Raw genomic sequence first — 71,815 nt, forward strand, 5'->3', positions numbered from 1 at the left:
CAACTGTGGTTTCATGTTTTTCCCAGCCCTCCTTTGGTCAGTGGTTTTAGGGGCACTAGAGTTCACTTTTGTGGGTAACCTGCACTGTTAGCTGTTGATTTAATTAACTCAGCCTTTCTCTCCCTTGACCAGAACATGGCCAGCCGGGCTGCTTTGCAGACACCCATTTGGACAGCCAACGGCCGGAGGCGTCTGGTGGGAGAAGCGTGTGGTCCCTGGCAGACTCCCGCCAGGCCCCTGGCGATCGCCAGCCACTCTGTGTTTTCTGGAGCATTGCTGAGCCGCTATCTCACGAGGCTCCAAAGAGTTTTGCTCCCATTCGACAGGTGGGGAAATGAAGGCGCAGAGACGTGAAACCCAATTACCCAGGGCCGCAAAGCTAGCTCCAAGCCGAGCTGGGCTTGCAAGCCAGCGATGTCTATTTCCACGATGCTCTATCTCGCAGAGACAGTTTATTCCCCCAAAAGGTGTCCCGCTGAAGGAGAGGTGGGGAGAAGGCCGGAAGACACACAGGGGTGCTAAGGAGGGACAGGAGGGAGGGAGAGGTTTTGAGGAAGATGCGAGCTGAAATCACAGACTCCTGGTCTCTCTCCGGAGATTCTTCTTTACGGTGGAGCAGACCGGGGTCCTCCATCCTCGGAGAAGTTTCCAGAATCCTAGCACAAACGTCTCAGGGGCCAAGTGAACGTTCAGCCCCACATCCAGCCCTCCGAGACTTCCGCCCAGTGGATGCCTCGGGCCACAGAGGACCCTCAGTGGCAGAGAAACCTGGGGCAGGAGGGAGCAGGGGCGACCAGTGCAGACATCCGAGGAGGCTTTCGAGAGAGCTTAGAACCTGAGCATGTGCAAGCAGATGAGGCCAGGGAGGTGGCGGGAATCGCAGGGACTCCCCCAGCGACCTGGGGCCAGTCCGTCCCCATCTCTGGCCCTCAGAGTGCATGCGGGGTGCTGTCAGTGGGGGGTGGCGGCCGCGCCAGTCTGCGCAGCTGGTGTTCTAGGGAACTCTGGCTGCTGGCTAGAGGAGGGAGGGCTCTGGGCTTGCAGACAGACCCTCCTTTCTTCTCCCCTTCCCACTCCACCTCCTCCAGGAAGCTCCCCACCCCTCACCCAGGCCCATTCCCCAGCTCTCTGTCCGAGACTCCGTGGACTTCTTGGTGTGTGTGTGTGTGTGTGTGTGTGTGTGTGTGTTTTCCACCAGGGTGAATTGTCAATTGATTTGTTATTTATCCCACTGACAACAAAGAGAGTGAAAAGGTAATAATTCTGGGCCCTGGGGTAATTCAATTCCTGTAGCACCGTCAGCTACATTAACTTACTTCCTGGATCTCAATTCAATTAGAGCAACATTCCCCAGCATTAATAAATCAATACTCATGCCATTTGGATATATTTTGAATGTCTTTCATTATACATTGCGGGGCAGGGATGGCTGTTGAATTGGAAGTTAATGGGACAGGACAGGGCAGGTGGGGCTGCCTGGGGAGAAGCTTCCAGCCGTTTGCTCTAATTGCCTCTGCTGCAGAAGAAGGCGTTAGTAAAACAGAGGACTGGTTAACTGAGCAAGCCCGCCGGAGCTGAGGCGAGTTGCAGCTTGGGTCTGGGTGGGCAGGGCCTCAGTGGCTGAAGGGATCGTGCTCACCCACTCACGTACTCGTTCATTCATCCACCCTTCATCCCTCCTCCCATATGTCCTCTCACACTCCTGCAATCCCTCCTCATCCTCCTCCTATTCTCCCTTCTGTCCCTCCTCCTGCTTTCTCCCACCCCTCCTTTGATCCCTCCTCCTCCCATCCCTCCTCCCACCCTTCCTCCCATCCCCCATCTTCTCTCCATCACTCCTTCCTCTCCTTCTCCCTTCCTCCTCCCATCCCTCCCCATCTTCTTTCCGTCCTTCCTCCCATCCCTCCTCCCATCCCCCCTCGCATCCTTCTTCCCATCCCCCATCTGCTCCCCATCCCTCCTCCCATCCCTCCTCCCATTCCTCCCCATCTTCTTTCCATCCTTCCTCCCATCCCTTCTCCCATCCCTCCCCATCTTCTTTCTATCCTTCTTCCCATCCCTCCTCACACACTTCCTCCCATTTCCCATCTTCACCCTCCGCCCACTCCTCCTCCCTCTCCTCCTCCCATCCCTCCCCATCTTCTTTCCATCCTTCCTCCCATCCCTCCTCCCATCCTTCTTCCCATCCTTCTTTCTATCTTTTCTCTTCCTTCCAATTTTCTTTCATCGTTTCATTTTCTATCCATCCAGAACATTTTGAGGAGGGCCTTCTAGGCACTGGTAGGGCTTATATAGGTATATATCATACACGTTCTCCAACCTCAGAGACCCAGACATCTAAACAAATAATTATAACACATTGTTCAAGAGCCACAGCATGAGCAATCAATAACCCTTTTGCCAAAGAAACCAGAGCAGGACAGAAATGAGCCAGTGGCAGGAAGGCCTGACTCTGGGGATTGGGGAAGGGTGAGGGAGGGCTCTCTAGAGGAGGTATAGCCTGGGGTAGGTTTTGAAGAATGAGAAGGTTTTGACCAGGTGGCCTTGGAACTTTTTTTTTTTAAGATTTTATTTTATTTTATTTATTTTTTTTTTAATTTTTTTTTCAACGTTTATTTATTTTTGGGACAGAGAGAGACAGAGCATGAACGGGGGAGGGGCAGAGAGAGAGGGAGACACAGAATTGGAAACAGGCTCCAGGCTGTGAGCCATCAGCCCAGAGCCCGACGCGGGGCTCGAACTCACGGACCGCGAGATCGTGACCTGGCTGAAGTCGGACGCTTAACCGACTGCGCCACCCAGGCGCCCCAAGATTTTATTTTTTTAAGTAATCTCTACCCTAACGTGAATCTCGAACCCACGACCCTGAGATTAAGAGTTGCACGTGCCACTGACTGAACCATTCAGGCACCCTTGGCCAAGTGGCCTTAGAGAGATAAGGAACTTCAGAGAGCCCGAGGAATCTGAGGACTGCCGGGAAGGGACTCTCAGTTGTGTGTATGGATTCAAATCCCTAGGAATTTTTTTATAATGAGTTCCCAGGACCCTTCTCTGGGGAGTCTGACCCAGGAGGTTTGGGTGGAAAGTCAGAAGTCAGAGTCAGTGGCCACAGCACAAAAGGTGCCTGCTGAGTGGAGAGGCTGACCATGCTGGTTGTGTGGCTGAGCCAGTCCAGCCCTTTCCAAACCTGCTTAGGTCTATGACCACATTTCTCATATGATAATGTCTGTGCACTCACTTTGGCAAATGGAAACCCTGAGGACCAGACAACGGCTGCGCCACAGGTACAGTCTCTGCCTTCCCTGCATGGAGGCAGGGCCTTTGCACTTGCCGTGCCCTCTGTTGGGGCCGCTCTCCCATCCATATAGCCATACGGTTGGCTCCTCCCCTTCTGTATTTGTTATGTTGCTGTATAACAAATCACCCCAAAATTTAGTGGCTTAAAACCGCCGACATTTCTCATCACGCAGTTTCTGTGGGTCAAGCATCCAAGAGTGGATGGTTTTGGCTTGGGCTCTCTGAGGAGGTTGGAATCAGAATGACAGCAGGGGCTGCAGTCATCTGAAGGCTCGACTGGGGCTGAAGGACCACTTCTGCGAAGGGGCACTCATTTGGCTGTTGGCGGTAGGACGGCGGTAGGCTTATTAGACGGGCCTCTCCACGGAGCTGCTGGCGCATCCTTCTGATGTGACCACAGGTGAGCTGAGAGACAGCAAGCGAGCCAGAAGCTACAACGTATTTATAAGCTAGCCAGAAGTCATATGCCATCACTTCTGGCACGTTCTACTTGCTAAAAGTAAATCTCCAAGTCCAGTTCACACTCAAAGGGAGGGAAGTAAGCTCCATCTCTTGAAAGGAGGGATGTCAAAGAATTTGCGGACCTACTTCGCATCTTTCTGGGGAGCCTGGGTGGCTCAGTCGGCCAAGCATCCAATGCTTGATTTTGACGCAGGTCATGATTTCGTGGTTTGTAAGTTCGAGCCCCATGTTGAGCTCTGTGCTGACAGGGCAGAGCCTGCCTGTGATTCTCTCTCTCTCCCTCTCTCTCTCTCTCTCCCCCCACTCCCCCTCTCTCTCTGCCCCTCCCCCACTCACACTCTCTCTCTCAAAATAAATAAATAAATAAATAAACTTTAAAAAATGTTTAGAAACAAAAGAGCTGTGTCTTTCTTCAGGTCTCACTGAAACGCTGCCTATCACAGATGCTCCCCCTGGCACACCTGTCTGGAAGAACCCCCCATCTCTCCTCACCCCTTGCCCCTCCTGCTCTGCCTTGGTTTCCTCCGTGGCCTCTGCCCTCACCTGGCATCCTTTTCTTTTAGTTAATAATCTTGTTTACTGTCCGCCCCTTTCCTCCCCAGGCCAGGCTCCGTGAACTCAGACGCTGTGTCAGTTTGGGTCACGGCTCTACCCCCAGCACTAGGGTAGTACCTGGCACCTAGTACCCAGACCAGCTGATACATAGCTGAGGTGAAGATAAGGAGGAGAGAACAATGCTGACCCTGCATGGGTCTTCCCTGACTCTGGAATCCAACCCCGGTTGGGCCCTGCGGGACCCGGAACCTCATCCTGTGCCAGACAGGGGACAGCCTGGTCTGAAGGTCAGTGCCGGTCCCAGCTGGGCCACCAGCCTTCGGTGTGCCGCCAGGAGTGTCCTTGGCCCCAGCTGAGCCTCGGTTTCTCCGTCTGATGGGAGCGTGCTGGATGCCTTCTTCCACTTAGCGGGTATGGCCCGAGCACCTACCAGGAGTCGCCCGGTGTCCTGGGTGCCGCACCAACACGGCACCTGCCTTCACGGGGCTGAGCCTCTAGAATAAAACCGCTGAGGGTCCTTCTGGCTCCCCTGTGCTCCTGTTCTGCCCTCTGTCCTCTGGAAGATGCTTCTGTGGCCTGAATTATGTCCCCACAAGTTCATATGTTACAACCCTAATAACCTTAACGCGATAGGGCCTTTGAGAGATAATTAGGGTGAGAGGAGATCCGGAGGGTGGGGCCCTCGTGACGGGCTGAGTAACTTTGTGAGAACAGGAACAGAGAGTGACGATTCTCTCTCCCTGCCATGTGAGGACACAGAGGTAGCAGTCTGCAAGCCAGGAAGAGGGCCAATAGAGGTCTAATAGGCTGGCACCTTGATCTTAGACTTCCCAGCCTCTAGAACTGTGAGAAGTAAATATCTATCACTTAAGCCCCCCGGTCTACGGTGTTGTCCCATAGCAGCCCAAGCCAACTAATACAGATGCTTATGGCTGAGTATCTGAGTCTAGAGATTGGGCTGGGGTATTTAAAAGCCCAGATTCTCCTGGGAGAGGGTGGATGGCCACTGGAGGGAGGAGTATCTTTAAAGCCAGTATGAGGAGACTATGGAGAACAAGCTTATGCTCGCCTCCGGGCCTTTGCACATGCTATGCCACCTGCCTGGAGCTCTTTTTCCCTTATTCCCCATTCCTATCACTGGCCAGCTCCTCCTTGCCCTTTGGTCTCAGCTTCAATGCCAGCTCCACCCGGAAGACTTCTTTAACCCAAAGGCTGCGTTAGGGCCCTCTGCTGGTTCCCACAGCCCCCTGCATCCTCCACGCTGAGCTGTAAATCATCCTTTGCGATATGCACTTAGCACCTCCCATGAGCACCCTAAGGGCGGGACCCCAAGCTCAAATCCTCACGACGGGGGGACCCAGCTTCAGCCTGATTAAATTCCTTACCAAGGTCACACAGCCGGTGATTTTCCAAGCTGTGGCATGAACCCAGGCCCGTCTGGCTGTCACGTGTGTGCTCCTGGCCTCTCTTCGTTCCACGCATACATGCTCTGAGGTCTTTCCTCAAACACTCGCTCCTGTAATCTGAATCGCTCTGTTCTCATCTCAAAAGGAGGAACGGAGACCCAGAGCTCACCCACGTCTGGCCTGCCCCGACCCCAGCCCCGCTGGCTTGGAGGGAACCTGCTTTGACCCAGCGATACATCAGATCCCTTGCAGGGAGCCCCCGCTGTGTGCCGCGCTGAGCCCCCCACCCGTGTGCCCTCGTTGACTGTGCCCAAACACGGGGGGAGAAAGCTGCTATCCATCTCGCCCACTTTCCAGGTGAGAAAACCCAGGCCCAGAGCCGTGAGCTCCCTTGTTTACCCTCGCTCCATTTAACCCCTGCTTTTATCCACTGAGTCACAGAGCCGCTTCGGAGTGCTGAGCGGGAGTCAAGGCACCATTCATTCACTCATTCATTCACTCGTTGCATCAATAATAAACACCAGGGACACAAATAAGATGCAAACAGACACATACATAAACGAGGTGATTTCAGAGCCTGAAGGTGAGTGCCTTACAGTGAATGAAGCCTGCTGATGTGACGGACAGTGATGGGGGAGGGGACACATCTTCAGACTCGAGGGGTCTCGACCCCGGGCGACGGATGGATCCAGGACCCAGGAAGAGAAGGGTTGCACTGGGCGGCTGCTTCAGCTGAGGCCTCCAGGGCGACGTCCCTGGAGTGAGAAGGTGGCCTGTCAGCGAGACCAAGCTGGGTTCTGTGACTGTGCCAGGCACCTGGGCCGCTTATGGCTGACTGTCCACCTGGCAGGCACGTACCTCTGCCGCCCCTTGGGTGGTGTCATCCAGGGAGAAGGGACTTGTTCCCGAGGCCAGGGCTCAGGTATGAGGCCTAGGACCGGTGACAGGGGTCTGGGGCCTTTCTGTTACCGTTCCCCGTGTCAGGCCGGGGCCAGACCACGGCATCTCGGGTCCAGGAGAGAGGGCTGCTCAGGGAGGAAGTAGGGATCCAGAGCTGAGGCCCTGGGCCCTCTCCTTCTACTCATCTTGGCTGCCCCTCCCTGGCCATACCCCCACCAGCCTTAGATCTTTGAACAAAGACTGAGCAATGTTCTCAGGGGACAACAAAGGACAGGGCCACTGTGTGACTTGACCACAGGCTTTACCACTCGTGGGTGGTGGGCAGACCCCCTGGAGCCCCCACAGGGACCACAGAAGGGACAGGCGTCTTGTGTATGTCTAAACTCCCCTCTGAGGCCCCCGAGGGGACGGCACAGGACAATGAGAGATGCACGAGCTTTGGAATTAAAAAAAAAAAAAATCTGGGTTCACATCTTGGGTCCCTCTTGTGTGACCTTGGGCAAGTCACGTCAACTCTAAGTCCAAGTCCTTAGTTTCCGCATTTGCAAAACCTCTAAAGGTCACTTAGAGATTAAAGGAGAAGATGGAGAGCACCTTGCCCCGGGTGCCTTTCAGACAGCAGTCTCCCCCTTCACCCACTTTTCCTGCATTAAATTTATTTTGTCCTCCCCAGCCCCCGTCTACCCGTGTCACCGGGCAGCTGTGTGTTTCCCAACGTAAGACTTTACCTCCTTGGGCTGCATAGAGTTTGAGAGCCAAAGGGACTTCGAGTTTTATGTAACGCACCCTTGTTGGCATGTAAAGATAAACTAAGGCTTACGGTCAATGTCAAAGTTGAACTGCGAGTCCCTAGGAGGCCACAGCTGTGTTGTCAGAATCCCAGCCAGAGGCTCATCCCTGGGTTCTGGCTCTTCCCATTACCTGGCGGTGAGACCTTGCTGGTCCCAGTCCCTTTTCCTCTCTGGTCCTCAGTGGCCCATCGGAATCATGAGGGGTTGGGCCAGATGTTTTCTGAGGATCCTTCGCATTTTGTTTCTGCCGGTTCTGGGATTCCAGGAGTCAGATCAGTACAATTGCAATGCTGGCCACCTCTGAAGCCACTAGGGTGACTCATCTAAGAAATCAAATGGCTCGATCTCCTTGCTCTGGGCTGGGCCACATCTCCATGCTTTTGCCTGTGTTGCTGTCTCTCCCAGGAACACCCTTCTCACCCCGGCACATTCCTTCATTCACCCTGTAAGCACTTACCACACACCCCTAAAATGCCACCTCTGATGTGAAGCTTTTCCTGACTGCCAGTTCCTTGTGTGTAAAGCTCATCTTTCCCATCATACTTCCTTGGCCTTGAACACAGTCACAACATCGGATACCTACCACCCTATTGTCCTTATCTATGTGCATGTATCTGGGAAGCTCCTTGAGGGCAGGGCTGGGTCTGATCTAGCTCTGTGTCCAGCATCAGGCCTGGTACACAGTGAGCAGAGTAAGAATCTATTGAATGATGGAGGAAGGAAGGAAAGAAGGAAGGAAAGAAGGAAGGAAGGAAGGAAGGAAGGAAGGAAGGAAGGAAGAAAGGAAGGAAGGAAGGTCACAGTCTAAGACAAATGGCAGCCAACAGGCCTCGCCCCCGTCTCTCGCCAAGAGCCAGTCCCCTACCCAGCCCATCTACTAGAGCGAGCAGTCCGGGTCCACCTGGTCACTGGAGTCACTAATGAGCATTGATTCTGATCGGTCCCATCCATCATGCCGCTGAAGTTCCCTTCCTTAAAGAGCATTAGGGAGCAAACGTATCATTGGTGACTGGAGGCCCAATAAAGCAGGCACCTCGCGAAATTTAGTATTCAACTCGTAAAGGCCTTAAAAGCATTTTTCAATTATGAATGGTCTGGGGGGAGTCGTTCTTTCTTCGCCAGGGGATGAATAAAGGTGGAAAATAATAGTGTATCAATATTGTTGCAACTTGGCAGGATTAATCTGGGAGAGTTAAAGCCGTTGCTTCTCCCCGATGCCTGTGCGCTCAGGTGCGCTGGGAAGGACTTGGCCAAGGCGATGAACCTTGCCGGGACCCCGGAGGCGGGGCTGCCTCCCCGTGGTTCAGCGGCTCAAGCGCCTTGCCCTCTCTCCCCTTCTCCCTCATGCCCTGGCCCCAGAGCGTTCCCTGGCCCTGAGCCATTCTTCTTACCCACGTGAGGCCTCCGGGGCTGGCCTTCTCATAGGGATCTCTAAATTTGTACACTGCTAAGGTCGTGGTCTTTATCCTGATTGTGATGATGGTTGTTCAAATCTACACATGTGATACAATTTCATAGAACAACACACACACACACACACACACAGAGGAAAGTACATGTAAAAGCTGAAGGAAGAGTATAATTTTGTCCTATTTCTGTAACTACCTATGAGTTTTAAACTATTTTGCAATAAGAAATAGCAATCCAAACATAAAAAATAAGTTAAAAATGCAAAAAGTGATTCTTGCAGGAAAAAAGGAAATGGGCCTCCATCAGGGCCCTCCATAAATGGGCATGGCAGCTTCAGGAAATAATTTTGTGTTGTCTGGGATGGTAATCAGAATAATACTTCCCTGCCAAATACCCAGAACCTATGAAGACATTAGGTTACATAGCAAAGGGGAATTAAGGTTACAGATGGAATTAAGTTTGCTACTCAGTTGATCCCAAGATGGGAAGATTATCCTGGATTATCCAGGTGGGCCCAGTATACTCACAAGATCCTTTTTTTTTTAAGTTTATTTATTTAAACTTAAAAATAGTTTAAGGGATGGGGGGGTGGGGGTGCAGTGCAGAGAGAGAATCCTAAGCAGGCTCTATGTTCTCAGTGCAGTGCCCAACGCAGGACTCAACCATGAGATCATGGCCTGAGCCGATCAAGAGCCGAAAGCTTAACTGACTGAGCCACCCAGGTGCCCCCTCACAAGAGCCTTTTAAGTGACAGAGGGAGGCCTCAGAGTCAGAGAGAGATTTGAAGATGCTACCCTCCTGGCTCGAAGGTGGAGGAAATAGTCATGAAGTAAGGAATGGGGACAACCTCTGGAAGTTTGAAGAGGTGATAGATTTTTTTTCCCTAGAGCCTCCAAAAAAGAGCTCAGCTCTGACAACACCTTGATGTTAGCCTGGCGAGACCCATTTTGGACTTCCATCTTCAGAACTCTAAAATAAATATGTTTCAGCTACTAAGTTTGTGGTAATTTGTTACAGCAGCAATAGGAAACTAATACACCCAGTAATTCAAAATTTTTTTTGAATTCAAAATCTTTGAATTCAATGTGCATACACCCTAAGATTCAGCAATTTCACTCCTGAAAGAAAATCTTTGGTCTGCATTAGATTGTAGACGTGGTGCAGAGTTATCCGCAAGAATGGTCATTGTTCAAAATAACCTAACTAGAAATGATCCAAATGTCCATCGAGAGGAAATGGATAAATCCAATGTGTTATGTTCCTACAGTGGAATATTATACAACTGTGAGAATGAATGAATTATAGTTACACACAAACACATGGAGGAATTCCGCAACGCAATGATAAAGGAAAGAAACAAGTCACAGAGAAAGACATATAGTAGCATGCGTTTATACAAAGCTCAAACATAGACAATGCCAGAAAAATACATAGCTAAGGGCTGTCTTTTTAATTCTAGTAGAGTTAGCATACAGTGTTATATTAGTTTCAAGTGTATAATATAGTAATTCAACTATTCTATACATCACCTAGTGCCCATCATGACAGGTGCGCTCCTCAATCCCCATCACATATATCACCCATTCTCCAACTTTGGGGAAAGATAAGTTACCTTTAAGAAAGATAAGAAAGACCCACAAGAAGTCTCAAAGGTCCAGCAACTTCTTGAGCTGGGTGGTGTGGACACAGGCACCTATTATATTATATTATTATATTATATTATATTATATTGTGTTATATTAAATATTGTAATTATTTTAATTGTATGTATATGTTTATATACCCTTTTGAGTGGATAGTAGAGTTTACAATAAAATAAATGTTCTTTAAGTCCTTGCTTTTGAGCATTCATTTGGTCCTTTGTCACTACACTATGAGCAAGGCAGTATAAGGGTCATTACCTTCACTCTATAGCTGGGGAAACAGGCTCTGAGGATTAAGTGACTTACTCAAGCTCACTTGCCTACTTCCCAAGCTTCAGTTGTATCCACTCACCCCATGTCCTGTGCTCTGGCCTGAGTTCAAGGAAGCAATGAGACTACAGGAGGAGAAAATATGAGTCTTTTCCTGGCTTTTGAGTTCCAAAAAAGGGAGTCAAAACTTCAGGTCATGGAGTAATTTTAGAGGTTATGTAAGCAAACTCTCCCATCCCTCAGATTATATAAACGATTCCCGAGCTATAATTGTAAGCATGTAGATGTGCAAAGTGGCATATGGGATCTAGGGAGAGTGGAAGTAGTGAACAGTGCTGCAGAGACAACAGCTTCCTGAGAAAAGTGGACCCTATACTGTATTTCCCCTGGGCCAAGCGTTATCAGAGGAAAACAGAAAACCAGCTAGCTTCATAGTTTCTGAAAAATCTATAAATCTCACTTCCAGGGAGAATCTGGGGAGGCAGCAAGACCTCAGAGTAAAACTATCTGGGTGTTGTATAGGCTGGAAGGACCTTGGATACCTCAATTAAGCTTCCTGAAGCTAGTTTTGTATAGACCATATAAATAACCAAAATATGAAATTTTCAAAAAAGGAGACAACACTACAGAGCTTACAGATATTAAAAAGATTTAAAAATGAATGAGAAGATATTGTGTAAAGTTTTATAAGGATAAATCTGATAATATAGATGAACCGGACAAATTCCTCAAACAACGCAACTAACATAAACTGACAGAAGAATAAGTAGAAAATTTGCATAGTCCTATGTATTTTAAAGAACACATGTCCATTAAAAAAACTCACCAGGAAAACTTAGGCCCAGATGGTTTCACTAGTGAATTTTTCCAGACATATAAGGAAGAAATGATACCAATTTTACATAAACTGTTTCAAAGAATGTGTTCTTAAATAACATTTTCTAACACATTTTTAAGGCCAGCATAACCTGGATACCAAAAATTGCAAAAAGGAAAATTATAGGCCAGTCTCTCTCATTATTAATTAAGCTTTCTGACACTCAATTATTCATTTGTAAAGTGGAGATCATAATAGTTACCTTCATTGGAGAGTCCTTTTAAGGATTCAATGAAATAGATATAAAAATTTTTACCAAAATACAGGGAGACCAAATCCATATGTATAGAGACTTTTATACTCACAAGTGAGTTGAAATTTTTCTTCCCAAGAATAAGAGGTTTGTTTTAACATTTATATTTATTTATTTATTTATTTATTTATTTATTTATTTTAATATAATTTATTGTCAAATTGGCTAATATATAGTGTGTAAAGTGTGCTCTTGGTTTTTGGGGGTAGATTCCCATGGTTCATCGCTTACATACAACACCCAGTGCTCATCCCAACAAGTGCTCTCCTCAAGCCCATCACCCATTTAAAAATCCATTATTGGGGCACCTAGCTGTCTCAGTTGGTAGAGCATGTGACTCTTGATCTCAGGTTTGCGAGTTTGAGCCCTACCCTGGGTGTAGAGATTACTTAAAAATTAAAATAAATACATAGATAGATAGATGATAGATAGATAGGTATCCATTACTAATCACAAGGAACAAGTGTTGCAAGGATGTGGAGAAAAAGGAACCCTTGTGCACTGTTGGTGGGAATGCAAAGTGATATTGCCATTGTGGAGAACAGTATGGAGGTTCCTTAAAAAATTAAAAACTACAATCCAGTAATCACACTACCTGGTATTTATCCAAAGAATACAAAAACACTATTTGAAAGTATATATGTGCCCCTATGTTTATTGTAGCATTATTTATAATAGCTAGCCAAATTATGGATGCAGCCCAAGTGTACATCAATAGATGAGTGGATAAAGAAAAAAAAAAAATAATATATATATATATATATATATATATATATATATATATATATATATAAAATGTAAATCATTCAGTCATAAAAAAGAATGAAATCTTGTCATTTGCAGCATCAGTGGAGCCAAAGAGTATAATGCTAAGTGAAATAAGTCACAGAAAGACAAATATCATATGACTTCGCTCCTATGTAGAATTTAAGAAACAGAAATGAACAAAGGGGGGAAAAGAGAGAGACAAACCAAGAAACAGATTCTTAAATATAGAGAACAGATCCATGGTTACCAGAAGGGAAGTGAGTGGGGAGATGGGTGAAATAGGTGATGGGGATTAAAGAGTACACACTTACCATGATGAGCACTGAGTAATGTATAGAATTGTTGAATCACTATATTGCATACCTGAAAGTAATATAACACTGTATATTAACTATACTGAAATTAAAATTTTTAAAATTTCATTAAATTTTTGAAAAAGAAAAAATCAATTATTATAATTGACCATATGAATACAAAAAAGAAATAGGGATAAAAATCATACAACCTTCTCAATAGATGTAAAAATAATCATTTGATAACACTCAACACACATTCATGATGTTTAAAACTCTTAGCAAGTATATATTTAAAATTTTTTCTTAACCTGATAAAAGGTATTTACATAAAAGCATGGCAAACATAATACCTAATGGCAAAATATTAAGAACCTTCTTCTGAGATTGCTAAAAGGGCAATTGTGTCTACAATCACCACTTCTATTCAACATTGTACTAGAGATCCTAGCCAGAGCATTAAGATAAGAAAAATAAATAAAAGGTATAAAGATTATAAAGGAAGAAGTTGGAGCCAACATGGTTGCATGAATAGAAAATTTAAATGAATTTACGAACAATTAAAATAATTTGGCAAGTTTAGCAAACAAGTGTATTTCTACATATCCATATGAATAATTAGAAAATAAAATGTAAAAATATATAATTTATTATAGAGGAAAAAAGTCACATAAAAATGAATCTAAAATGAGATGTATAAGACGTCTACACAGAAAACTATAAAACATTATCCAAGGAAATTAAAGATTTAAAATCAATGGAAGAATATACCATGTTAATGGATTAGAAGGCTCAATATTGTCAAACTATCTCTTTTCCATATATTGATCTGTAGATTCAGTGCAATCCAAACTGAAATCCAAATCCGAATCCCCAGTGGCTTTTTTCTTGGAAACTGCCAACTTAATTATACAGTTTGTGATGAAAAAGCAAAGGTTAAAAATAGCTGAGACAATCTTGAAGAAGAGTAAAATTGGATAAAAGCTAAAGGAATTAAGAAGTGATATTGGGGCACCTGGGTGGCTCAGTCGGTTGGGTGTCCGACTTCAGCTCAGGTCATGATCTCACAGTCCGTGAGTTCGAGCCCCACGTCGGGCTCTGTGCTGACAGCTCGGAGCCTGGAGTCTGCTTCGGATTCTGTCTCCCTCTCTCTCTGCCCCTCCACTGCTCATGCTCTGTCTCTGTCTCTCTCTCTCAAAAATAAATAAAAACATATAAAAATTTTTAAAAAGAAGTGATATTAATGCAAGAAAGGCAAAAACACCTAGAACATAAAAATAAAGAAGATTCCATTTCTTGCACAGGGAGTTTGTAGAGTGAGGTTTTTACTCACTGCGTAGCCATAAGTACCATAAGGGCATCTAATAGATGGACCTTAACTGTATCATAAGAGTCATGAATGAGTCCTTGAGGAAATAATGACAGGGCACCTGGGTGGCTCAGTCAGTAAAGTGTCTGACTTCAGCTCAGGTTATGATCTCACAGTTTGTGAGTTTGAGCCCCGCATTGGGCTCCATGCTGACAGCTCAGAGCCTGAAGCCTGGTTTGGATTCCATGCCTCCCTCTCTCTCTGCCCCTTCCCTGCTCACGCTCTGTCTCTGTCTCTCTCTCTCAAAATACATAGACATTAAAAAAACTATTTTAAAGAAATAATGATAGACCTAACATCTGAAGAAAAAACAGAGACAGCATGTGCAAAGGCCCTGTGGGCGTAGGAAACTGGCCCATTAAGGAAGGTGAGAGTAGACTCCCGAGGCTAGAGTACAGAGAGAGGAGGGGTCAAGGCTGGAGGTATGGCTGGAGAAGTCGAGGGCTGCATGGCCTCCAGGGCCACGGTAAGGAGTATGACCTCATGTCTACTTTCATAAGTTTCCTCACACCTGCTCAGGGACTTGCTTCCCATATGACTGTGAGCCCTACTACGAGAGTAGACACTGCTGCATCTTGGTGGTGAACCAAGGCCAGTGAGTCCCTATCCCGGGCTCTTCTGTCCACTTTGTGTCTCAAGGCTTCCGACTGCTTCCAAGCCTTTACTCAAGTCCCCACCTTCTGTCTCTCCTTATTTTTTAAAAAAAAAGTTTATTTATTTATTTTGACACTCGGAGAGAGCATGCATGAGCTGGAGAGGTGCAGAGGGAGAGGGAGAGAGAGAATCCCAAGCGGGCTCCGTGCTGTCAGCGCAGATCCCGATGCAGGGCTTGATCCCGTGAGCCGTGAGATCATGACCTGAGCCAAAATCAAGAGTCGCACGCTTAACCGGTTGAGCCACTCAGGCACCCCAAACACAAAGATTTTTCTTTGAGAAAGAGAGCGCATGAGTGCTGGGAGAGGCAGAGGGAGAGGGAGAGGCGGGGAGAGAGAGAATCCCAAGCAGACTCCATGCTATCGGCACAGAGCCCGACGCGGGCCTTAATCTCACAAACCGTGAATTCATGACCTGTGTTGAAATCAAGAGTCGGATGCTTAACTGACTGATCCACCCAGGCGCTCCCTCTCTCCCCTTAAACACAAAAACAGAACAACTCTTTGTATTACACATGGTACCTTATCAATACCGTGTGGTCCTCTTGTTCTCCCCAAGAATGTGGCCACCAGAGGCCAGTCTGCATTTTGACGTCTGTATCCCAGCTCCCGACATAGGGTCTAGAACCCAGGCAATAATCAGGAGACACTTGATGAACTGTTTTCTGTCAGACCTGTGCTACCTTCTCCCCTGCTTTTTCCTGTAGAGCCTTTACTCCCTAGAGCCTTCAGCCTGCCTCCTCCCAGAATAAAAGGGCCACAACCAAAATGTGGTTGTTCCATCCAGGCTCATCCACCCACGGGAAGTAGCTTCAGTCCTAACGCCACCCGCAAGCCATCCCTAATGTCAGAGAGAGACGCCTGTGTCTTTAAGTGAGACAGGCCACCTGGGTGCGGAGTTGAGCAGCCAGCACCTCTGGGTGACAGAGAGAGCGCAGGGGAGCCAGATGGCCAAGGCCCTTGCACCCTAAGAAATAAGCTCTGTGGTTCCTGTGGATCCTAAGACAGAGAGGGATTGTCACTCTCAGTCAGCGTGTCCCTCCCTGCCTCCCAGCCAGGGCTAACCCCCCAGCTCGTGGAATCGCTCCACAGACTTGATGGGAAGAAAGGCCTCACTTTTCTCCCCCCTCCCTGGGCCAGCCACCTCACCTCTCCCCTTGGCCTTTATCTTCCCGGGGATTTCCCCAGTGCTACCCTTAAACCCTGGATTAGTCAGGCCAGGGTAGGCAGCACTGCGGTAACAAATAATCTCTGTGTCTAAGTGGCTTACAGGAACGGGGATTGATTTTTGGCTACACTGTCCATTCACTGCTGGTCAGATACAGCTCTGAGCTGTATCATCTTTTTGTGGCCTGGGCAGCGGAAGCAGCCTCCTTCTAGAATATTACAAGTTGTTTTGGAGAAAGGAGATGAGACATTGCAAGTCACGCAATGCCTTAAAGCTTCTGCCCAAAAGTGGCACGTGTCACTTCTATGAGGATTTTATCGGCCAAAGCAAGTCATGTGACTGAACCTGATGTCAATGAGTTAGCAAGGTTTGACCCTCCGCAGAAAAGAAAAGTGAATAATTGAGAACAATAATATAAGCTACCTCCACCCCCCACCTCGCACCAATCCGTGCTTCAGTTAAGCAGATAGAACGAACTATAAAAATATGGACCAAATCATCATATTCTCCTGTTTTAAATTCTCCACCCCTACCTTAGAATAAAATCCAAATTCCTGCCCGATCTGGCCCAGCCTCCCTCCTACCTTCTCTTCAATCCATTTCCTGCTTTCCCTCTTGTTCCATCCACACTGGCTTCTGCATTTGCAAGCTCTTCCCCACCACAGGGCCTTTGTACATGCGGTTTCCTTGGCCCAGGTCAATGCTGTAACCCAGCTCTTCCCAGGCCTGGCTTTTCCCATAAGTAGGGGTCAGCTTAAATGTCACAGCAGAGGGACCTCCGTGATCACCCCACTAGTCTCTCTCACGTTGTCCCATTTGTGTCCTTCCTAACACTTAGCAAACTGCAATTGTTCTGTGTATATAATTGCGTATATAATAGCTTTATTGTTTATAATTGTGTATATAGTAGCCTTATTGTTTATTGAGTGTTCTCTCCCCACACACTGAAACATAAACTTCTTCGGAGTGCGTGCGTCTGTCCTGTTCCCTACTGTACCTCTGTCCAATAGGAATTCAGCCAGTAAGAGCAGCATGAATGAAAGAATCGGATGGAGACGAGAGGGGCTAAGCCTGGCCCAGCAGCTCAGTGCATAAAAGCATCAGGAACCACCCCCCGCCCCCGCCACGTTCCCATCCCTAAGATGATACTGCATGGTGGACAGGGTAGGACCCAAGCCTCAGCCACTCCTTGCCCTCGCCCATGAACTACAGTCCGCCCAGAACCAGGAGGTGTATTATACGCCACCTAAAAATTAAGCCAGATGTGATCATTTATTGAGTAGCTACTCTGGACTCAGAGCTGTGGCTGCACCCTACCCACTGGGTCTTGAATGTCATTATGATCCTCGACTTAACAGATGAGGAAACTGAGGCTCAGAGCAGCTGGCGAGTTTGCCTACCACGGCTGTGGAGCTCACAGATGGAAGAACTGGGATTTGAACCCAAGACTGGCTCCAAGAAAGGCCTGGGCAGGATGTCTGTGCTGCTTGATAGTTTTACCAGCAGTGACTCTCTTGCCATCTGGAGCAGGCGGAATTATGGTCCCCAAAGATGCCCATGTCGTAATCACCCAAATCTTTGATATGAGAAGGGCCTTTGCGGGGATGGTTGAGTCCAGGATTTGACATGCAGGGGTGTTCTGGATTATTTGGGTTCTATCTGGATGAGGGAGGCAGGAGTGTCAGAGCGAGAGAGAGAGAGATTAGAAGATGCTAGGCCGGTGGCTTCAAATGCAGAGGAAAGAGTTCACGAGCCAAGGAACACTGGTAGCCTCCAGAAGGTGGAAAAAGCAAGGAAAAAGATTCTCCCCCACAGCCTCCAGAGGGAAGCGGCCGGGCCGACACCTTGGTCTTAGCCCGGTGAAACCTGTGACTTATAGAATTGTAAGATAATAGATCTGGGTTGTTTAAATCCAGTTAAGAGACTGGTAATTGTCACAGCAGCAAGGGGAAAGTAACACAACCCCTCTGTATTGGCACATGTCCTGCCCCCTCAGTCTCCCCACTTGAATTGCTGGTCCCGGATAGCAGAAGCCCAGCGAGTGACAGTGGGGCACACAGTAGGCATCCAGTAGTCACTCAGAGGGTGTGAAGATCAGTGTTGTCACTGGCAGGAGTAAGAAGGATCCACAGTGAATCCAAGAGGAGGGGCCCGGAGAGGACACGTGGTGAGACCAGACAGATATGGGGGACAGGCAGGACACTGCTCCCTGACGCTGTTTAGAGAACCCGACTCCTGCTACCGGAAGGATCCCCCAAGGTCGGCGGATGGCTCCCATTTCGCCATGCAAACACCAAGACTGAGAGAGAGGACAGAGGGCAAGCTGGTGGCTAAGACAGGATAAGAAATTCCATCACCCGTCCCCTGTCAGTCTTATTCCCACACTCTGGCCAGCCCTGCCCACCTTGGGTGATAGAGATGTCATTCATCCAGGGACCTGGAATGATAGATCCTCTGATAGGCTGGAGGCTGGGGGCCAAGTGCAGGCGGGCAGGGAGGGGTGTGGAGATGAGCGAGTCATGCTCTCACCCGGGAGCTCCACGTCCCGGGAGAATGGATGCGACAGGGCATCAGAGACCTGGCTTCTAGTCCCAGCTCTGCTCCCACGCAAACCTCAGCAAGCCCCTCTCCTTCCCTGAGCCCCGCTTTCCCCGTCAGGGAACTGAATTCTACCTCTGAGGCCTTTTCCGGCTCTTGGGTGGTGGCATCAGCCATCAGGCTCGCCTTGCTCTCAGCCCCATGCCCCCCACCCAGCTAGAGTCCCATGGCTTCTCGGCAGGTGCAATGACTTCCCAGGCGCTGGCCTGGGACTCGGGGACTGCAGTGGCCCAGCCCCAGACCAGAGCTCAGCAGCAGGTGTTTCCCACCCTGCCCTGACCTTTGCTCTGCCCCTCCCCTTTACTTACCGCACAGTTGAGCTTCTAGCCTACCCCGCTCTGGGGTCCTAACCCCAGAAAGAGGGGAGCTCAGATCACATGATGCCAAAAAGCATCTGGCCCCAATGCCTCGGTCTCTCCTGCCCCCAACTCCCTGTCACCGCCATCCTGACCCTCCTCTTTGACTTAATATGACCACTGCCTGCCTAGACCCCCACAAACTTTGGTTCTGTGCCCTACAGGCTGGCCTGGGCTTTCTTCTCAGGCCTCAAGAGCCTTCAAGCTCCCCCCACCCCAACCCCAATATCCCGGTATCTATCTTTCTTCCTTTCTTTCTTCCTTTCTTTCTTTCTTTTTAATTTTTTTTAACATTTATTTTTGAGAGACAGAGACAAAGCATGAGCAGGAGAGAGAAGGAGAGAGAGAGGGAGAGAGAGAGGAAGACACAGAAGCAGAAGCAGGCTCCAGGCTCCCAGCTGTCAGCACAGAGCCCGACGCGGGGCTCGAACCCACGAACCAGGAGATCGTGACCTGAGCCGAAGTCGGACACTCAACCGACGGAGCCACCCAGGCGCCCCTGGGATCTTTCAGTTACGGAGATTGTGCAGCTGTCCAAATTTCCTCAATCCCATCCTGTAGAAAAGCCTACAAAGGACTGAATCCTAGTATAAAACCCAATGCACAGAGAGGGTCAGCAATTGCCTGGAGGACGCGCAGCAAAGACGCAGAGCCCCCACATGCATCGTCTTCACCTGGGACCACTCCCCGTCCACTAACCCTGCCCAGCGACTCCCTCTGACAGCCTGAAGGACAGGGAGAGCAGCCAGCCGATGACCAATGTCCGAGACCACAGCAATGCTATTCTTTCCTCAAGTGAGCTCCGCCCACCCGGTGCCAGATTTAGCCATTTAATGCAGCCGGGCCTGCTCCTTCCCTGCCTCTGAGATTAGCTCTGGAACTGGGCTTTGAATGCCTGCCCAGAGACACTCAGCTTAAAACACCGGGAACCAGAAGAAAAAAAAAAAAAAAAATCGACCACATTTAATGGAGCCGTCAGCGGGCGGGTCTGGGCCGTCCATTATGCGGCCCTGCCCGCCCAGGGAGCCCAGCCACGTGGCCGCCTGACCACAGCATTAAGGCGACATTAGCCCGCAGGCCAGGCTCGGGCAGGAGCCACCAGAGCCCAGGCCTCGGGCCTGCCTCTCCTGCTCCCCAAGGCCCAGGGCCCGAGGGATCCATGGTGCCACTCAACAGGAAGCAGAGAAGGAGGCCTTGTTGGGTAAACCTACCCCTGCTGGTCTCAGGGCCCTGCTCCAGAGCAAGCCCTTGGGTGTCTCTGAGGCCTGAGACCTCCATAAGGACTACCTGCCCGGGCTTTCCTGCAGGGGCAGACAGGCTCGGTGAGGCACCCCTGGAGACCCCTGCTCCCCCCAACAGTATCCTGGATAACGCCTGACACACCACACTTTTTGCTGCTTCCCTTTGGCTATTGAAAAATCGCCCTCACGAACGTCTAAGTTGCTCTGGAACACCATTTCCCAAAATGCTTTCCCAAGATGCTTCATAGAAAACAAAAAGGTGGTTGGGGTAGGGGCGGGGGGCGGCCCACTAGTCAAAGCATGCTTGGGAAGCCCTGCAAATGCCCGTTCCTTCTTGGAGAGTTACAAGGCTAGCAAATGCTCTGAGGAGCTCTGTAACAGAGTTGGATTTTATTGAATTCATTCCCCACACCTATCTGATTCCAGAACCCTTCCCTTTACTTTGGCAGAACCTCATTATCACAGAAGGCCCAGCGTTCCGGGGAGCACTCTTTGGGAAATGACACTTTGGGGGTCTGAGTCCCTCTCCTTCCTAAGCCCCAGCTGTGGTCAGAGGCTCTAACTACGTGGCCGGTCAAAGCCCACAAAGATATTAACAGAGGGACTCTGGCCTTCAATTACAGGTGAGGCCAAGGGCCAGAGCCATAGGCCCGTCCGGAATCAAGGGAGGGAACGTAGACCCCTCTCCATCCCCCCCACCCCCACCCCTACCTGGTGAAGCAGGGAATTCGCCACAGAAGGAAGGTCTCTCCCCATTGTCACAGCTGCTTCTCCGCCCAGAACTTCTTAGCCACTTAAACCTGTGCTCCCTGGGAATTGCTTCTACAGATTCATGAGCTACCCAGTGTTCTGGAAGCAGCCCCACGCCAGACAACAGGAGACCTGGTTTCCCAGATGGCCTGCTATGTGACCCCCCGACCTCTCCATGCTGGTGACTGCAGGCCCGGGACCCCTATGCCTACGGACACGCATCTTCTCCTGCACTCTCAGGAGCTCTGCGCTGTTTATACAAAATGCTCCGAGATGCCGCCAGCCAAAGCTTGCCAAACACTTGCTCTGCGTCACTGCTGTGCAAGGCACCGGAGCCTCCGTTTACCCCCAGTCCTCAAAGCCATGATTATCCCACTGCAGTCCAGTCTGGCCCACCCGTTGCTATAGTTGCCAATGAGGAAAACCAATCTGGGAAATGTGGATCTCCCAGATGTGAGGGGAAAAGCAAACAGAGGATCAAAGCTCCTTTTATGTGAACCTTCCAGGGCCACAGAACTCATGCAGTGAGATGCACTGAGTTTTCCGGACATGGCCACCATGACAATTTCCATGCCACATGCTCTTCTAACGTGGCGATAACGACCTGTGTGTTCTCTCTCTCGATCTGGCTGGGCCAGAGACGACAGTAGAAGTGACACTGTGTGACTTTGGAGGCCAGGTCATGAAGGGCAAGAGGGCTGCCATCGGCCGTCTCGAGATGTTCCCTCCTGGAGCCCAGACGCCATGCCCTGAGGAAGCCCAGGCCACGTAGAGAGAGCACATGGGGGTCGTCTAGCCAGCAGGCCCACCAGCTGGGGTCCTCTGGGACCACAGCCGTGTGAGAAACCCGAGTGAGGATCACCTCGCTGAGCCCAGTTACCTCTCAGAACAGAGAGGTTATTAAAAAATGCCATTGCCTTGGGGCGCCTGGGTGGCGCAGTCGGTTAAGCGTCCGACTTCAGCCAGGTCACGATCTCGCGGTCTGTGAGTTCGAGCCCTGCGTCGGGCTCTGGGCTGATGGCTCAGAGCCTGGAGCCTGTTTCCGATTCTGTGTCTCCCTCTCTCTCTGCCCCTTGCCCGTTCATGCTCTGTCTCTCTCTCTCCCAAAAATAAATAAACGTTGGAAAAAAAAAAAAAATTAAAAAAAAATGTCATTGCCTTAAGCCGCTGAGTTGGGGATCGTGTTTTTTTTTTTTTTTTTTTAATTTTTTTTTTTTTTTTAATTTTTTTTTTTTTCAACGTTTATTTATTTTTGGGACAGAGAGAGACAGAGCATGAACGGGGGAGGGGCAGAGAGAGAGGGAGACACAGAATCGGAAACAGGCTCCAGGCTCTGAGCCATCCGCCCAGAGCCCGACGCGGGGCTCGAACTCACGGACCGCGAGATCGTGACCTGGCTGAAGTCGGACGCTTAACCGACTGCGCCACCCAGGCGCCCCTGGGGATCGTGTTTTACGCAGAAATAGACAACCACAACACGTGGCAAGTAGCTTCCTTTAAGACAGCCTTGCAGCGGTGAGGAGGGCCTGCCACAGAGTGTCCCTCTCTCTCTTCTCTCTGTTGAACCAGACACGTGACAACAATCCACACCAACCAGCTCAGACATCACAAAGCCGAGGCCCGCTGAGCGTGTCTAGCTCATGCCAACGTCTCACTGGCATCCCTGTGACGTTCCTGCCAGTTAGAGATCTTGAGCCTCATTTTGCAGATGAGGAAACAGGAGCTCAGAGAGGTTGAGTGACTTACCCAAAACAACACAGCCAGTGTGGGGAGGACCAGGATTTGGGGCAGATCTCAATGGTGTCCCCTCCCCAGGCAGCCTCCTCTGTTTCCTGGGGTGGGCTGAGGGAGAGTAGCGTGGCCCAGGGAGATAACCCAGGCCTAGGCCCCATCCTGCCTCTGCCTCTCATCAGCTGTGCCTCTTGGGGCAGCTTTCTTGACCTCTCTGAGCCACAGACCCCTCGTGCCTGCAACAGGATGCAGACGCCGGTCATTATGAAGGGTGCACTGTGCACAGCAGAGAGATCTGATGGCGTCTGCTTTATTTATTTTTTTAAGTGTATTTATTTTGAGAGAGAGTGGGCATGCGTGAGTGGGGGAGGGGCAGAGAGAGAGCATCCCAAGCAAGCTCTGCCATGTCAGCACGGAGCCCGAGGTGGGCCTTGAACCCACGAACGGGGTGATGATGACCTGAGCTGAAGTGAGATGCTCCCAGCCACCCAGGCGCCCCCAGATGGCGTCTGCTTTAAAAGGAGGAAGTCCAGTGACCAATACCAGCTTGACAGCTTGTTCATGGCCCGGCCAGTGGTCTGGGCTCCAGAAAAGATCAGAGACCTTGGGGTGGCGAACTCGACCTCCGTGTCCCCTGGCCAGACTGAGCGGAGCCCCCTCCCCAGACACACGAACCACCAGTCTGCTGAGCGCACCTCTTGGAGGATCCTGGGGCAGAAACTCCCTTCCCTGCCTCCTGGTTAATTCACTTCAATAAATATTTACCACCAGGCTGTGCTCTTCTGGTTGCCTTTGCACGTCCAGTTTCTGCCTTGCCCACCCTGCTTTGGGCCCACGAGGCTAACAGGTGCCGGTGACATCGACCACCCCCCTGGGCCCCGTGGCTTCTCACTGGGGTCTGCCAGCAGGAGCGCCCACATGCCTGGGGACCAGGACGTCCATGCATCTACCCAGCACTCACTTAGTGAGCGCCTATGGCATGCAGGCCTGCACTAGCCCTGAGGGGGCCTCAGAGACCAGAGCACGAGTAGGGGGACAGACAAGAAAACAGACAGAACCTCCAAGAACAGCGCTAGAATGTGGTCCTGTGGGGTGCTGAGGAGGCACCTGACTCACCTTGGAGGGGGTCGGGGTTCGGGGTTAACCGGGAGGACGGGTCAGACTTCCCTGGTGGAGGCGATGGCTGTGCAAAGACATTAAAGGATGATTTGGCGTGAACCCGAGTCTTTTGTTCTTCTAGCCAACAAATATTAATTGAGCACGGTGTATAAGCCGAGCACTGCCCTAGGCACTGTGGAAATTGCAGTGAGCAGACCGAATGAGGCTGGCGTTCCAAAGAGGGGAGACATTCAAAACACCTACAAGTAGATAAAATGCAGGGGTTGATGAGCAGCGGGGAGGAAGGTGAAGCGGGGCGAGGTGGATGGGGGTGGGGCAGGATGGGCAGGGACTGCTTAGGAGAGAGCCTCGGGCAGGGCAGAGACCGGAGAGGGGGCCACGTGGGTATCTAGGCAAGGGTGTCCGAGGCAGAGGGAAGGGGTGGGACAAGGGCCTGGAGACACAGGAGCATGGCCCACAGGGGCACTGCTGGATTTGGTGTGGCTGGAGCTCAGGGTGCACGCAGGAGGGAGGCAGGAGACAGAGGAGAAGGGGTGAGCAGGTGCCAGATGGCGAAGGGCTTTGTCAGGCAGGAAGAGGACCCTGGCTTTTCTCCTGGGGCAGAGTGGGAAGCTACGAAGGGGTTTAGTGAACACACACGCTCGGCTTGTTAATTGTTAATTGCGACCCGGATCGTCAGCCCCCCTCGCAGGGGGCACCCTTGCCTAACCATCCCTCAAGGCTTCACAATTCCAGCCCGGGCCCCAACCTCCACCTTGGAGACCGAGCCTCCCCTCCCCGCTCCCTGGCCATGGCCAAACAGTTCTGAGAACCTCACGGGACAGAGCCAGATGCCAGCATGGGCCAGGGTCAGTGTCTCCAGCAGAGAAGTGGACACACACCCAGAGGTCTGGGCCGTGACCTCCCATCCCGGTGGCCAGAGCAGTTCTGACAAACGCTGGGAGTCGGGAGCCTGGGGTCCTATTGTGGCCCTGCCACTGAGTCACTGCACAGCTCCGGGGAAACCGTTTCCCTTTTCTGGGCCTCAGTTTCCCCCCCAGGACCCCGCCAGCTCTCCAGTGCTACCACCCCGCCGTGCCCGTCCGTCTCAGGGGCGGACTTGCCTCTGCGTTTGACCTCTCCAACACCAGCGCTCCAGTGCCTCCCCCCACCCCCGCCACCCCCAGAGCCTCCAGAAACATCCGCCCACCCCAGGGAGGCCTGGGGCCGCTTTTAGAGCCACGCTCGGCACTCCGGAGGCCAGCGTCTCCCCAAGGTTCCCAGACCCCAACTCTTCCCACACTCCCCACGGCCCAGCGCGCCTCTCCTGTTCTTTGTCATCAGCTCCCGACACCAGGAGGGGGAAAGCGCTAATTCCACTGGCGGCTCGACCCCACGCTCATTTATTTCAGACATGACCTTTGATTTCTCGGGTAGAGTGTAAATTACATGTCGCCAGCATAAAATATTAAATCCAATTTATACTTAATTATTGATGCTATTATGTATTCTATAGTAATGGCATCAGAATCTCAGCCCCCGTCCGTGCCCAGTAAATAGCTTTTTTGCATTAGAGGCTCCTTGAGGTAAGAAATCTTGCCCCGCTCCTTCTTCACCGTATGATTGATGATGATGGGGAAGTTCGTAAATAGTCTTCCAGAAATATTTCTCTGGTCGCCCGTAGCTCCGAAGGAAGGTGGGGGGGGGGGGGGGGCGTGCTAATTATCAGGGCGGCCGGGCGGATGCAGCCCCCCCCCCCGCCACCATTTAGAGCTGGTGGGTTGAGGGTTGGCAAAAATGGGGATGGTTTAAGCAAAGCCCCGCTGAGTGGTTTAAGAGAGAGCGGAGGAGGACCACAGTGGTTTTCTGAAGGCTTTAAGTCACATGTAATCTTCACATGGACATTGGGGTTTTGTTTTTTATTGAAACATTAATAATTCCGGTTTCTTGTAAAATATTCATGGTTCCTGTTGCTGCCTTCAAACCCACTCCTGGCCACTGCTTTTAATTTCCAACTCGGCCCGTGCAGGCCTCTGCCGTCGACCACCCATTGCTTCTCTGCAATTTATTAAGTGGAGGTAACGGTGGCCATCGGGTGGTCAGAAAAATCGAGCTCAGGGTTTCTCTGTAGCAACTGGTCGCAAGCCAGAAAGGCCCCGGAGCGGGCGGGGCTGCCGCTGGGCAGGTGGAGCGAACGCCGTGGGACAGAGCGTCGTCCCGGCTCAGTGGGCACGGGACACACTGGCAGAGCTGGGGCCAGACAGCCGGGCAGGCCTGGAGGGGAAGATGGGAGGCAGGACGGAGGAGGAGGCAAAGGGGAAGGAGGAGGGAGAGGAGAGACAGACGTCCAGATAGCGGGAGAGCGTTGTGACAGCCCCAGGACATTGGAATGGCAACGCAGGAAAGAAGGCAGGCTCCAGGCCCAGGACCCCTGGGTCCGAGCCCCAGCTCTGCCTCCAACTAGCTGCTCAACCTTAGCGAGTGACTTCTGCGCGTGACCTCTGAGCCTCAGTCTCCACCTCTGGATATTGGGCCCTGAGGCCAGGCGGCTGCTGGGTGCCTGGCACACGGCCCCTTCTTGGAAGGTGGCCATGACGGCTACTGCAGTTGCTTGGTCCGTGTCACATGTGAGGCCTGTGGACAGCAGAGCCTGGGGAGACCTTAGGAGGTGGAGAGGTCCAGCCGTTCTTCCAACAGACGAGGGGCAAGGCCCAGAGAGGGAAGGTAACTCGCCCCCAGGCCGACAGCCACTCCTCGTGAGTGCCATTCAACGCTGTCCAGACCCGAGCTCTGAAATTCAGATTCTTGAAAAGCAGAGAATCAACCTTCCGGGAACCACAACTACCCGAGTTCATCCACAGAGCCCTGCCCCATCCCCAGCCTGCACCACCCCGAAGAGCCATGATTAAAAGGTTTGACTGCCGGCACAGATGGGGTCCTCCCGTCTCCCTCCCCCAACTCCCATCAGGGTCTGTCCACCGGGATAGATGTAATCTGTCCAGGAACACTCCCACATTTCCCTGGGGTGCCTGCTATTAGCAAGGCCCACCAGAGGCCAAAGAGAGTTCCAGAACGTCAGCCACGGCAGCAACTCAGCAATCAGTTTCCTCTGCCCCATGACTTTGCTGGTAAGGAAACTGAGGCCCAAAGAGGTTAAGGGACTTGGCCAGCACTGTAGATGCAAACAGAAACATGCGTCGGGCTCTGTGCTGACAGCTCAGAGCCCGGAGCCTGCTTCCGATTCTGTGTCTCCCTCTCTCCCTGCCCCAACCCACTCGCATTCTGTCTCTGTCTCTCTCAAAAATAAATAAACATTAAAAAAAAATTTTTTTTTTTAAAAGAAAAAGCAATGTGTCCATACGTAGCTGGGCATGCTCAGATTCAAATGGCCAGATGCTGTGTGCCCAAATCCGATAAGCAAAACCCTTCCAACTCCAATCTCCAGTGTAAGCACAGAGGCACCAGGAGGTACCAGGGTCCCAAGGGGGCAGGGCCTCTCTGGTATTCCAGGCAACAGGCAGGAACCTGACTGGCCCACCTGCCCCGGAGGCAGAGAGACGGTTGCCAATGCCAGCCCCAAAGCCGGAGATGGGGCAGGACGCATCTGAATCATGACTCCCCCAATATTCCTGTTGGCCCTGAAAATGACTTTCTCCCTTTGACCCCAAATACAAATATAACTTGTTATTAGTAATACAGGCACACCTCGGAGATGTTGCAGATTCGGTTCCAGACCATGGCAATAAAACAAATATCACAATAAAGCAAGTCAAATGAATTTTTTAGATTCCCAGGGCATATAAAGTTATGTTTACACCGTACTATAGTCTATTAAGTGTATAATAGCAGCAAGTCTAAAAAAACATGCATACTTTAATTAAAAATACTTTATTGCTAAAAAAAAATGCTAACCATCATCTGAGCTTTCAGCGAGTTGTAACCTTTTTGGGGGTGGAGGGGTCTTGCCTGTTAATGACTGCTGACCGATCAGGGCGGTGGGTCCTCAAGGGTGGGGTGGCTGGGGCAAGTCCTTAAAGTGAGACAACAATGAAGTTTGCCCCATCGAGGGACCCTTCCTTTCACGAATGATTTCTCCGTAACGTGTGATGCTGTTTGATGGCATTTTTTACGGTAGGACTTTGTTCAAAACTGGAGGCAATCCTCTCAAACCCCGTTGCTGCTTTATCAACTCAGTCTGTGTAATGTTCCAGATCCTTTGTGGTCATTTCAACAATCTTGACAGCATCTTCTCCAGGAAGAGAGTCCCTCTCAAGAAACCACTGCCCAGGGGCGCCTGGGTGGCTCAGTCGGTGAAGCGTCCCAACTCTTGATTTCAGCTCAGGTCGTGATCTCACAGTTCATGGGTTCGAGCCCCACATCCGGCTCCGTGCTGACCGTGCAGAGCCTGCTTGGGAGTCTCTCTCCCTCTCTCTCTGTCTCTCTCTGCCCCTCTCCCACTCATGCTCTCTCTCTCTCTCAAATAAAAATTAAAAAGAAAGAAAGAAACCACTGACCACAAATCATCAGAACGAATAAAATAATAACAAAGAAGTTTGAAATACAGCGACAATTAGCAAAATGTGGCACAGAGACTCGAACAAATGCTTTTGGAGAAAACGGTGCTGATAGACACGCTCCATGCAGCGTGGCCACAAACCTTCAATTTGCAAAAAACGCAGTATCTGCATGGCACGGTAAAGCCAGCACAACGAAAGGAGGCGTGTCCGTCGGGAAAGCTCGGAAAAGGAAACCCACCACGACTCCATTACCAGAGAGAAGCTGTAACACACGGAAATACACTTCTATTATTCTTCTGTGCATTTAAGCCCTGACTCTCCTTTAGGTTTTGTTCCTTAACGTGAACTGAAACAGTAACAGAACAAACCCTCCGGCCAGCGGAGCTTACAGGCAGCTGCAGCACTGACCTTTCAGGATGAAGCACATTGCAAGTCGGTCTCTTTCTCTGTGCCTCCGTTTCCCCTCTGGGCCTCGCCACAGGGCCGACGGCTTCCATACTCTGAGGGGACCCAGAGGAGCTCCTGGGTTTCTTTGTGATGCTCCTAGGCTAAACGCGGACGGGCTGGAGGCCTGCCGTGGGGCCAGGCCAGCAGGCTGCGGTCCTTGATGGAGCAGACCCACTGGGTTCTTACGGGATGCCTCGAAACCCAGAGTCCAAGCTGTAGCACGGGGTAGTTTAAGAGTCCTGGAAGAGGCTTCAGCCGATATGAGATCTACCTCAGGCTTTGCCGGTCACCAGCTGTGTGACCTTCAGCTAGTCGTTTCCCTTCTCTGGGCCTCAGTGACTGCCCTCCCCCACCCAGGGAACTCATTAAAAATAGGGATTCCTGGACCCCATGTGGGAGATGCTGATTCTGTACATCTACAAAGAAACAGCCCCAACTTGCCAGCCCCAGGGTTTGCTTTGATCAGAGGGAATGGACCTTATCTAAGAACTTGATCCAAGATTAAAGAAAAGGTATAATTTCATGTAATACCATATGTGGATGGTGAGCGTGAGCGGCTCTGTACGGAGGAGGCCGGGGGCCTGCCTGTTCTGCATGGGGGCAGGAGGGGACCCGAATTTGGGGGCCGTTGGCTGGCAGATGGAGATGGGGTGAGAGAAGCAGGAGAAACGGTTTCTTTGGGAACCGAAGGAAAAGCAGCACAAGCAAGAAATCTCTGCTGGTGGGGTGTGGCTAAGACATTTCTAGAAACGTGATAGCTGGCATTGATTTTGAAACAGGGCCCTGCTCTGTGCTGCAGTGACCCAGTGTTACCCCTTGACCTTCAGGAAACGCCCGCCGCAGGCAGCAACCTTGTGCTGGAGCAGCTTCATGAGGACGAAGGCGGGGAGTCGTGTCCAAAGTGGGCAAAGAGGTGGCAAGAGAGGAGGAAACCACGGGTGAGGGTGAGGAGTAGGTGGCAGCAGGGACGTCTGAGGCCACAGAACAAAAAGTTGCAGGATGGCCCTTCCCCTAAATGCACCGGAAGCTGGAGACCCTCATCAAGGGTGGAGGGGAACATCTGGTGTATCCATTAAGATCCGATAAATGAAGGAAAGGTTTACCTCTCCTAGGAGTCAGGAAGTAAGAGCTGGAGTGCGTGTGGTAGTTCTGCAACGTCCTTACCACCTCCAGATCCTTCTTTCCCCTCCACTATCCTTAACACGTGGCTTCTATTCTCACGGTTTCTCCCGTTTCCAAAATAGCTGCTGGTGCTCCAGCCATCAGGCGTGCAACTCTAGATGTGAAAAAGGAAGGAGGGGGAGGGTAAAAATGGCACGTGCCCACCGTCAGAACCCTTGAAGAGGGCTTTCCTCGAAGTCCCACTCAACGACTTCCACTGACTCAGTCACATGGTCATACTTGCTGCATAATAGAGTGGCAATGGGACCTTTTAATGACACAGGGATACCTTGAGAAAAACTGGGGTTCTGTTACTAAAGGAGGAATAGGCGACCAGCAGTCTCTAGCACAAATGTGTTTCACTTAGAGCAGGCAAAAACCTGCTTCCCTCTGGCTTCTGCCTGCGGCTCCTGGTTCTGCTCTCTTTTTTGAGAGAGAGAGAGAGAGAGAGAGTGCAAATGAGCCAAGGGCAGAGAGAGAGAGAGAGAGAGAGAGAGAAAAGTGGGGCTCACCCGAAGCAGGGCTCGAGCCTGACGTGGGACTCGAACTCATGAACCGTGTGAAATCACGACCTGAGCTGAAGCGGATGCTTAACGACTGAGCTACCCGTGATCTGCTCTATTTCACAACGTCTGTAACTGTCAAGTCTGTCTTCCAAATGACAGCCTTCCTCAGAACCTTCTCTTTTCCAGCTTAACTAGCCGCAGGTCCTTCAACCACATCTCAGGAGCCAGGCCAAGATGAGCTCTAAAGACTTCGCTTTACTCCTTCCGCACCGATTTCCTCGTGCACCTGCCGCGTGCCCTCCACACGCAGCCGCGTACACAACAGACACCCGAGCTCACCCGATTGGACGTGAAACCAATCCTCACCGGGGTGCTGAGTCGTCGCACCGGAGGAAGGACCCATGCAGGCAGAGCCGAGGCCTCCCTGGAGGAGTAATGTTTAAACTGAGTCGGGAGGAAGGAGGAGGAGTTGGCTGGGAGACACTTGAGGGGACCAGTAGGCCGGGAGCAAGGAATGAGAACGACAAGGGTGAAGGCCCAGAGTCACCAGCAGGGAGAGGGAGGGAGGAGCGTGAGGACGTGAGGGCTGGAGGAACGAACGCAAACGCGGGGCCCGGTGAGAGCTTGGGGATCCCGGAAGAACGGGCTCCCGGGGGGGGGGGGCGTACCCGCTGGGCATCTTGGGAAGGTTGTTGGGTCATGCTCCCCCTGCCAGCTCCAACAAGAGATCAAATGCAGAATGAAGTTAGTCTGGCAGGGTTCTGTTCTCAGCCGTCATCACTTTTAGCTGCTGCTCCCTGGTTTGTTCTAGAACATCACAGCAGCAGCACCAGGCAGGGCCTCATGGTTGGCCAGTGATTTCCAAGAATCTACCCACTCCTCTTTTTTGAAAATGATACGAAAGCCCCCATGCCCTTACTGCCACCTTCTAATGCCTCCGGATCGTCGTTTCTCAGGGATGACAATGGCTGTTGGGAGGTCACTTTGGAGGTCCTTGTGGGGCTGGAAGATCTGGATTCATGTACAGCACCCTAGCGTTGTCCTACGGCGTCCTCACTTATCTTGAGCTGCCATTTCTTTTTACCCATATTTCGTCTCTAAGTTGCCAAGAAGCCGTGTAGAGAAAACCAGTGTGGTTTGGGGTTAAGCCCCGGCAAGGTGTAGACAGCAGCCAAACTATTTCTTCCTTCCTCCGAATTTCCTGCTGACATCTCAGCCCAGAGCAGGCCTGAAGAAGGTTCTCTCTGCAGCCTCCAGCTGCACCAGCCCCCACCGGCTCACCGGAGCACACCGCCCTCTCTCACCAGGACCCCACCTGACCCTGGGCCCTAGGTTCTTCCTGTGGGAAAGAGGAGAGGAACCGAGAGGGAAAAGGGAGGAGTAGAGACATCTCCTTAGAAAGACAGCAAGAACCATCAGCGGAACATGCTGGAAAACAGAGCAAGGAGACTAGGGAGAGAATATACACTGAGCCTCACAGACAAGAGAGGCCCCGGTCATTTCCATCGTGGGAGGCTAATCATATTTAAAAGCAGACGAAAGCAGGGCGCCTGGGTGGCGCAGTCGGTTAAGCGTCCGACTTCAGCCAGGTCACGATCTCGCGGTCCGTGGATTCGAGCCCCGCGTCGGGCTCTGGGCTGATGGCTCAGAGCCTGGAGCCTGTTTCCGATTCTGTGTCTCCCTCTCTCTCTGCCCCTCCCCCGTTCATGCTCTGTTGCTCTCTGTCCCAAAAATAAATAAACGTTGAAAAAAAAAATTTTTTTTTTAAATAAAAAAAAATAAAATAAAAGCGGATGAAAGTACCCACACCAAATATGGAGGCCTATTTAAAATATTTACATATAACGAATTCAACATCCTAAAAATGGTACTGTAATTTGCGATTAATTTCCCAAGATTGCTCCCAGATTTATCTTCATGTGTCTGAATTTGTAGCGGACTTCAGCAGTGAGGCGCACAAGTGGAACACAGTCCTTCCCTCAGCCCAGTCAGCCCCGTGTGACGAGTGTGTAACCTCATTTGAGGAGAATGTCAAAATGTATTTGAGGCACTCTGTTAATGGGAGGTTCTTTGCAAATACCTTGAAGTAAGAGCTAGAACAATGGTTCTTAACCAGGAGTGACATTGCCTTTCCCCCCACTCCTGCCTTGAGGACATTTGGCGACATCTGGAGACATTTTCGACGGTCAAGGCTATGGGAGTTGCTATTGGCCATCTATTGGGTGGAGGCCAGGGGCGCTGGCTAACATCTCCTACGATGCACAAGACGGCCCTCGCCACAGCGAACTGCCAGTCCCAAATGTCATTAGTGCCAAGGATGAGAAACCTTGCTCTTGGGTGGGGCCACTCTAGACCCACTCTGCCAAAACTTAAAACAACCCTGGACAAGAGCCACACGGAAGAAGGAATCTGGAGGTTGAGTCCCGGCACGGTACAGGGGCTTGGAAAAACCCTTTGGCTTCCCCTCGTCCACCCTAACAAAATGTAAAACCAAGCCCACACAAGTTCGAGGTGATAGGCCACTTACTGAACCACCTAATCAAACACAAACCAGCAACCTTCGGAGGAAGAGAAAAGAACGCAGAGTCTCTACAAAGAATCATCCATAGTATGCAGTAAAAAAATGATCAGACGTGCAAAGAAACGGGAAAACGTAACCCTAACTCAGCAGCGAGATTAAAACTAACTTTTACAGGACCGAACAGAAGTTCTCGAACTGAAAAGTACCATCACTGAAATGAAGAATTCACTAGGTGGGCTTAAAAGCAGGTTGGAGGAAGGATCAGTGACCTTGACGCCAGAATAATAGAAATTACTGGATATGAGGACCAGGGAGACAAAAAAAAAAAAAAAAAAAAAGATTGCGGAAAAGTAAAAAGAGCTTCAGGGACCTTTGGGACAGTATTAAACCACCTAAGGCATGTGTACTTGGAGTCCAAGGAGGAAAAGATGGGGAGCGTGGGGCAAACAATAAATGTTAGGACATAACGACTGAGATTTCCCCAAATTTGAAATGGTGTCCAAGGTTCCAGAGAGAGAGGAGCTGGCATTTGATTCAGGTTCTGCTGCCTTGAAGGGTGGCCTGTATCCTCTGCGACACGCCCCACAGGGGACAGCCAACGTCCCATCCGAGACCCAGATCCAATGGCCCTATGAGCCTCTTGGTAAAGGACGCGGACCAGGGGACTGGTCGGAACAACCTGGGACTGGGAAGCAGCGGCTGCCACCAGGGCAGCCACGAAGATGGTGAGGGGTGGCCGGGCCGGGGTCGGAGGTCCCAACGGCCTCCTTCAAAGAGGCTAAAGCATCTTGGAAGAGCAGACTCCAGGCTTCCTGAGGACGGTTTCTTCTATCCTCTCGACAGAGAGGGGGGCTCTTTATTGCTGCAGCTTTTCAAGAGATGGGTTTGCTTCTTCCCGGACGGAGTTCTCGGAACACCCGCCCTCTTCCGAGGCTGGGACACGGCCGCCTCTGCCAAGAAGCCCACAGCCACCGGAGGCAGGAGGAGCTGAAGTGTGCTCCCCGCTTACCGCCTGAAATGCCACCGTCACAGTTCTTCTGAGTCCAGGCTGTGGTGGCTCATGGGGGTTGTCTGAGAGAAGAAACATACCGAGAGCCACTGTTAGGCCGCCACACCTTGGCTGGAACCTCGGAGAGAGCCTGCCGCTGGCCCTGCTCGTGTGCTGAATCCATCAGAGGCTCCGAAAATATTCGGAGATGGATGATGGGTCCTTGGCATTTCCCCTTTCTTTCTTCCTTCTCATTTAGAGCACCGCAGGATAGGGCAGTGTGGCTCAGGACCCAGCCTTCGTGGCCAGACTGCTTGGGTTTGACACACAGGCGTTTGGCCTTGGAAAATTACTTCGCCTCTTTGTGCCTCAGTTGCCCCATCTGTGGAATGGAGACACAGTGGTAGTTGTGGGGCAGGGCTCCTATCAGGGTCCAACGAGATGGTGCGTGGCACATGGTACTTGTTATTGGGACTTGGGGCAAGTCCCTTCCCTCTCTCGGGGTCTCAGTGAAACGGCCACGAAGCTCAGGGACAAATCGGGTTTCAGCCAGAGTTTCTGGTACAATCATTTCCTCAGTTCCATTCACCGTTTCCGTTCTCTTGGCCTTGAATTAATGTTTCTACTGTTCACGTGTCTTTTCTGACCATCCTTTCTGGAATCGGGGTGAATAAAGTTTGGCGATACCTATTCACCCAAAAAGGGGCCTTCTCTTCCCAGTTTAAATGGGGAGGGATCTGTCGGCTGATGGACTGAGTCAGCCCCGTCAGGAGAGGGCTGTAGCAAGATGGTCATTCTCCTGCTCCCCTGGTCTGAGCCCCGGACTCCGTCGAGGGTACAAAGAAACTGCCCCGCCCCCAACACACACACCTGTAGGAGACAGGTGGAAACGAGGTCACAGGAGCCCTGAGAGGCAGTCAGCACACGTAGACCACAAGGCATCTGGAACATAATTCTGTCTCTTTAGTCATTCCTGCATTCACATTTTCATTTTCAAACCTTTAAGGAGCATGCGTTGTGGACCAGGCCCTGAGGCATTAGCAGATTTGGGGTAAGTAGAGAGCAAGGACGGCAGAGAAACACAACGCGCGTTTCAAGCATATGTAAAGAGCGAGCCGCCTAGCTAGAGAGCGTGGTGTTCATCCATCCGTTCGCGCGTTCATTCCGCCAATATTTATTGGGTGCTCTTCTAGGAGACAGAGCTGGAGAGATCTCGGGCCTTGGGAAGACGTGTCCTCCACCCCGGGCTAGGACTTTGGGACTTTCATTGGCTCGGGAGCCACAGCGAGCTGACTGAGCAGTAAAATGGCAGGATCAGGGGGCCAGCCCGGGCTGCAACCTGAGCAGGGCCCAGACCAGTGCCTCCCAGTCACAGGCAGGTCCCGCCTCGGCCTTGGTCTTCTCTGAGGCGCCCACCGAAGGCCCAGCCCCTCTGCAGTGCTCTGGGGCTCCAGGTGAACGAACTTCCCCCAGCTGTCAGGAGCATGGGGCCCCCCCGCCACTGACAGCTTGTTGGAAGTTGGGGTGATCAGCTCACAGATCACTCCTCTTCCATTCACGCATCATCTCCATTAATCCCGTTGGTGGGAGCTGCCCCTTCGTTTCCAGCATCTTCTATCTGTCCCCGCCTAACCCAAGAGCTAATAAGCCAAAGAGACAAAGCGGACGGTGAAGCCTTGAGGAACCGGGGCCGGGGCATTCTGGGGGAGAGCCGTTGATGGTGGGTGTCCAAGGAGGACCTACGGAGTCCCGGCTTTGAAGCTGGGAGTTTGTGTCACGAAAGAGGACAAAGCCTGGATTAACAGTAGCTGTTCAGGCATACAGAGTCGGACATTCTAAGACAGACAGGGGCTCCAACTTTTCTCCATATGCAACGGAAAAACACACAAACACACGAGAAAACAAAAACAAAGCAAAGCCGGGGCTGGCCGGGCCGTGCACCAAAGCCGTTTTATTAGCTCCTTCTTTCTCCTCGGGCCGCGCCTGACAGTGTGGCTTCTCTGTTTTGTGGCACAGACCACTGGCCCCAGGAAATCTGGACTCCTTTTGCCCAAGTCCCTTCCAATTGATATTGACGGGTTCACCGCTCGCTTCCTGCTCTGCTGGGGCCACTCCAGGGAGGGTGTGGAGGGGAGGAGAGCTCTGGTCACTCCTGTCCATTCACAGCCGCAGACCAGAGATGGGCCCCAGTCTTGCCAGCAGTGACCGCCCCCCACCCCCCGCCTCCTGTCGCTGGCCCGGCTCGAAGGGCACCAACCTCCACAGGCCCTGGTGGGCACATGGGCACACACCGGGTGGTCACCGCAGCACCGCTTCAGAGAATTAATCAAGTTCGGACAATAAGAGAGCGCCCCGGCATGGAACGTCAAATTGGCAAAGAATACTTCACGACAATGGAAAGTTGTACATAACACGCAAAGCCAGTGGTTCTCAAACTCGAGCCAGGTATATTAGAATCACCTGGAAGGCCTATTCAAATGGCTGTGGGGGCCCACCCCCAGCGTCTCTGATGAGGGGCAGAATTTGCATCTCTAAAAAAGAGATCGAGCATATACTCAGCATATATTTATGGGTAAATAAAAAAAAAATCGAGCATATATTCAGCATATATTTATGGGTAAATACACGGTTAAGATATTGATAGTGATCATTTTTGTAAAAGGAGATTGACTACAGGCTTTTCCTGACTTTGTTTTTTTATGTTTTATCTTTCAAGTTGCAATAAACATGGCTTCTCAAAGAGCGTAACTTATTTTAACATTGAAGCACTTCCTTTGCGAGGCCCCCCCCTCCCCCCCAGGCCTACCCTCGTGGGAACAGACGGCCCTTGCCATGTCCCGCTGCTGCTGTTTCCTCCTCTTAGCTCTGTCTCGTTCTGCCTTGTGTTTGTGTTACACTGTCCCCACCAAGAGGCAGTATAAATGCCTTACGTAAAAACTGGCTCAGGTTCCTCCATACCCCCCCGGTACACGGACCCAGTACAGTGCCCTCCATCCATCTGAAGTCAGTGGAAACTCAGGAGCCGTGTAACGAACATGGGGTCCCCAGTCCAGTGGCCTGGGTCAAGGCTGAGCTCTGCTCGGCTGCTGTTTGGACCTACGGTTGCTTCTGGAATGGTTCCCCTTGCCCCGCTGGTCACCGGATTGGCCCTCTATGCAGCCAGTATTGTAGCACTACCCCAGGGGGCAATACATCAGGTGCCCGCCCCGATCAGGGAGCATTCTGGTTAACCACGGTGATCGTTGGTGATGGCACCAATGTCCAGAGAGTCCCTGCAGGCCTGGAGGTACAATTTCTTCAGGCCCAGAAACATGGCTAGCCAATTACACAACGTACATGGTCCTAACTCTGCCACTTGCCAGCTGCATGACCCGGTACAAATAAACTCGGCATCTCTGAGTCTTGATTTACTCAGCTGTCCAATAATGAGTTTGCATGAGAGAAGAGACATTGACCCTCCTCCTGACCCCCTCTAACCTCACCTTTACAGGCATTGCTAATCAATCGTAGCATTCTATCCCCCTTAATCAAGATGCAGTCTCCGATTTTTCTTAGCACTGTGTGCCAGGCATACTGCTCCAATCAAAGCAAACTAACATTCAAGATAAAAGCTAATTCCCGCTCCTAACCGACATCATTCTCTATTTCCCTGAGACGGAGAACAGGGCTCAGCATAGAGTGGGTCTTTGCTAAATGAATCCACATGGATACATACCAGCTGTCACTGATTATTATGAAAGTGAAATCTTTGGTAGCCACCAACCATTATGTACCAACCCCAGACCAACTACTTCCTCCTTCCCAAGATCCCTGGCCATTCAGTTGGTGCCCTCTGCTGTCCACCAGCCTGTACTGCAAGGACCTTCCCTTCCCAGCCCTAAGGACTGGGATGGTTGAGGACAATGGTGCTATCGCAAACAGGCCCAAACTTCCCCGTCACGGAATCAGGGGGCTTTGGATGCAATCAGGGGCAAGCCCAGCCAGACGCCTGTTTAATCACCTTGAGTTTTGTTTGGTCTTCCCTCCTCTCCCCTCTCCCCTGTGTGCCATCAGCAGAACTGAGAGCCCAATTCTCTCGCTTCTGATAAGACTGAGGCCAAGAGATGAGTGGGGACGGACTCAGGGTCACATAACCAGTCAGACCATGACTCCAGTCCCCACACTCACAGACCCTGGCACCCTCTTCTCCAAAGGACAAGACAGGAAAGAAGGCGCCTTGGGTTGTGGAGGCACGGGGTTCCTCCAAGGGCCTCATCCACTTGGGGGGTCGGCCTGGAACCAAGAAGCCACGGAGCCCCGGTGAGATCATCCTGCCATCTCCTTACCAAGACCTGCCTGATCTGGCCTCCATCCGTCTCTCTGAACTCATCTTCCCACCCCCGCTTCCCATTCACTCTGCTCCGGCCACAGTGACCAACCTCAGGGCCTTTGCACTTGCTGTGACCGTTTGCGGAACCCTTTCGCCCCAGATCTTCACATGACTGATTCCATCCTGTTGTTCTCGGATGTCACCTCTGCTGAGAATACTTCCTCGACCACCTGAATGTGGTCACCTGTATTAGTTTGGGCTGCTGTAACAAATTACCATGGTGGCTTACATGCAAGAGAGATTTATTTCCCACAGTTCTAGAGGCTGGAAGTCTGAGATCAGGGTGCCAGCAACGTCAGGTTCTTGGTGAAGGCCCTCTTCCAGGCTGCAGAATACTGGTTGTGTCCTCACACGGTGGGCAGGGCGAGACAGCTCTCTGGAGTCCCTTTTTGTAAGGGCACCGGTCCCACTCTGGAGGGCTCCGCCCTCAAGATGGAATCACCTCCCAAATTCCCTACCTCCTAATACCATCACGCGGGAGGTTAGGATTCCCACCCATGAGTTTCGGAACACACAAACGTTCCACCGGTAACGCACGCTCTATCGTGCTGTCTTGCTCTGTTTCCTTCAACGCTTACAGCTACCATTTGACACGCGTTATCGAGCAGCTCCTGGGCACCGGGCACTGTGTTAGAGCTTCCCTTGTCTGTTTTTCTGCTCCTTGTTTGTTGTCTGTCTCCCCAGATGTATGCCGCTTGGAAACAAGGGCCTCCCCTGTGGGACAGCCCCAGCATTAGTAAGAGCATATAGGAGGCATGCCATACAAACCTCTTGACAGATGAGTACGTTAGAGACTTTAAAATGAGATAGGAGGAGTCCCGGGCTGAGAGTCACGGTTTAGACAATCTGAGTTTGAGACCACCTCAGCTGCCGGGTGACCTCGGGCCAGTCACCACCTCTCTGAGCCTAGCGTGTCCCGATTCCGAAGGTCCCTTCCTACCGGGAAAGTCCCAGAGCCCCCCACCAGGAAGACCTCAGTGCCCACCCAGAATGCGGTTCTGGCCCTTGGGTTTACGGAGGGGGGAAGGGCAGCGCCCTCCTCTCTCCCTTCCCTGTGGTTCTTACCACTGGTCCCAGGCCCAAGCCCCTCTGGGAAGAGAGGGGTAAAGCCAAGGTGAGCCAGCAGCCCCGCTCCCCAAGGCCGGCGGCCCACGCTCAGCCTCCAGGATAATCGCGGCCAGCTGGCTTGCAGCTCCCCCGCCGGCTCCCTGCCCCTGGGAAGCTGGAGAAGTTTAGCCGTTGCCCACATGTGGTTGTTTGATCAGGGAGTGGGGAGAGGAAGCTGGCAGCCCCGAGCGCTGGGCCGTGGTGCCAGCTGGGGCCAGCCCTGCCGGATGGCCTCATCTGAGGACCCAGATGTACAAGTAGGGCCAGGCGCGGTGAGGTGTCAGGGTGCTGCTGTCTCCATCCTAGCCTGGGGGTGGCAAAAGAGGCCGCAGGCCCCAGCTCGGAGCTGCATGCGGCCGTAGGCTACGGGAGGTGGATCCTTTCGCAGCCTAGAACAGTTTGGGGAAAGGTACCTACCGGTCAATGAGTGGGCCAGGAGTGAGCTGCTGACAGATGTGGAGCCCATCCTCCCTTAGGCTGAGAAGTAGGAAGGAGAGCCAGAGCCAGAAGCCTGGAGGGGGAATCTAGGGAGCTCAGGGGGGGGTTGACCATCAGCCCTGGGAGCCAGAGCCACAGCCAGGCTTTCTGCCCATGTGCCCGTGAAGGAGGGGAGGGCAAGATGAACCAGGCTGGTCCTTGGCCATTCATGAGGGCCTCCCCAGTGACACGGGGCTTGCAGGACACCAAGTTCCTAGATTACCCCAGATAGAAACTGCTTTCCGACAGGAATCGAACCGGAAGGGTGCTGAGCCACTAATTCACACTAAAGTGTCAATGACTAACGGTGGATTAACAACACAAGGCTTCGGGTGGGGACAAAGCTTCTTGGGTTCAGAGCCTTCCAACAGAAAAGCAGTCATAGCTGGAATGAATTTTAGTTTCGTGTGTGTGTGTGTGTGTGTGTGTGTGTGTCTGTGCACGCACGTGTTTGCATGTGTGGAGAGAGAGAAAGAAGGAATTGCCCGACATCTTTTAAATGTCCCAGGAGACCCTCATCTCGCCATGTGCAAATCCAACTCAGAATCTTCCCTTCGCCCGAGCCAGGTCCTCTCCATAGGGTCCCTCGACGCCGCTAGGTGTGCAGGCAGAAGCCTGTCCCTCAGCCGCGAACCCTGTCTGTCACGGACCCCCAGAGATTTCACGTCCCGAACACCTCAAGTCTCCCCTGAATGTTGGCAGTGGTGGGTGGCCGGTGCAGGCCTGGCCTTGCCAAGAGTACAGACGGAGTCCGGCGGTCCCTCCCCTCCTCCTTCTCTGGTCAGCCCTCTGCCTCCCACTGTAAGGGCAGGGTGCAGACGCTGCAGCCCCCGGCCCCCCCCCCCTCTTTTGCCTAAGGTCCGGGACTGCACACACCAGCTGTGGGTCTTCCCTTAGAGGGCTGGCCTGAGGAAGAGGCCCCCACAGCCTTGGAATCGGGCTCTTGGCAGGGCAAGCTGGGGGGGTAGAGGCCCTGGGAGGCGAGGGCCCTTGGCCCGCAGACTCCTCCCCTTACTGGGAGCCGCACAGACCAAGGGAGAGCAAGTGCAGGGCTCTGGAAACTTTGAAGCCCGGAGCAGCAGCCAAGGGTGACCCTGGGCACGCCCCCTACTCTGACCTCTCCTGCCAATCTCTTCTCTCTCAGGCAGCCTAAGGGATCCTTTAAGAATCAATCGGGTCACGTTACACACCCCTGCTTCCAACCTTTCAATGACTCCCCCCTGCTCTCAGAATAAATGCAACTTCTCAGGGGCCTTCTATGAGGCCTCAGGGTCCAGGCCCTGCTAACGGCTCCACTCTAGTATTTTATCATGCTCCCCGAATGCTCCAGCCCAGCCATGCTGGCCTCCTTCGGACCCACCCTGGCCGTGCTGCTTCACCCACAGGCCTCGGCACAGGCTGTTCCCTCTGCCGGCAACGCTCTTCCCCTCTAACCCGGCCCAACTCACTCCTCCACATCCTTCAGGCCTCCGATCAAGCGTCACTTCTGCAGGAAGGATTCAGGATTCCCCCTTCCAGATCAGGCTTTCGGAAGCAGGCTCTCATGGCTCCGGGTCCCTCTCCCCGCCGTAGCGCTTCGGAGACAACTTCACGTTTGCTCGTGTGATCATTTGGTTAACATTTTCTCCCCCCTGCTAGACCAAGGGCGCACGCAGTCAGAGACCTATTTTCGTTTGGAGTCTGGCACCAACAGGAACAGCTCACGTGTCCTGAGCGTTTACGGCGTACCAGACATGGTGCCCTGAGTGTTTCTGTACATCGTCCCATCGAATGCCCTGGACAACCCCGTGAGACAGGCACGGCCTTGGTGTCCAGCCTGCAGGTGAAGCAAGTGAGGCACGTGAGGTCAAGAAACGCGCCGAGGTCACGTTTAGCAAGTGGCAGGGCTGGGGTCCGACCAAGGGCGGTGTCGTACCAGGGTCCACGGGCTTCACCCCGCACACGCATCTCCTGCCTCTTTCGTGGCACTGGCATCTCCTCTGCACACACTCCACGAATAGTTTTCAAATGAACAGAGAGACACACACACGCACACAAGCCAGAAGAGCACACGCCAGGATGAGGACAGATGTGGCTTCTGGTTGGTGGGATTACTGATGTTTATTTTCATCTTTCACTCGTAGGTTCCAACTTTTCTATATAAAGCAAGTATTTGTTGATGCCTTTAAATTAAGACAGAAAACCTCAAAATCTCTAATCTTTTTTTTTTTTTTTAATTTTTATTTTGAGAGAGAGAGAGAGAGAGAACACGAGCAGGGGAGAGGGGCAGAGGGAGGGAGAGAGGGAATTTTAAGCAGACTCCATGCTCGGCACAGAGCCCGATGTGGGGCTCGATCCCTTGACCCTGGGGTCATGCCCTGAGCCAAAACTGAGAGTCGGGTGTTCCATTGACTGAGCCACCCCGGGGCGGGGGGGGGGGGGTCATGATCTCATGGTTCGTGAGTTCAAGCCCCTCGCCAGGCTCTGCACTGACAGCATGGAGCCTGCTTGAGATTCTCCCTCCCTCTCTGTCTCCAAAGAATGGACCAAAATCAGGATGTCCAGAGAAATGGGACACCAGTCTCTTCCATTCCACCCCAAACCCCACTCTAGTAGAAGACACAAAGCATTTTCAAGATGGGAAGGCCGCACGATGTGACAGTAAAAATGTAGGCCCTGGCTTCACGACAGACCGGGGTCAGAACCTTTCCTCTTATTGCGTGGCTTTGAGCCAGTCCCTTAACCTCTTTGACTTCCGGTGACCTCCTGACCTCTGCCCTCCTCCGCAAAACTGGGTATTACCACCTCACACTCTGCACAGGGACGCCAGACAACGGACATCTGTGACTCAGCACGGGGCTTGGCACGTAATAGCTGCTCAATAAATGGCGGCCATCGGCCCTCGCCCAACTCTCATGGACAGACGGGGCGGGGGTTGCTGCACGGAGACCTCACAAAGCCCAAGTACCCACACCCAGGAGCAGCCACTTCCGGTCACCCAGCTGTGCCTCCTGTCGCTTCCGGTCACACGGCTGCCACAGGCCTGCCTGCTGGCCCCAGCTGCGTCCCTCTCTGGGTCTCCCTGCGTGGCTGGCCGGCCAAGGACACTGGGCTGCCTCAGACGACCTCAGGGCGAGCCACGGGTGGGAACCCAAGGACACAGGCCACCCAGATGGCTGTTTTGATGCTTACAGGCCCCCCAGTGGGGTGGAGGACGTGACACCCCCCCCCACCACCACCACCACCACATCCTTGCCACCCGTCAGAACAGAAGGAACATTTTTTTCACCTAGGTGGAAACCCCAATTCAAGCTTCTGGGGCTGTGGTTTGGAGATCATCTAGGGGGATTTGCTTGTGAGGCCTCGGGAAGAAACGAGAGAGAGAGAGAGAGAGAGAGAGAGAGAGAGAGAACGGGCCGTCCAGAGGCCCCTGTGGCTCTGCTGGTATTTACTTTCTGCCACAGCCTTGAATACCATCGGGCTCTGAAGGAATTTCCAAGAAGATCGAAATTTGAGGAAATCAAAGTGTAATTAGTCACAGCTGCTGTAATGTATTCCAGGTGATGGCTGGTGTGGCCGTGTCCCCCTCCAGGCCCCCTGACGCCTCTCACCCTCCACGGGGGCAAGTAAACAGTGGGGTGTTTGCGGTGGGAGCCCTTCCCCGGGTCAGCTGAGCAGGGGGGGTGGCGGGAAGGGCGCGTGCTGCCTCTTGCCACCTAGGCTGACGTCCGCAGGAGAGGGGCCGGCGTGCGGCTTACATACGGCCCGGCCGTGTTTCCTCCTCTCTGCTCCCTGCTCAGTTCCCACTGGCTCTTTGCAAGTGACAGCAGGAGCCACAGGGAATGCTACACAGCACGGAGTGAGGGTTGGGAGTCAGGTCTCCGCTCCTCCTCCTCCTCCACTCACTCTCCTAAGAGACAGTGTAACCTTGGACAAGTCATGTTCCTGGGAGAATGGCAAAACCCCCAGGGGTCCGAGGGCCTGGGTAGGAAATTCCAGCTCTGCCCCTCAGCTCTGTGGCCTGGGGAAAGTCGCTGAAGGTCTCTGAGTCTCGGCTGCCCCATCCATAGGATGGAATTCGGTGCCGCCCTGACTCCTAAGACTCTTTTAAGAGTTAAGCAAAGTCACCTACGTTCAGGTAACGTAGGTAAAGGATGTTAGTACAGAGCTGACACACAGCAAGGACTCGATTCGGATGCCCAGTGGGTCTCAGTTTCCCTCGCGCCGAGCTGAAATGGGTTCCAATGCTGTAACAGAGGAATAAGAACGCTGAGCTCCTCAAAATAAAACCAACCCGACAGATGCGTGAAGCTTAAGCCATCAGAAGAGCGTTCCTCGGGGCCTGGGTGGCTCCGTCGGTTAAGCGGCCGACTTCGGCTCAGGTCATGATCTCGCGGGCCGTGAGTTCGAGCCCCGCGTCGGGCTCTGTGCTGACAACTCAGAGCCTGGAGCCTGTTTCAGATTCTGGGTCTCCCTCTCTCTGACCCTCCCCCGTTGATGCTCTCTCTCTGTCTCAAAAATAAATAAACGTTAAAAAAAAAAAAAAAAAGAAGAGTGTTCCTCAAAGAGGGGGCTGATAGGCAGCACCAGGGATCCTGTCACGGGGTCCAGGGCAGGGCGAGTGAGGAAACTGGTAAGGGTGGGGAGCAGGCTCACCCTTCTCTGGGTCTGTGCTAAGCCGCACCACGCCACTGTGACACCCTACGGGAGCCCTACGGCTGTACTAACACCAACACTCTCCCCCTGTGTCATCACAGCAGCAATGAACGCACTCCCAGCTCGGGAGCTGATCACAAGCGCCTTCTATCAGTGCCGGTCAAGTCTGGGGACAAGGACAGGGCCTGGGGCTTGCCTTTCACCCCACTGTGCCCCCACCAAGCCCTGTGTCTGGGGGCTTGAATGTCCCGCAATGTCAAAAGGGGCAGTCCCCAAGGACACAGCTGGGCGCCTTGCCAGCCGGCTGGTCAGTGGGCAAGGCTCCTGCTGTCATCCATGGGAAGATCTAGGCCACCACTCCAGCCACCGCGGGCTCCCGGACACTGGGCCACCAGCAGGTGTGAGCTCAGCTCCGCTCAGCTCCCGGGTGCCTGCTGAGGACAGTCCCCCTGGGAGTGGAGCCTGGACCTGAATCCTCTCACATCCGCATGGTCGCTCCAGGGCCTGCCCCTTGCCCCCTTCACCACCAACCTCGAATTTTTTCCCAGCCCCGGGAGTCATTTCTAGCCTAAGTTTTTGAAATTCAAAGCTAAGGATCCATTCTTTTTCTCTCTGCATTTCTGCTGTGTCACCCCTGCCCTGAGGCAACGAACAGAAAAGTCCAGCCAACTGCAGGGAAGGGTCAAGGGGTGGAAAGAAACACCAGAAACAGAAACCTCTCAGTTAGCAGTTCACAGACAGTATCCCGCTTCACCCCAGAGGCACTCATGTGGAGTTCCAAAAACACAGCCACTAGGCATGCGGAGGTAGCCATCTTGTTGTGCGGCATATTTTCCTTGAGTGAAGGTATGACTCACGAGGACTATCATTTGTCCGGTGTGTATCTTCCTCTTACCTTGCAGTGGTGATTAACAGGTGAGAGAGAGGGAGAGCATGGCCAACGCCCAAGGAAGTCTCTCCGGGGCCACCCTTCCTGCTTCCCTCCACAGGTAACCCGCTTCTCCCAGTGGCTCACTTTTCTGGCCTATCCATGGTCATGTGACCCAATTCTGGCCAGTGGGACCCAACAGGGCATTTCGGGGAAAGCCAAATGATAGGTGCGGAGAAAGCCTCCCTCCCACTCGTGGCGGGTGTGGGTGCGTAAGGGCTGTGGCTGTGGCGGCCATCTTGTGCAAGAGGACCGGCCTCGGGACAAAAGGTGACCCTTGAAATGGACAGAGAGGAAATGGAAAGCACGTGGGTCCCAGATGATGTCACTGTGCCTTGTACGATCCCCCCCCAGACTTCGTGTCACTTGAGGTGAGGGAGGAGTGTCCTCCTAGCGTGAAACCTTATTAAGCTTTCGTTCAGTTCCTTGCCGCCCAAAGCAGCCCAGCTTACGCCGAGAGAATGTGTCAGAATCCTTCCAGGTCTCTGTTAGTCGGGGCTCTTTTGGTTGTAGGTAGCCACAGGAATCCAACTTCAACGTGCTTAGCCAAACAGGGCAATTTTTACAATTCGTATCCATAGGTGTTTTGTGAAACTCAGCAGAAATCTGACCGCCTCTCAGAACAGCTGGAACCAGGGACTCTAAGACCGTCGGGATTTTCTCTCTGACTCCCTTATTGTGTCTCTCCATTTTGAGGTTAATAAATCCTTGGGAATTTGTCACAAAAAAAAAAGTCGGGTTGTCCAGAATTGATTGTTTTTTAATTTAATTTTGATTTGCCCCGAGGGAACGAAAAAGACGAATACATTTCTTTAGCTTTAAAACTTTATATTGCAGAAGGACTTTGTTTTATAACGGATTCATGTTGTCAGTAATTCATCTCTGGAATAGTAAATGTGTGCTCAGAAGGCCTCCGTGATCTGGAAAAATACTTTTCCCTTTTTGAACGTTCGCTCGCTGGGTGCGTCGAGTATGGCTGACAGTGAGCAACCTTTTTCTGATGATAACGTGGCAGAAAGAGCTCCATCACCAAAGTCTGTGTCAGGAAGCGAGCGCCTCAGACGCTAGTGAGGCCCCCTTCCTTTGGAGGGGGGACATCGTCTTGTGAGAAGTGGAAACCTCTCCCCAGAGAAACTGTTGGTTCACTTTCCTAAAATGAGCTCAATATTTTGTTCTAAATCCTCTGTCAGATGCCAGTGCAGGAAGAACGTTCAGTGTCATGGGAACTTCATGAATCTAGAAACACCTTTTGAGTCTAGTATCAGTAAAAAGAAATTTCTATGAAGTGTACCTTAAAAAAAAATTTTTTTTATGTTCAGTTATTTATGTTGAGAGAGAAACTGTGGGTGCACGCACTCAGGCAGGGGATGGGGCAGAGGGAGAGGGGAGAGCGAGAATCCCAAGCAGGCTCCTCACTGCCAGCTCAGAGCCCTACGCTGGGCTCGATCCCCTGACCCTGGGATCATGACCTGAGCTGGAATCAAGAGTCCGATGCTCAACTGACTGAGCCCCCCAGGTGCCCCTATAGTCTACTGATTACATGTTTAGAAGCAAAAGATCTGTTCTTTTGAAAAAGACAAATTCTACAAGGATAGCACAACCTGATGTGAAACGTGACCTAGAAGTTAGGCAGCCGTGAATGGATGTCCTCCATCCACTGGATGGTTCGAGGATTTGTGTGTTTCGAAAGCTTGTCTGGTGATTCCGTGGCAGAAGGAGCCACTGCACAGAATGTGGGACCCTTGAAGACAGGGCCCGTGTCTTGTGTGTCAAGTCCCGGCCTCTAGCATATACACGACCGGCACAGAGTAGGTGCTTAATAAATGTCTGCGGAATCACATCGTAGGTGCTTAATAAATGTCCACTGCATCAATGAGGGAGGAAGAGGAAAAATGGGAGTTTAAAAGGCGAGAAAGGGTTTTCCGTAGGATCTTTCCCAGTCATAAAATACCAACAAGCTTCTTCTACCCCTGTGGCTTTGGGAATGGACCCCTGAGAGTGAGTTGGGGACCAGGAAGTGGGGGTGGGGTGGACGGGAGCTCCGTGGGAGCCAAGGCCCCGCACAGAGTGCTGACCTGAAGTCGGGGTTTGGCCCAGACAGAGCAGCTTCTCGGAACCCCCTCCCCTGCCCATGGGGGGCCTCAGCCGCCCCTGCACCGGGCCCCAAAGAGAAAACGCATTTGTTTACTTGACCTGAATGATATGTTCATTGATTTTTCTGGAGCAGTTCATTCATAAAGGCAAATTGAGCCCCACTCCTGGGGATGCCAACGGCCTTTTAACAAGCTCCCCGAGGGATGACTTCTGAAAATGAGTCGCTGATGGGCCAGAAATGGAGCTGGCCTGCCTGGCCTGGCCCTGCTGGCCCAAGGCTGCTGAGCAGTCCGACAGAAGGTGCCATCTTGTGCGTCGGGAACCCTGGCCTGGTGTGGCGGGCAGGGCCCAGCGGACAAGGCCCAGCGGACCAGGGCAGAGGCAGAGTGTGTCCGGCTGCTTCCCCCTCAAGAGCATCTGGACAAGGAAGACAAAACGGACAAGAGCATCTGGACAAGGAAGACAAAACATTTTCTTTTAGGAAACACTTTATTTTATTATTATTTTTTTAATTCACTTAATTTTTATTTTAGAGACAGCACGAGCAGGGGAGAGGGAGAGAGAAAGAGAGAGGAGGAGAAAGGAGAGAGGAGAGGAAAGGAAATATTTTATTATTATTCTTTTTAAAATTTTTTTTTTCAACGTTTATTTATTTTTGGGACAGAGAGAGACAGAGCATGAACGGGGGAGGGGCAGAGAGAGAGGGAGACACAGAATCGGAAACAGGCTCCAGGCTCTGAGCCATCAGCCCAGAGCCTGATGCGGGGCTCGAACTCACAGACCGCGAGATCGTGACCTGGCTGAAGTCGGATGCTTAACCGACTGCGCCACCCAGGCGCCCCTTATTATTCTTTTTATCTCACCAGATGACACTGTTATAGCTAGTCCTCAGGTGGCATCTGGGATCTTCCATTCTAGAGAATTCTTGCTGCTTTGACTTGCATTGTGCGTTTCCCCCTTTGCCTCTTCCTTTTTCTCCCTCAGCCTCTTCTTTCTCCCCCACATCTACCTTTTTCTTCTCCCTCCCCCTCTCCACTTTTTTTCTTAAGGGGTAGTCCAGGAGACTGGCCCAAGAAATAGGAGTTCTGGTTCCTGTCCTGCTCCCAGCTTGCTGGCTGATCTGGGACAAGTCGTTTCTCTCTGGGCTTCAGTCAATCGCTTCGAAATTCCTTCCGGTTCAGAGAGCCCGATAGAGCTACACCTTTCCGCCACCTTGTTGACTCGGAGCTGAAACAAAAGCATCTCGCAAAAGATACAAAAGCGTCTTTCCCTTTCTGACCTGCTGTGAGGTCTCAGCCAGAAAATGGGGTGCATTGTAAGAAGTCACACCGACGGGGACGGCCCGGTACTCATGCCCACTGGAGAGGCCGCCTCTGCGACTGACTTGTGATTTTCACTGTGATGAATTACCAGTGCATTCCCACCGGTGAGAGGGATCCTTCCAAGCACTTTCATTCGGGAGGATGGGCCATCTCACTTTGTTCTCTGTTTATTGTGGGTGACATGGCTGTCACTATTGATTCAGCATTATTGAGAGAGAAGCTCCTTATTTCCTCTCAGGGACATTGCCGGCAATTAAGATGTGTAGCCAGCAGGTGAGGGATGGAAATGTCAAAATGGTCTAAGCCTTCGAGACTCCATTATTCTCCCGAAAAAACGGTTATTATAATTATCACATAAATAGTAAAATAGTCCTAAAAGGTCAAAATCTCTAAGGAAATCAGCCCACAAACATAATACGTTACCTTTCTCAAAATACTGACTCTACTCTGCTCATCCTAACTCCGGTTTCATCCGCAGGTTTGTCAAAACACTTCTTCCAACGTCGCCTTGAATGGGTTTTAAGAAGAAAACATTCCTAGGGCGTGTTTCTGGTCTAGGATCTGAGGACTTTAAGAAGTGGGTGTTTAAAAGACCTGTCTTTGTTCTGCTAAAAGGGATGAGATCTGCCATTGACTAATCCCCAAACAGACACTGATCTTGGGAATTAGGTGTTGCGTTTGAATCCTATTGAGGCTGGGACAAATTACTGCACATTTGTGGCCCTAAGTGACACAGATTTACTATGTGATAGTTCCGAAGCTCAGAAGTCTCACCGAACTAAAAAATCCAGGTGTTGGCAGGACCGGGCTCCTGCCGGAGGCTGCAGGGGAGACCCGTTCTTTGCCTTTTCCAGCTTCTAGAGACTGCTGGCATCACTCGCTTCATGGTCTCTTTCCATCTTCAAAGCCAGCAATCCCATCGCTCTGCCTCTGCCTCTGTATTCACATCTCCTTCTCTAAGATGACTCTCCTGCCTCCATGGGTCACTTAGAACAAACTTCGTTGTTACGTGACGTCCACCCGGACAACCCAGAATAGTCTGTCCATCTAAAGATATTTAAATTGATGATTTAATTAATTTTAGCAAAATAATTTTAATTCTCAATGATCACATAGTTAATTATTTGCTATTTAAGTTAGCGATGCTCTTTAATTGATCTGTAAGTTCCCTTTTGCCACGTAAGGTAAACCTCATATTCATAGATTATGGGACTGGAGTGTGGACCTCTTTGGAGGGCGGCCATTATTCTGCTTCCCTGTAAGGCGTCTTTTGACTTTAGGAAAACCAGTGATAGGTACCCAAGGAGCCACCGATTTCCCTCATCTCTATACTCATACCCCTTCTCAATATGACTTTACAACTTCTTCCATCTTCTCTACTTTCTGAGTTTGGGCTTCATCATGTGACTTTCTTTGGTCAATGGAACACGGACAAGTGTGGCCCAAGTAAAGGCAATAGGGATTGCCTTCTCTTGCTACTCTCGGGACCCCCGTGACCAAACCTATGTGAACAAGCCCTATGTTGCCTGCGGGATGATGAACGTAGTCCGTCACCTCTGTCACCCCACCCCAGACGAGTGAGACTGTCGCCTATCAGCTGACTATGAACACATGAGTGAGCTCAGCCGAGACCAACAGAAGAACAGCCCGGCTAATCTCAGTTCAGACTGCTAAGCCATAGACTCCTGAGCAAACGCACGTCTGTTTTAAGCCACTACCTTTCAGTGTGGCTTGTTATGCAATACGCGGCAAAGACTAACCGATCCAACTAGTGACCCACTTTTTTTCGACCAGATAAAAGCTTTTCAGTTATGACACGTCACTTCAAACATGTCTCCTGGTTCCGACGGATCATTTCTCCTGAGAAATTCTTGCGGACTGGAATTCATATCCTACCATTATTTCAGAGAAGCAGATCCTCTTCCACTAAGTGGCAACATATACCCGAATTGCTTCCTAAACGAAGGTTTAGCAAAATTTTACAAAGTATTTCAAGCCTTCTTTTCTCTTTTGGACTCAGCTCAGCTCTTTCTCACAGGGCAGGGCAGGGTGTGGATGGCATGGGGCTTAAGAGCAATGGCTCTGGAGTCAGGCCTGGGTTCAAGTCCTGATTTTACCTGCTAGTTACAGGAACTTAGGCACGTTGCTTAAACTCTCCGTGACTCATGTTTCTTGCCCGTAAAATGGAGATAATGGAAGAGCCTACCACATAGGATCATTCTGAGAATTAGATCCAACAGTGACATGTAAGCACTTACAAGAAGGTCAGGAACAAACACTCAAAAGTGTTAGTGATTCTTATTACACAGGGCAGGTCACATAGTAGATGCTCGGTAAAGACCTGTCCATTTGACTTGAGTAAAATGTGGAGGATGTAGCTCCGGAAGGACCAGGCGTCAAAATTTCCAGGGCCCACGTGTTGACCCGCTTCGACTCTTTGGATGAGTTTAAGGAAGCCTGAGGCATTCCGGATCACAGATAGGTCAGCTCTCCTCATTCAGAAGATTACCTACATATTAACACTTGACCCTAGGCTCCTGAGCAGAGCCTGATGCACAGCCACGCCAGAGTGACTGGAGCCTTCGGGACCTTCATGATCCAGTCCTACCCCAGTAGCACTCCATCTAACGTCCTCTCCCTGAACCAGTGAACCAGGCCTCCCAGCACCCGATGCACCAAAATGAGGTCATGTGACTTCCAGAGCTTCAGCCTGGGCCTCTTGGAATGATCGCCCCGGATGAAAGCAGACACCACGTAAGAAGTCGCGCTAGCTTGAGTCCGCCATGCCGTGAGAACTCGTCGTGTGGAGAGTGCTGGTCATGTGGTCACGTGGTCACGTGGCAAGAGAGACCATCCGGCTGTTGTGGCCCTCCAGCCAAGGCGCCAGCCTCATGAGGGAAGAAGCCACGAGCCTTTAGAGGACTCCGGCATTGTTGCCATCTGACTGTGACCTCCAGGAGAGACCTCGAGCCAGAACCACTCAGCTGAGGCCCCATCAAATCCACAGAACCGTGAGAGATGATAACAGTCGAAACCGCTAGGGTTCAAGGTGGTTTGTTACACAGTAGTAGGTCACTGGAAAACCTCCCCAAACCTACCGTGAGTTCATTCCACCAGCCATTTTTTTTTTTTTTTATTTGATTCAGCCCACAGACTTTGGAAATAAATAAGTCAAAGTCCGGGATTGGGCCCTGTGGAGCGTTCACATTCAAGTAACATTTGAGAATCTGGCCCCGTGCCAGGGACTTCCACACATGTTATTTAAGCTAGTAGTTATGAGCTTGGACTCTGCTATTAAACTGCTTGGATTCAACTTCTGGCTTTACTACTTTACTACATGATGACTTTAGACAATTAGCTTAATCTCTGTTTGCCTCAATTCCTTCATCTATAAAATACGGACGGTACTAACACCAGCCTCACAGGGTTTTGTGAGGATTAAATGAAACAACACCCAAAATGTGATGTGCCTAGTCACCGAGTAAGCATTCAGCAACTGGAAAATACTATTATGATTATTAGTGTAATTGCAACCAGCTTCTGCCTTTGAGGAACCTAGAGCAGAGGCAGGACATGGGCAGAAGAACATTCCAGAAATAAAGCAAGTATCCATAAGTGTTTTTGAATGAAGGAGTGACTCATCTACAAGATAAAAAGTATCCCAGCAATGAGAGAGGGGAGATAAAGTGTCGTGGGTGCTCCAGGATGGGAAAACTATTGGCTGAGATGCTCAGGGAAGGCTTCCTGGAGGAGGTGGCTTTTGAGTCAACCAGTGAGAAGCAGAGAGAACTTTAGCATCAGTGATGGGGGAGTAGTCCTGCCAGCTGGACCTGTGCCAACCCAGGCCACCAAGCAACCGACACATTGATGAACGTGGAGTATGGGAGTGGACACAAAGGTAGAGTGGGGTCAGATCATGATGTGACAACTTCCTGTGTTTATGGGAGGCTCCAAAGAGCCAAGCCTGTCATTCAGGGAGGCTGTCTAAAGCAGCCCCGCATGTCGGGGAGGGAACAGCAGGAATCGGGACCTGGCCTGACTCAGCACCCAGAGGATCACGAGGTTCCCAGCCAGGCAGAGGCCACTCTCCTCTGTGTTCCTGGCTCATGGAACCCTGGAGAGTGCGCACTGGGTGGAGGGAGTGCTGGTGTCTGATCCAGATCCCAAGGCTCCTGATACTCCCCACCTTTTTCAGCACCTACCACTTCTCTCCCTCTAGATCCACTTTTAAAATCTAACCGTTACTTCTCAATACCTTCCTTCACCCTTAGAGATACTACAGTGGCTCACACAGAGACGGGGGGCCATCCTGCTTAAAAGAGACATCACCCCCACCTCCCACCCGCGACCTTGGGGAGAGACAGAAGGCGCGGCGCCCGGGTCCCACAGTGAGCATCATGTGGCCCTCCTCTCTGGCTTGCTCGACTCAGCAGGCCTGGGTTTGGGTCACTCGGGTCCCAGCTGGACCGCCTTCCAGCTGTGATTCTGAGCAAATCACCCTGATTTCTCTGGGTTTCGGTTTCCTGATCAGGGAAATGGGGAGCATAGCCTGTCCGATTGTTCTGTAGGGACCGAATGGGAAAAGAAAGGTAAAGGACCAGGACATATTAACTGCACAATAAACACCAAGGACTACGACAATCAGTGTGGCTCTTCCTCCCTGATGTCCTGCTTCTGAGCCCCCGCCTCATACCTGGAAGCCAGCGTCCTGCCGTCCCGCCCCGGCGGCCCTGGGCAGACCCTCCCCGATCCCCCTGCCCTGCCTGGCCGGCGCATTGCCTTGGGGGCTGCCTGGTCAGGAGGCCCACTTCTTGCCTGCTGCCAGAGGAGCCTTGAGTGTTGAAATGCTTCCATTCCACGAGGCCAGAAACTTGATTATGTTATTAATTAAAGCAAGATGCCGGGCCTGGGAGATTTATTTTCTTTTCCATATCTGTGGCCATAAATGCCACTCAGGGAGCTCAAAGGCCCATGTCAGCCTGAATCAGGCCCCTCAACAGACGTTTTGTTCCCAGTTCAGTCTCCTCGGCCCCTCCTCCTCAGTGCCAGGAAGGAAGTGTGTGTTGTGATACCCGCCCCTCACCCCAATTTCCCTTGCTTCATCTGCACGAGGCAGAAAGGGGGGAAATACCTGGGCAGTGTGGCATGGGGAGGGAATTTTCCAAGAAATTTGTTTTAAGTTTCTGCCTCATCATTATAGGACTTTCACGTTTCTATTTTTAGCTGCACAAACGAGCCAGGCCCACATTCCCCTCCTCTCCCCTGCCCCAACCTTTGTTTATACAAAGCACATGCTGAAATCATTATTTAAAAACCTCCAAACCCATAATTGCTCAGGTAGGTGAAGAATGCAGTCTTTATGGACAGAGCTTACAGAGGGGGCCAGGGTATTCCTGGGGAACTATGCCTTATTCACATTTGCATCCCCCTGCACCTAGGCCGCGCCGAACCCCTGGAAGGCCCAGAAGAATCAAGTAACTTACAGCAAGACGAGGTGCGGTCGAGAATAGAGGCCAAGCACCACACACATTTTAGAAGAGGAAACAGTCCGAGAGCACAGATGAGACGTGTCCAAACGGCCACAGGCCGACACGTCGTTGCTGGGATTTGACCCCAGACGTCCTGACTTCCAGTGTGGCACTGTTTACTCTGAGAATCAGTCTGAAGTCGGGCCACCTGAATCCCGATCCCACCACACCTGCTATTGGCTGTAAGCCCTTAGGCAAGTTACCAAACTCCTCTGTACCTCAGTTGCTTTATCTGTAAAATGGGGACAACACAGTTACTCACCGGGTGAGATTGACGTAAAGGATTCAGGGAGCGCCTGGAGGAAAGTGAGCCCCAGGTTTGGGTTCCAGTGTCCCCACAAAGCAGAGCCAAGCCTTCGGCAGCTGGAAGCCGGGTTTTCCCCTGTTTTGGGGCCCTTCTCTGCAGTGTGGACCACAGAGTGTATCTCTCAGCGCTCTGCCCGTCCAGGAGGACCGCCCTCCACCATCGTCTTTTAGGGCCACCGCCGAGTGGGGTGGCAGCCTCCGTGTTTGGCCAGACCATATATCGCTTCAGCTCACCTGCGAACCCAGCCAAGTCCTTCCTTCAGTTGATCGTAAATGACGCCACCCGAGGCCACGCTCCTACGCGCAGGAAGAGGTGTCAGTTCGAAAAAGGTAATTACGTGGGGTTCCGCCGTGTTCTCTGTCCGTGTGATTTATTCGTGCCTCTTGGGCCTGCGCTGGCCTTAGCTGGCAGCCAAAGAGGGTATGGCCTTGATCCAGAACCCTAGGGGTCTGCGCTCCGACTCTCCAAATGGGACTGACCAGAGCCTCTACGTGGAACCCTGGTCTACGATGGGTATTTCTACCACCATCAAAACGTTTGGATCATATGGCTGAAGCTGCTACCTAGAGCCGCGTTACGGCTGACACAGGCGCCAGGCATTTTTGCCTTCGCGGCCCCTTTCTTTCGTTAAAAAAAATAAATAAATAAAAATAAAAATAAAAAAATAAAGGACGATATTTTATGACCCCACTGGTAGGAAGAGGGAGAGAATCTAACGTTCATTATTATTATATTCATTGTTTTTCTTTTGCCATTGAAAGAAAGTAAAATTAAAACATTTTTGTGAATCCCGAAACGTATTGTGGGCCGTGGGCACTGTGCCTAATGGATAAGCTGGCCCCGCTTGCTCCTCGGCCTGGACCCACTGCAGAGCCCTCTCGACACTGGCAGCCTCCTGGGTCATCTAGTAAATGAGTCAGAGCAATATTAGCAAGGGTGGGGGACACTGCCTCCCAAATGCAAAGGAGCACGCCAACGTCATGTCTGTTTCTTAGCGGTAAGGTGCCTATGGCACAACAGTTGTCCTTTAAAGTAGAGGTCCGGGGGGCGCCTGGGTGGCTCAGTCTGAGCGTCCGATTTCGGCTCAGGTCAGGGTCTCGCGGTCCGGGAGTTCGAGCCCCGCGTCGGGCTCTGTGCTGACAGCTCGGAGCCTGGAGCCTGCTTCGGATTCTGGGTCTCTCTGTCCTTCTGCCCCTCCCCCGCTCATGCTCTGTCTCGCTCTGTCTCTCAAAAATAAATACATGTTTAAAAAAAATTTTTTTAATAAATAAATAAAAATAAAGGAGAAGTCCCAGCATTCCTCAGACCACTGTCTCCCTGCAAACTTCACTTGTGAACACCTTGAGTTGGGACTTCTAACTCCCAGGACTGGCGGACCCGAATTTCTTTGGGGTAAGCCAGCCGGCTTGTGGCTCTTGGCTGCAGCAGCCCCCGGACCCCAACAACTCAGCGCTCATGCCCACGCTGTCTGCCCCTTGGAGGTTCTCACCTCGGCTGGGTTCCCCCAGACCCTCAGCTTCCAATGCCATCTGTACACTGATGACCCCCAGTGTCTCGGCCCCTTGACCTTCTCTCTGAGTTTCAGACACTTACGCGCAGTGCTCTTCTTGTCCACTGCGCTTGGGCTCACACGTCAGACGTTCAAGAAAGAACTCTTGATTTTCCTCCCCGGATCTGCTCCCCTCGGTGTTCCATGTCAGCTCCAGCCCCGCCGGTGGCTCAAGTCGAGGCTTTGAAGTTACTAATTCTTTTCTTTCCCTCATCCTCCACAGGCAGTCCATTCACAGCTCTCTTTTGTTTTTAATTTTTTAATGTTTATTTTGGTTTTGAGAGACAGAGACAGAGCGTGAGCAGGGGAGGGGCAGAGAGAGAGAGGGAGACACAGAAATCCGAGGCAGGCTCCTGGCTCTGAGCTGTCAGAGCAGAGCCCGGCGTGGGGCTCGAACCCACGAACCGTGAGATCATGACCTGAACCGAAGTGAGACGCTTAACAGACTGAGCCACCCAGGCACCTCACAGCTCTCTTGACATGACCCCCAATATGTAAGTGACACTGTCTGCCTCCCCTTTCCCCTGCCATGTCCTCTGCTCTAGTCACCACTGCATCCTCTCACCTGGACTCTCTGCCCCTTTCCCAGCCAGCCTCAGTTTCCCCCAGCCCTTCCCACAATCCATTTCCACCCAGCAGACAGAGTGTTGCGTACATACATTTTTTTTTTCTTTTTTGAGAGGGAGAGAAAGCGCACAAGCAGGGGAGAGGGGCAGAGGGAGGGAGGGAGGGAGAGAGAAAGAGAGAGAGAGGGAGAGAGAGAATCTTAAGCAGGTTCCATGCTCAGCATGGAGCCAATGCAGAGTTTGATCCCATGACCCTGGGATCATGACTTGAACTGAAATCAAGAGTCAGATGCTAAACTGACTGAGCCACCCAGGCGTCCCTAAACATATTTTTTAAATACAAATCAAACGATGCTTAAACCCTCCAATGGCTTCCCATGTTACAAACACTTGGACCCCAAGTTTTTAAGTTATTTGCCCTCACCATCATCTCTGATCTCACCTTATGCTAATTTTGGGTGCCCTTACTGACATTTTTTTCTGTTTCTTGGGCACTTCAACTTCTTTTCTGCCCCAGGGCCTTGGCACATGCCTTTCTGTCTGCCTGGAGAATGCCTTTCTTTGGCATTCTGTGTGCCTGCCTCCTCAGCCTTCTAGTTCCAATTCTTCTCAGCGTCTCCTCAGAGGGGCCTTCCAGACACGCAAGCCTCTGTCGACACCCTGATACCCTATCTGCATACCTCATAGCGCTTTATCCTGCTAGGAATGAACTTGATTACTTATATCTGTGTCAATTATCTACCCCTCTCAAAACACATGCTTGTGTGTATGCACACACACACACACACACACACACACACACACACACCACAAATCCGAACTCCATGAAGGCGGGACTTTGTCCCTCTTGTTCATCATTATTCATCTGGTGCACAGCACGTGTTCAAATAAGCATTTATTGAGTAAAGGAAGAATGACTATCCTCAAATCGCGGCACTGACACGTAAGGGCCACCCAGCTCGAACTCACTCAATGTTCAGTTCAAGGCTAGGCTCCCCCCCACCCCCACTCTCTACTGTTCCAGACTTTAGGACACCCACAGGAAAGAGGGCATTTGTGAAGTCTGTGTGACCCGAGCTTTCTATGCCTCACTCTCCCTCTCTGTGCCTCAGTTTCTCAGATGTAAAGTGAGGGAATTAATTTAAAAGGTTTATGTCTTCTCTCTCCACATCTGTGATTCATGCCGAGTGAACACCAAGTGACCTTCACCTACACCAGCCGCCACAGGGGTAGGGGAGGTCTTGGGGTTGAGCAGACAGATCCAAGTACAGAAGGCAGGTGGGGAGGCAGTGGACACACAGGTGGGCAGAGAGGAAGAGGGAGCCTCCTGGCGTCATATACATGACCTTCAACATACTTGCCAACGCTGCTGTTTTACTCTGCTATTTGGTTCATGTTTGTCTCCTCCGTGAGACTGTAAGTTCCATGAGGGCAGGTGCTGTATAAATGATTTGTTCACCAGGGCATTCCCTACATCAGTTGTGCTCAACTTTTTCAGTGTCAGGACTCTTTTCCACTCTTAAAAATTATTGAGGTCTCCAAAGAGCTTTCGTTGATGCCGGTTACACGGACAGATCAGAGGTTCTCCATTGAGGGCCACTTGGCTATGTCTGGAGCCAGTTTTGACTGTCACAACTTGTGGGATGGGGGAGGAGTGATACTGGTATCCCGTGGGTGAAGGCCAGAGACGCTGCTAGAATCCCGCGCTGCATAGGTCAGCCCCCGTGACGAAGAATTTTCAGCCTAAAATGTCAATAGTACCAAGGTTGAGAAATCTTGCTATAGGTCTTAACCATATTATTAGAAAATAAAACGGAGAGAAATTAAAATATTTATTCATGCATTTAAAATAATAATAAACCCATCATACGTTACCAAAAATAAGTTTCTTAAACAAGTATATATTTTTTTCAAAATAAAACATTAGTGTGAAGAAAGCATTATATTCTTCTGTAAATTTCTTTATTGTCCCGCTTAATAGAAGACAGCTGAGTTTCCATATATGTTTCTGCATTCAGTCCGTTACAATGTGTAGTTTTTGCTGAAATGCATGAAGAAAATCTGGCCTCACACAATACGTGGTCTTCAAAGCCCTTTCAGATAACTATACATATTCTTCTTTGTTACTACACCAAAACTCAACAATGATGGATTCTTAAAGAATCTGAAATCACATTTATGGATTTTTTTTATATTCAGTTGTTTTAAAATCCACTGGTCTGTTTCGAACTTTGAATGAATCTTGGACCATGCATGATATTGTGACATCATCTGTTATGGATTGAATTATATCCCCACCCCCAGACTTCAGAATGTGGCCTTATTTCGAAACAAGGTTTTTGTAGATGTTATTAGTTAAGATGAAGTCAGGGTGCCTCGGTAGCTCAGTTGGTTAAGCGCCTGACTCTTGATTTCAGCTTAGGTCCTGCTCTCCCCATCGTGACATCGAGCCACTGGGTGTGGAGCCTGCATAAGATTCTCCCTCTCCCTCTGCCCCTCCCCTGCTCTGTGCATGCACGCTCTCTCTCTCTCTCTTCTTTTCAAAAAAGAAAGAAAGAAAGAAGCAAAGAAAGAAAGAAAGACAAGGGAAGGAAGGAAGGAAGGAAGGAAGGAAGGAAGGAAGGAAGGAAAAGAAGAAAGAAAGAAAGAAAGAAAGAAAGAAGAAAGAAAGAAAGAAAGAAAGAAAGAAAGAAAGAAAGAAAAGAAAGAAAAGAAAAGAAAGGAAGAGAAATAAAGGACTGAAGGGAGGGAGGAAGGAAGAGAAAGAACAAGAGAAAGAAAGAAAGAAAGAAAGAAAGAAAGAAAGAAAGAAAGAAAGAAAGAAAGAAAGAAAGAAAGAAAAGAAAAGAAAAGATGAGGTCAGGGGCGCCTGGGTGGCTCAGTCAGTTAAGCATCCCGACTCTGTTTCAGCTCAAGTCACGATCTCCTGGTTCTTGGGATCGAGCCCCTTGTCCAGCTCTGCACTGACAGAGTGGAGTCTGCTTGGAATTCTCTCTCTCTCTCTTTCTCTCTCTCATAAATAAATAAACATTAAGAAAAGAAGAAGAAAAAGATAAGGTCATACTGGAGTAGGATGGACCCTAATCCAACTGACTGGTCCTGGGGCGTCTGGGTGGCTCAGTCCATTAAGCTTCCAACTCTTAATTTCAGCTCAGGTCATGATCTCAGTTTGTGAGTTCAAGCCCTACAGCAGGCTTCATGCCGACAGTACACAGCCTGCTTGGGATTCTCTCTCTCTGCCCCTCCCCCCTGAAAATAAATAAATAAACTTAAAAACAATGACTGGTGTCCTGATAAAACAGGGAAATTTTGACACGGACACATACAGAGAGATTGCCATATAAGATGAAGGCAGAGATTGGGTGATGTGTCTACAAGCCAAGGAATGCCAAAGATTGTCGGCGAACCACCAGAAGTTTGGAAAGAGGCATGAAACAGGCTCTTCCTCAGAGCCCTTGAAAGGGGCCCTGCTGACACCTTGATCTTGGACTTCTAGCTGTAAGAGAATCAACTTTTTTTATTTAAGCCAAAGAACCAGTTTGTGGTACTTTGTTAAGGGAGCCCTAGGAAACTAACACATCATGCACTGGTCATTTTGAAAACAGTGGTTCACTGAATTCTGCTGATCACATGCTGATGCATTTTGTTATAAAATACCAAAAATCGGGGCGCCTGGGTGGCGCAGTCGGTTAAGCGTCCGACTTCAGCCAGGTCACGATCTCGCGGTCCGTGAGTTCGAGCCCCGCGTCAGGCTCTGGGCTGATGGCTCAGAGCCTGGAGCCTGTTTCCGATTCTGTGTCTCCCTCTCTCTCTGCCCCTCCCCCGTTCATGCTCTGTCTCTCTCTGTCCCAAAAATAAATAAACGTTGAAAAAAAAAAATTAAAAAAAAAATAAAATAAAATAAAATACCAAAAATCACATTCGTTAATACCATCACAGATCTCAGCAGTAGAGTCTTTATGTATTAAGAAGATGTCAAGCTCATAGTGGCAGATACAAGCTTTCCAAAATTCTATTTTCCACTCAAAAGCCCAAATGTTATCATTGCCAACAAACACTGTCAGTCGTTTCCCTTGAAGGGAAAGGCTCATTTGGTTCATATTCAAGAAACCATCTACCATGTCCAAGTCTGAATAACCATAGTCAGTCAGCCCTTCTTCCACATAAATATGGTGATCCATGAAAGAAGCAGCTGGTTCACCCACCACTCAGATAATCGCAAAATTGCTCGTTCTCGAGGAAACCTTCAGCCTTTGAACGCAGCCCTCTGGATGCATCTCCCCGTTTCCTCACACAGAATTAATCCTACGACCCAGCAACTGCACTACTAGGAATTTATCCAAAGGATACAGGTGTGATGTTTTGAAGGGACACATGCACCCCCGTGTTTATAGCCGCACTATCAACAATAGCCAAAGTATGGAAAGACCCCAAATTTCCATCACCTGATGAATCGATTAAGAAGATGTATGTATATTCACAATGGAATACTACTCCGCGATGAAAAAGAATGAAATCTTGCCATGTGCGACAACGTGGATGAAACCGGAGGATATTATGCTAAGAGAAATAAGTCAGTCAGAGAAAGACAGATATCACATGATTTCACTCATATGTGGAATTTGAAAAACTTAACAAATGAACATAGGGGAAGGAAAGGAAAAAGAAGATAAAAGCAGAGAGGGAGGCAAATCATAAGAGACTCTGGAATATAGAGAACGAACTGAGGGTTGACTGGGGTGACGGGTGTCGGGGTGGGTTAAATGGGTGACAAGCATTAAGGAGGGCACTTGTTGGGATGAGCACTGGGCGTCCTGTGTAAGAGATGAATCACTGGGTTCTACTCCCGAAGCCAAGACTACTCTGTATATTCACTAACCTGAGAAGAAAGAAAGGAAAAAAAAAAAGAAGAACACTAATGAGATGTATACTCAAGGATCGGTATTTAATGAAACTAATTTTGTTTCGTTTCATTTGTAATGTGAGTGCGTGACCAGGAAGAACACAATGACCTACTCCATTGGTACCACTGCCTCGACACGTGTCAGGACGCCATCAGTTTCAGCCGCCATCGGGGCAAGTGCCACCACAGTGGAAGAGGCCACAAAGTCTTAGGTGTTACCACTGAAATAGCGTTGGCCTCTCAGACCTTCCGAAAGGGTCTCAGAGACCCCACCACACTTTGAGAGCCGCTGCTCTACATCGAGCGTAGTGATAAGAGGCAAACAGATCTTTGTGGAAGGAATGATTAAATGAACAGATGGAGTAAACGAGGATGAGAGAAAGAGAGGAAATGTAGGAGGGCCTAATTTGCTCCTGCTTTCTGTGTCATACGGAAAACTGGGCCCTATGGAACTGGACTTTTCAGCTGAAGACAGCTAATGAGGAGGGCTCTGTGGTAGGTTTGCGCCAAGACTGGGAGACAATTCTGAGCATGAGTGTTGCTGTTGAGTCGTGTCTTTGGAGGGGCTCGGTGATATATGTCTTAAGTCCACATCCCAAAGCACCCTGGTTCAAAGAGCCCCATGGTCTTGGTGACATTATTAAGAAAAAAAAGACTGGAGAGAAATATTGCGTTAGTCCACAAAGTATAAGGAAAAACAGTTGTTATTTGCCATCTGGGCCTAATGAACCACTGTTCAATAATTTTAAGTCTTTTTGTGAGAAATTCACAGAATTAAGAACAAAGGGCGAAGGACAGCTTTATGAGATAGTCTACTAAGAATTTAAATATGGCAGACCTAAATTTTTGTTCCATATCCTCCCGGTTTTGAAGTTCTCTGAAATGGGTAACATCCTCCAAACACAACTGGTGTCTTATTAACTATCCTCCACTGTCGTATCATGCATGGGCCAGGTACACACACGTCTTGTTAATACAGATTTCAGATTCAAAATATATCCCTACTGGATCCTGGCCTCTCATCATTTCTGATTTCCCTTCTTGCGCTTGCAAACTGAAAATGCAATACTTGAGGAAGTTTTTGAAACTTTGGACGGCTCACAATTTCGGTGAAGAGAGGGCAGTCAACTTCTTTGTGCCATGATTGCCGGAGGTTTCCACTTTTAGGTTTAGAGGCACCCATCAGAATAAGCCATCCAATGATTTTTTTTTTAATTTCAACACCAAGTATTTCCATCCAGTCACCGCTCGCTGACCCCTGCCTTTGCCTTTATCTACTTGTGAACCGTATCCGGTAGGTATTGGTGCACGAGCATCACGAAACATGAAGGAATGTTGTGACCCAAACTTTTAGCAAAACAGTATCATCCAGGTTCTTTTCCTTCCTGTTGAGGGCCTAACTAGATGAGAATGCCGCATTTCCTTTTTTGTACCTAGAAAACAGATAGTTCATTTATTGATTCTTGAGTTTGAGAAAATCCATCTAGGACATTGTCATGTGAAGACTCAGAATCTGAGATTTCACTTATGAGATCAATTTCACCATCCTCATTAACTTGAGTCTAGAGGGATGCCATCTGTCTCTCTGCGGTCATCTTCCGAGTCTTATCATTATTTTGAAACATCTTTCTCTGCAAATTTTCTTGGTCATCGTGGATGGAAAAGGAAATTTTTCTGACTTCTCAGTCGTGTTCAATGAAAATGAAAGTCAGACTATAAGATAGTGCCTCCAAGGGCACTGGGGTGGCTCCGTCGGTTAAGTGTCCAACTCTTGATTTTGGCTCAGGTCATGATCTCACAGGTTGTGAGTTCAAGCCCTGCATTGGGCTCTGCGCTGACAGTGCAGAAGCCCGCTTCGGACTCTCTCTCTCCCTCTCTCTCTCTGCCCTCTCCACGCTTGCACTCTCGCTTTCTCTCAAAATAAAGAAACATTAAAAAAAACAAGATGGCGTCTTTTTATATCTATATAAAGAGAAGACTGTCTTCCTTTTTATCTTCTGATGATGCAGTATTTTGGTCAAGTGTATTCATTTTCCATCCCCGCTGTAAAAAAAGTCAGCACAGGGGCGCCTGGGTGGCGCAGTCGGTTAAGCGTCCGACTTCAGCCAGGTCACGATCTCGCGGTCCGTGAGTTCGAGCCCCGCGTCGGGCTCTGGGCTGATGGCTCAGAGCCTGGAGCCTGTTTCCGATTCTGTGTCTCCCTCTCTCTCTGCCCCTCCCCCGTTCATGCTCTGTCTCTCTCTGTCCCAAAAATAAATAAAAAACGTTGAAAAAAAAAAAATTAAAAAAAAAAAAAAGTCAGCACAAATTTGGTGACTTACAATAACACAAATATATTACCTTATGGTTGTGGAGGTCAGAAGTCCAGAATGGGTCTCACTGGGCTAAAACCAAGTTGTCAACAGGGCCATGTTCCCCCAGAGACTCGATAGGCAAGGGTGGAGATCGCCTCCTTGTCTTTTCCAGGCTGCCCGAGTTCCCTGGCTCGCGGCCTGGTCCCCCAACTTCAAAGTCAGCAATGGCTACAGGTTTTTTCAGGCTGTGTCACCGTGCTTCTCTGCTTTTGTAGTCATGTCTCCTCGGACTCTTTCAGAGAGCCTCATGATTATATTGGGCCCAGATAATCCAGAATAACCTCCCATCTCAAAGTCTTAATCACATCTTCGAAGTCTCTTTTGCCATATAAGGTTACGTGGTCCAGGCTCCAGGAATTAGGATGTGGACATCTTTGGGGGGTGGGGGGTGGGGAGGAGGGGCCATTATTCTGCCACAGCAGCACAATAAGAAAACTAGATGAGACAACAGTGATGATTTATGTCACTATTACGTCATCGTTCTAGATAATTCCATCATTGTTCCGCTTTCTTATTTTAGTCTTTTTTAGCATAACTGAGAATAGTTGGTGTGTAAAACATAGCAAAATTTTTCGAGGGCTAGGAAAAATAAGATCATGGAAATCCCAAAATATATCTTACATTTACAAACATATCCAGGGGATCTGTGTGGTGACTGAAAGATAGGGCAATATTTTTCTATTTAAAAATAAGAAGTACGATTTCTGTTTATTCTTTGGCAGGCTTGTAAGGAAGAATAAAAGTTATGGAATAGCAAGCCTCACAGATACAACTGCTCAAAAAAGAAGTTAAATTAGAATCAGATGCAAAAGGTCCTGATGATATCCTGACGGTTAGGCCGTACTATGCAAGAGCCGTATCCTACTCCCAAATAAGGACAGCAGTGCAGCAGCATAAGGCTAAGTTTTGAATTTGAACATCGAGGTAAAAATGCGTTGGGGGCAAAACGTGGAGTAGGGAGGGCTGTATTCGTTAGGGTAAGGCAGGTGGCCGTAGCGTAAGCAAACTCCCAGATTCTCTGGCTTTAAAAACAATAACAAAAGCATATCTGTCTCTCCCGCGTGCCCATGACGAATGCCCACAGGGGGTGGCTCCACGTGGTGACTCAGGGCCCAGGTTCCTTCCATCCTGTGGGGACTCACTGTCCTCTTCAGGTTGAGGCCTCAGCTGGCCGGAACGGGGGAGCCCGTAGAGAAGACACGGCCACTTTCTCTAGGCTTAGCTCCAACAGGTGTGTGTCACCTTCTATTAGCGAGACCTCAGTCATATGACCCCACTGAACTTCACAGGACACTGCGACTCGCGGTGCCCAGGAAGGAGAGAATGAATTTCAGTGCCCAGCAGGCAGTCTCCACACCAGGGAACGACTTGATCCTTTGATCGGTGGGAGGTAAGCCCATCTCGGCTTCTGAGAAACCAGAAATAATTGTGCTACCTTACAAACCAGTAGTTCTTAGCGGGCCAAGATTGAGAGTCAGAGGTACCCACGGAAGCTTTTTCTGATCCAGCCTGAGTCAGACACTCTGAGGGGGGACCCAGGCGAATACATTCTGAAAAAAATCCCCCAGGCCATTCTTCTGATTAAAATCCACTGTGAATTCGGGTAAGAGACAGACCTGTCGTCTAAGGAAGCCCTTCCTATGCTTAGAAGCCATGGGGGGCAGGGGGTCGGCCTGGGTGCTGTTGGCATCCTCACGTTGCTTCCTGACCACAACCTTCTCAGGCCTGGGATCCCGTCCCCAGACCCGACGTCCTAGGCCCGGATTCTGGCCCACAGCAGGCACTAAGTGAGTATTTGTCGAATTTATTGTTTTTACTCTCACGGCAGAAAGAGTCGAGTGGGGAAGTCCTTTGAAATGCCTCTAAACCAACAGACGGAAGTGTCCTGTGACTCAGTCTGGTTTCAGAAATAAGCATAGATAAACCACCTCAGAGAACAGGTGTTTCCCACGCATCCCCTCCCACGAAGCGAAGCCGTAACTGGGAGGCCGGCAGCCCTCCTCAGAGCCATGCCACTGCCGTCTGCACTGGCTCTGGGAGCAAGCTGTCCCTCCACCCACCGCCCCCACGGACAGGGCCCTGGAGCCTCCCTTCTGCTCACTGGGGAGGATTCCATGTCAGCAGGTGCGTGTAGGACCAGCGTGCTGCGTTTCTATCAATTCTCAGGCATTCCAGGGTCCCTGCCCCATACGCCAGGCTTCGAGGACGCAAGCTCTTTGCAAATGAGCAGCAAAGGTTAGGACTTGTTAGGGTGAACGCAGAGACCCCTGCCTGGCAGCTGCACTCAACGGTTTGCTTCCAGCTTCCTCCCTTTGCCAGCGTCTCCCTCTTCTGGGAGGGGAAAGCGTCCTGTCCTAAAGTCAGACCTATTACGGCAGGGGCCAAAGATGTGACCTAGGGTAGAAGGTGAAATCTGGGGCTTAGGTCTCCTTCGCTTCAGACCATTATCTTCAAACATCCTTTGGATGGAGCAGAGGCGAGAGGAAGGCTTTTCTCAATGACCCCAAGGCCAAGGATCTCAAAGCAGAGAGTGCCGGCTTGGAACGAAAACTAAGCGTGACCCAGGTGATGAGTTTCCCAAGTCCTGCCCGTCTGTGGCTCTACACAGCCTTGCTGCTGGACCAGACGTATCCCCAGGTTCATGCACTGAATCCCGCGGCGGGGAAGGACCTCGGTATCCTTGTCAAGGATCTGTTTTCCCAACTGAGGCAGATGGGCAAAAAATAGCCTACCTGAGGCCACAAAGTGAATACCGTTTCCAGGTTTCTGGGCTTCTGGCCGAGAGGTTTTCCACACCGCCTACCCGACTCGGAGGCACTGAAGGTGGTCGTCCGCACACCCCGCCACCCCCCTGCCTAGCAGTCAGGGGAAGGGGACCTCTGACCACGGGCCGTGCTCGGTCACCGGACTTGACCCGCCCAGCTGCTTGCCTTGCAGAACACCCTGTTTAATGCTCTATCCCTCGCCGTGTCTCGTTATTGATTCAGCCGCTCGCTGCCGGGTCTGACCAAATAAGCCCTGAGCGTTTGGATAATGTCGACTTCATCAAAAATGCAGGAGTTGGGGTTTTACTCGTCTGCACCCTACCTAGACAGTTTAAGTCGATGATTGGTGGTTTCTGTGAGCCCAGGAGGGCGCTGGGAGCCCGCAAGCTGGCTACTGGCTTCTCTGAAGTGAGGCTGGGTCCCCAGGCTCCAGGGAACCCAGCACCCACCCCCCCATCTCCTACTGGTGGGGACAAGTCTGGGATGACATGCTAAATGAGGTGGGGACTTCGGAAGTCGGGAGTGATTTTGTAAGACAAGCACCAGCCGCAACTTTAAAAACAAAGTCAACCACACATGGTTATGCCGCCGTTGAATATTGCAGATGACAAGCTAATCAAGGAAATGTTTGTTCATCCGTCTGTTCGAGAAATATTTCCTGAGCACCTACTGTGTGCTAAGCACTAGACTACAGAGGTGGAGAAGGCACACACCTGATTCACATGGAGGTAAAGCTCTGCTCAAGAGGGAAAATCAGTCTATAAAATGGAAACAACAATAACGTCACTCTGTGCCAGGTACTGTTCTAACACCTGGATTCTATTTTCCAGGTTTTTTTTCTTAAGTCTGTACATATACTTGCCAGTGAGAAAAAGACAGGAAAAATGGACACCAAAACATTAACAGACATCATCCCCAGGCTGTAAGTTTATGGAGGGCTTTTATTGTCTTCTTTTTACTAAGCTGGATCGTCCAAATGCTCTTTTTACATCTAGAGCCACAAGGAAGGAGTGGGGAAGCATATTCTTATGCCCCTGCCTCCAAGAAATCAGGCAGAGAGCCTCAACATGCTTCTCGTTTGCTGCCTGCTGTCTTCAGGCTCGAGTATACGGGGCACCGGTTTGCCCCGAGCCACTCTGCGTTCTGTCTCAGCTCGGAAATCCCTTGCTTCTTCCTCCCCAGAGAAGAGAGTCACTGGAGAGCCCCGAGGCTGCAGCCCAGAGCCTATGGCTTGTGGTCAAGGCTGGGGGAGGGCCGGGCAGCTGACATTGAGCCTTTGAAGTGGAATCCTTCAATGCAGTGTTCCCAGATGGGCGTCCAGAGCTCCCTCCTGCAAGCGTGCAGGTGCCAGGATCCGCCCTCTCCTACTGATGAAACTCCAACCTAGCCCTGGCAGCTGGGGCCGCTGGCCAGCCCTCCTGGACCCCTGCCCTGGCCAGAGAAATGGAGACAACAGCTCTGCCACTGTCTGAAAGTCCTCATGCCCCTGAAGGCCCTGCTAGGCTGCTCTCTGGCCCTGAAGCCTGCCTAGGGAGCACCTTCAGGTAGATGGCTGCCCCACGGTGGGGGAATGATCACCGCAAAAAACAGCCAGCTGCACCCCGGGAACTCTAACACTGAACTCCGGACGCACAGGGAGGTCCGATGTTGAGCGCGTCACGTTTCTTAATAGATCTCATCCTCATTAGCGGCATCATTCTCATTTTACCAATAAAGAAACAGAGGCCCTGAGAGGTTAAGTCACTTGACCAAAGTCACACATCCAGGGAGCGTTAGGCTGGCAGGCCGACTCCAGATCCTCTACCCTTCACCATTCTGCTACACTGTCACCCACTCTCTCAGTGGGCTCTCTGGGGACATGGCGTCCCAGGCTCTTCCCCAAGACTTGTCACCTGAGAAAAATAGCAGACCTGGTCATTGAGGAGGCAGCACAGTACCAAGTAAAACGAACGGGGTGGGTGCCCAGCAGCCCTGCCTTTATGGGCTAGTTGGGAGAAATCAGCGAAACAGCACGTGAAGTGTGGAGCCCGGTGCCAGGCTTAGGAAGAGCTCAGCAAAGACGATCTTGGTCCCAACACAGTGAAGTCTGTGTGAGGAAATGGGAAACCGGATCAAAATCCATCAAATCTAAGACAACATCCATCATAAAACACACTGTGAACTTGTGCACCACGAAGGACGCAAAATGCTGCTGACCAGTCTATGACCCGCTGCTTTCGTATCACTTGGAATTTTTGATTTTAGGCTTGGAGAAAGGGCTTTTTCCACTGAGCTATAGATCTGAATCACCTGTCACCCGGCAATGAAAAAAATAAAGAACATAAATTGGCTACAGCATCCCTAAAACTTCACCTTCGCGGCCCGCCTCTTCTGAATTCCTCGCAGCGTGGCGTCTTCGGAGGGCACGTTTTCGTGCATGATATTGTCGTCTTTCCTCGGGCGCCGTGGCATTTGTCTGAAAGAATCCACGACAGAAACGCAAGGCACGGGTGCTGGGTGCCTGGGCTGGCTTCACCATTACAAAGCACTGGCACACCCTGACCCTTGTGGGCAATGTCACCGAGCGCATAGGGTTTGCCGTGTCCCCAGCCCCCTCCGACAACCAGCTTGTTCTTAACATCCGCCTGGACCATCTACCGAGACACTTGCTCCCGTTCTGCAAGTCTGGACACTGAAGCTTTTCAGCATTCGCTCAGACAGCGGCAACCTTAAGATGCATCCGGATCCCAGAGATGTGATGTGTGAAAATGTTTGCCTTTCACCCCTGCTGGGTGTTCGGACAGCCATCTTCCTTTAATTTCACCTGTCTTTCGCGCGAGTTTATTCGTAACGTTCCTTTATTGACAAAGACACTGAAGCTCAGAGAGGTAAAGCAATTTGTCCAAGGCCACACAGCTAGTAAGCGGCAAAGCCAGGATTTGAACCGTGGTCTCTTTGATCTTGTCCTAACAGCAGAGAATAGACCCTCTCCTGAGTGTTCCCTCCACACTGGCTTCTGACCCCAGGGTGTTCATGCAAAATTCAGTCAGTCCTGACCTCGGGAAGCCGTCTCTTGATGTCCCCACTTTAGGAAGTAGTAACAATAGGCCTCTGTGTCGGTGCTATTCTAGCTGCTGTATGTGTCCTAGTACATTCGACGTTCCCAACCGCCTTATGGGATGGGTTTTATCGTTAGCCCTGCTTCACAGACGAGGAGATTGAAACGCAGAGAGGTAGTTTCACATACCCAGGGTCACACAGCCGGGGAAGGGAAGGGCTGGGATCAGACACACACAGTACAGCTCCAGATCGCACTCTCCTAACCCCCCCCAGCGCCCCCTACCTCACACGACGGGCACAGGAAGCCCTCTGCCACCCCTGCCCCCCCTCCCTCACCCCTCCCCACCCCTGCCATCCTAAATCTTGTTAATTTTCATGGTGGTCAGGCCCCTCTCCTGCTGGGAGCAGGATCTGGGCTGTCAGGCTCGAGTCAGACGGATGGCCTTCCCCAGCCAGGCCTGGCTTCCAAGTTTCTTCATGCTGGACCCAAACATAACACAATCGAGCAGCCCTGGCTGCTCTTCACAAAAAAAGCGCAAGGGGGTGTGGAAAGAAATCTAATTAGAATCCCTCGGAGCCCCAGCTCTTCCTATTATTAAATTAGCCCCCTTTGAAGTGGAACTCGACTCGTTATAATAATTGGCATGCCAAGGAATTGTCTTATAGGATCCTGATCTGAGAAAAATTGCTTTCACAATCACATTTATCCATGTCCTAGTGTCTCCCCACGGGACAAAGGGTGGCTGTGGAGGCCAAACGGTTCTTGCTTCAGAGAAGAGCTTGGGGAGGGTCCAGTGGCCCGCTTCCCTATGGGCCAGTGCCGCCGAGATGCAGTCTCGGGGACCCCACACAAATGTGGGGAGAGGGCTGCCCATGTTTCCTACAATATCACAGCCACAGGCCCAAATCAGAGGCTCACACCGGGACAGGGAGGCCACCGGGGAAATTTAGAAGTTCCAGGCCAAATGCTACACGTGGTGAGTGGCCCAGAAGGGGGATCCTCAAATACAGACCCCACCCTGGCCCCGCTTCAGAATCATTCAGCTGTAGATTCCAGGGTCCCGCTCCCAGAGATTCTGATCCTTCGTGTTTGCACAGAGGTCCCCTGGTCCAATTTGAATCTCCCCAGAGCGATTCTCAGGTGTAGCCAGCTTTGGGCTCCTGGCCTGGTGTCTCTGGGGATCCTTTGGAATACTTTGAATCTGATGTGGATCGATAACACCCAAATTTCAGAAGAAGAAATTTGCAGAAGAAGATTCCAGTTCCCCTGGGCTGACTTAATGCTAAAAAGGTCGGCACTGGTGGCAGATTCCCTTTCTTTCCTCAGGGTCTTAGAGGACAGGACCTATGGCTGCCAGTCCCAAAGTCCTTGGAGAACTCCTGTCTGATATGGTGAGCTGCTTCCAGAAACTTCCGTTTCACTGAAACTATTTTTGTGCTCTTTATTGAGGGCACACAGAGGCAGTATTTGCTTTGAACGTTTTTAAAGGCATGTGCTTTTTGGAGATCCTGGTATCTGCCCATCTTTCCTGACCTAGTTGGTCAAGTCTTGCCTCCTCTAGAAAATCTTTGGCCAAGTATGCCAGCCCTCCACGGGCTCCCCTTCTTATTCCCTGGATTGGAGGACCAGCAGGTGCCCTGGTCCTTGCTGCTTCTGACTTCCCTTGATCTTTACATATTAGGGGTGCTGTGGGGATCCGGAGCCGGCCCTTAGTTTTATAAAGTGCCCTGGATGGAGTGAATGGAGCCCAGAAATGGATCTTCTCCAAAGCAAGCCTGGGCCAGGCTCTCAGTCAAAGATCTGAGTGGTCATCCCTTGAGAGACACGGTTGGGTTAAAGGGA

The sequence above is a fragment of the Puma concolor genome, chromosome C1, assembly GCF_028749965.1.
Source record: "Puma concolor isolate L17-30 chromosome C1, mPumCon1.1.hap2, whole genome shotgun sequence".
Classification (NCBI taxonomy): domain Eukaryota; kingdom Metazoa; phylum Chordata; class Mammalia; order Carnivora; family Felidae; genus Puma; species Puma concolor.